The sequence below is a fragment of the Nanorana parkeri genome, unplaced genomic scaffold (assembly GCF_000935625.1).
Source record: "Nanorana parkeri isolate BGI_ZX_2015 unplaced genomic scaffold, ASM93562v1 scaffold340, whole genome shotgun sequence".
In the NCBI taxonomy this organism is placed as follows: Eukaryota; Metazoa; Chordata; class Amphibia; order Anura; family Dicroglossidae; genus Nanorana; species Nanorana parkeri.
In genome coordinates, this window is record NW_017306608.1 from 975,345 (window position 1) to 1,043,484 (window position 68,140).

Here is a 68,140-nt window from a genome sequence, read left to right on the forward strand (position 1 = left end):
CCTCAGGAGGCCCCTGCTATCTAGCATGATAGGCCTGGAGTAAAATAACAAACGTTGCGATGCTCCTGTTCGGCCGGAGGAAACACAAAATACTGAGGTGGTTAGGAGGGACCGCCCTTTTTATTCTAATTGTGGATGATGTGTTTCCTGTTTCAGGTGGGAGGATCCCATCTCTCAGAGGCTGCCCTGGACGATGACTGGGGAAAAAGGTGCCTAGAGTTCCTAGAACTATGGAACTTTTTTTGCCAAATTTATACATTTTGATAATTTTGGAGCGCAAAGTTAGGCTCGTCCACCTGCATGTCCTCCCTCATTCCACAAGTGGAAAAGCCAGCTGGTATTTGGCTGGTGGAGGTGGAGGTGGAGGTGGAGCTATGTGCCAGGCTGGTGGAGGGATAAACATATGGGGAATGTGAGCGTGGGTGCCATGTTCCTGGGTGGTGTTGATGGTGCATGGGTGTGTGTGGGTATGCATTGGAAGTGTGTGTGTGCATGGGTGTGACATGTTCAGGTGGATGTCGAATTGGTGGTGCGGGTATAGGGGCATTGGCATGTTATGAAGAGCCATCAGAGAAAATTGCGGAGTCAAGGACTCTGGTGATTGCGTCCCGTATTTTCGTCTGTCTAATTAAAGGCACCATATTCAGTTTTTCCTCCAAGCTGAGCAGGAAATATGCCGAGCCTGAAAGCCTGGGGACAGGATGCGCCATGGACTCAAGGACTTCTATGAGCCTGTCCTCCTCTCGTTCAGGCCTCTGCCTACGGGGCCTGAGAATTGTACGCCTGCGTACAGGTCCCCTGGCTGGTGGGGCAGACGGGGTTGGTGTTGCTGGTGGTGGTGTACGGTTAGGTGGGGGTGGGCTCTGTGTTGCTGGGGAGAAGCAGTCGCCTGTGTAGTCGAGTCCTCGTCCTCTTCCTGCCTCACAGTAGGCTCCCAGCTACTGTCAGTGCTGTCATGAGGAAACAATACATTAGTACGTGCAATATATTATTCTCTGCATGTTATATAAAACAATATTCATGACCGTCATAAACATTGTAATTGACGTGACTTACCCACGCATTTCCACGCAAGGTATTAGAAATGCTAGCTGCTCAGCGTGGATATATCTGCAGGGGGCACTGGCAGCCGATCCACTTCTATACTCTCTCTCCTTGCGCCTGTGGCGCGTAAAGGCGTCCTTCATGCTCTTCCATTTTCCCTTTAGCATATTGACTGTGGAAACAAAATGTAAACATGAACTAATTAAATTCTTGCTTTTGTCTGTCATTTCCTAGGTATTTAGCTACTGGACAGTTCTTGGCCAGTCTGCACTACGCATTTATGATTGGGAAATCGACTGCAAGCAAGATCATCCAGGAAACATGCTGTGCCATATGGGATGTCCTGCGTGATGTGGTCATGTCCAAACCCACCAAGGAGGAGTGGATGCAAACAGCTGAAATTTTTGCCACCACATGCAATTTTCCGAACTGTGTGGGAGCCATAGACGGAAAACATATTTGTGTCATTAAACCGATTAGGAGTTGCAGTAGATTTTTTAATTACAAAAATATTTTTTCTGTGGTCCTTTTTGCAGTAGCTGATGCCAACTACTGCTTCCGCTATATAGATGTGGGATCCTATGGCAGCAGTTCTGATTCGGCGGTATTCGCCCATTCAGACTTTGGACTGAGGCTGCGTCACGGTGATCTGGACCTCCCGGGGAAAACCACGCTGCCTGGCACCGCTGATCCTGCAATGCCTTTCGTGTTTGTAGGAGACGAGGCATTTGCTCTGGGTGAGCATCTTATGAGGCCCTACTCAAGCCGTGGACTGAGCCTGGAGAAGAGGGTCTTCAACCATAGGCTTACCCGAGCACGCAGGGTGGTGGAGTGTGCATTTGGCATACTGTCCAATAAATGGCGCTTTCTGCACTCACCAATAAATCTGAAAATAGAAAACGCAATCTCTGCGGTGAAGGCAGCTTGTGCCCTTCACAATTTTGTATGTCGCAGAGATGGATTTCTATTTGATGATTCATTGGTGCATTGTATGGAGAGTAGCCATTGGAGCGGCAGCCGTGGTACCACGCACGGAGGCACCATTCGGGACCAATTTGCTGCATATTTCATGTCACCTGAGGGGGAGGTGTCATGGCAGATGCAAGCTATTCAATCATGATTCCAAAAAAATGAAAAAGCTTTATCCTTGTTATGTTCCTAATAAAGTTTATTTGAATATAACTAATATCTGAGCCCTGTTTTTTCTAATATTGAACTGCACCACATAGCATGCACACATGTCACATGAAAACACTGCACGCATGTTACATGAAAACACTGTACGCATGTCACATGAAAACACTGCACGCATGTGGCATGAAAACACTGCACGCATGTCGCATGAAAACACTGTATGCATGTTACATGAAAACACAGCACACATGTCACATGAAAATACTGCACGAATGTTACATGAAAACACAGCACACATGCAGGGGTGTATCTACCGCAAGGCAAACTAGGCATTTGCCTAGGGCAGCACTTTCCAGGGGGGCAGCAGAAAATGCCGCCCCAAACCAATGAGGCAGACAGGGCCAGACCTGCCTTTGGGCATACTGGGCATATGCCTAGTGGACCGAGGCTGGGGGCAGTATAATGAGGCAAACTAGGCAGCCGCAAGGCCCCAAGAGTGGTTGCCTAATTAGAGAGCTGCCTGGTGGAGGGGAGGGCCCAGTGAGCTGCAGTCCGGCTGGCTTTGTACAGGAGGTGGAGGAGAAGCAGAGGGTGGCTCAGGGCTGGCCATAGCATGTGATCTGATGGTGGGATGTCCCAGAAGCAGGCTGGGGACTGCAAAGTATTCTTTAGATTGAGGGGGGTGTCCAAGCTTAGTCTTGCCTAGGGCAGCACAAAACCAAAATACACCACTGCACACGACACATGAAAACACTGCACGCGTGTCACATGAAAACACTGCAGACATGTACCGTTTGCTTCTTTAACTTGCTTGGTAAAACTCTCCCAATCAGGCCATGTATTCTTCCCAATTTCATCCCATGCACGCTGCCTGATTCGCCGGTTCTTATAAGCCGAATCTTTCATGTCATATATGCAGGGCTTCGCCTGCAACCGGGCGTATGAACGCCTCTGTATCGATCAGGCCACATGCTGCTGATTCCTCCATTTTAGCTGCTTGCTTCTTGGTCGGCCGAAAACTGTGTCTGCAGCCCCCAGGGTGTGGTCTGTAGCCAGACTGATACAATTTACCTAATTCTAAGAATAGTCTGCCTAATAATATATCCCTCCCACCATATCAAACAGTTTCAAATAAAACTTGATTAAAAGCTGAATTCTCCATGTAGACCCTTCCTTCAGCCCTCCTTTGGGCCCAATGCATAAAAGTAGTCAGATAATCCAAATGTTATATCTTTGACTATAAATAATGATTTAAACCAATTAGGGTGAACCTATCTGAATTCATTCTTCCTAAGGGTGCCCACACACCTTACGATTATCGTATGATAATCGCGGGAAATCCCGCGATCGTACGATGTTCGTAAGGTGTGTGGAAGCCGTGCGACCTCTACTACTGTAAGGTCGCACGACTTTAAACTTACGGACATGTTTGAAAACCCGCCGAGCATCGTACGATGTTCGGCGGGTTTGTGGCATGTCCGTACGATAACAGCCGCACGGGCCGGTGTGCGCAAGCGCACACTGCCCGTTCGGCATTGCGGTCATCGGAAGCCCGCCCCTCAGGGGGCGTGGCTTGCGATCATCGCAAGTACGATCTGCCTATGCAACATAGGCAGATCGTACATTTTTTTAAGTACCTTACAACCATCGCAAGACAAAAGTCTTGCGATGGTTGTAAGGTGTGTGCCCAGCCTAAGGGCCTATGTCAACAGACTTTAATAGTGCAATGCATTGTGCGTTTGACATCAGTTTGAGATGCTTTGAAGATTAATTGGAATTCATTGCAGGACCATTAGACCTCCAGTTGACCTGCAATTGACCGGCTTCAAGCTGCTTTTGCATTTCAATACACTTAAATGGGGAGAAAAGTAGTTTTGAAGTGAACAAAAGCCAATTGACACTGGCCCTAACCTTTTGATAGTTCTTCTTTTAAGGCCCGCTCCAGCTGTTTCCATGGCAGTCTTAATTCAAAAAGAAAACTACATATATGATGCAGTTGGCCACTGGCAGTAGTAGTTAGATGGTCATGCAATTTTTAACCACATAAGCACCGCCATATGTACATATACATCATAGTCCTAAAGTGCTTTAAACAAGATCCTAGCTGGAGCAGTATCCATGATCTTGGTATCGTTTTTCTCAGGTGACTGTCAGCTTTCACATACAAGTGATCTGAGAGGTGGTAAAACAGCCTGGCCTGTTAAGGTGTCCCCACCTCCACCCGGTACATCCCGGGCCCTGCTGTCCCTCGTGTGGGTCAGTGACGAACATGGCTGTTGGTGATGGATGGACTCGAGGGAGATTAACACACAGGGATTGTTTGATCTCTACTCCAGTGGCTGGAGAAGAAGCTAGTGAAGCACGATCTGTGCTTCATCAGCTTCAGCAGGATCCATAGGTGACAGTAGGGGTCTAATAGATTCCAGATGTCATCATAAATGCTATCACATGAGGGGCTTGTTGAATAAAAAGCATTTCAAAACTTGAAGAAAAAACAAGCAAATAAAAACCCCAAAAAACTCCAAGTAACACCCTTTTAGCAGTTACAGCAACCATTTTTTTTTCTCTTGGAAAACAGATAATGAAACTATATTACAGGGGTATGCAGAAAAAAAAAAATTCCAATGACAGACTGCTTTATATATGTCATTTTTAAGTGTTTGCCCCATGGTTCTACGTTAAAGCCCAATTTACAAATTTGGAGTGCATTACCAGACACACCTGACCTTTTTTTTAAACAAGCACCCCTCAAAACACAGATGGTTCACATCTCTATTATGGTGCATTGAAACACATGTGACTTGAGGAGCTTTGGAGTGACCATTCAAAGTGAATACCACTGCAGCGGTGACTGATAAAACCGACTTCCACACTGATGATATGATGCTTGAAGAACGTTGGGAGAGAGGACACCCAGGACACCGAGGATGTTGTAGACTCCAAAAATAAAGGACAAGGTACACTTAAAATGTTGTCATAAACACTTTCCCAAATTCCCTCCATTGTATTTAGTGGGGCAGGTGAACTTAAAACCCATCTGTAAGCAAATTTGGAAGAACCCCCATCTTTACCACCAACTCCACCCCACCTATTCACATTTTGTAATTGAAAAAATATCCCTTCTTAAGCCTTTTGTAATCCCAACCTGACTGTCCATTGTGCTTGATCAGCCAGCCAGCACTGCACAGGCACTCATAAATGTTTGCAATGTCCTGGCATGTTCATTTGATATGTTTTATAACAGAAACACACAACAATTGGTTAACTCACACATGACTAAGGTAGCTCAGAGGTCCCTTTCATTAAAGTGACATTAAACCCTCAGATTTTTTTAACATAAACCAATACACTCTATCATAAACCCAACCCCAACCTTACCTAAGTAATACGCCACACAACAGGTGGAGTTTAAATGGCCACAGCAGCCTTTTATTACAAACTTTTATAAATAACATTTAATGCATAACAACAACAACAACAACCAATAACCATACTATATACAAAATTGTTTGGTTTCAAGATCCTTGAAGGCACTATAACTCTATCTATATACAGATCAGTATCTGCGGGCACATTTCTCCCTGAATGCCCCCAGCCGCCATACACCGCCTCGGGGACGTAATTAAATTGTCTGCAGACCCACATTGGTCCCTATTACCCGGCCATAACCGGTTTACCTTGCCACCACAGAAGGACACCCACACCACAGATGGGTCCCCCCCGTCAAGGTATCCAACCACAGACCAATGTCTTCAAGGATCCCAAACCACAGCTGTGACAAACCATACCACAACCACAGAAACCATACCAAGGGCGGGTGGGAAGTTCGTTTCGCTCTTCTGCCAGCCGCCAACTGGACTCCTGGGACGCCTCCTTCCTGTCTCCCATCCGAAGCCCCTCCTGGAAGACCACTATCCTCCAATCCGGTAAGTTACCTTCCCATGACCCCCTTTTCCAACTTCTCTTTAACCTTTTCCTACCCTAGTTCCCCTCCCCACTCTTGTCATGCAGGCCTTACGTTTATTATTCCCTTTTATTGCATAGCTCCAGGCCTTTCTGAATGAATGTACCTGCAGTTTCGCCAGAACAGCTGGGCAAAGTTTTCTGGACCAAATTACATCTACATAGGGCCCCTATATTTACTATAGAAACTGTCATGTTTAGATAAAATGTCTATGGAGGTTATAAACAGACTGTGATCACCTCTATGGGGATGAGACATTCTGCAGATTTCTGGAGGGAAGGAGTATATATAAATGTAACCACAAGCAGTAAACTGCGCCAGGACAGCAGCCATGTGTCGATGTGTGCACTGCATGGGGTGGGGCGTGTGACATGCGTCTCCTCTCCCTCAGCCTGTTACTAGGGACGCGGCCGGGAGGGGAGGTGAGTCACAGGACCGGCCCCCTCACCGAGAAGCCCGCTGTTCTAACACCGGGGACCCTGCACTGCCCCATATTGCAGGACCAAACCCCATTGAGGCTGTGGGGGGGGCTGGATTGCCCCCCCCCCACACAGCGCGGTAGTTCCGCCCCTGAATGGTTGTGCCATTGAGAATCACCCCATGGCAACACAAAATGGGGGGCATTTATCAAAACTGGAGCAGACAGAAACTGGAGCAGTTGCCTATGGCAACCAATCAGCTTCTCGCTTCAGTTTGCTCAGGTAAGATTTGAAAATGAGAAAGAGAAGCTGATTGGTTGCAGTGCAAATCTGCTCCAGATTTTGTCTGCTCCAGTTTCGATACATTTGCCCAAATGTGCGTTGAGGTGCCATCGAGAACACGCTGTGGTACGATTGAGAATCACCACATGGCAACACAATGGGGGAATTTATCAAAACTGGAGCAGACAAAATAAAATCTGGAGCAGTTTCCCATGGCAACCAATCAGCTTCTGTCTTCAGTTTGTTTCGTTACGATTTGAAAATGAAAGAGAGAAGCTGATTGGTTGGCATGCACATCTGCTCCAGATTTTGTAAGCTCCAGTTTTGACAAATTCCCCTCTATGTGCTTTGAGGTGCCATTAAGTATACGCTGAGGTATGTTGGGGTCAACACAATGAGGGGAATTTATGAAAACTGTAGCAGACCAAATATGGAGCAGCTGTGCATGGCAACCAATCAGCTTCTATGTTTCATTTTCAAATCTTTACTAAACAAACTGAAGAGAGAAGCTGATTGGTTGCCATAGGCAAGTGCTCCAGATTCTTCTGCTCCAGTATTGATCAATTCCCCCAATGTGTGTTGAGGTGCCATTGAAGTACGTTGAGATGCCATTGAGGATACATTGAAGTACGTTGAGATGCCATTGAGGATACATTGAAGTACGTTGACAATCAAAGACTATGCAATGCACCAGCTCACCTTGCGCGCGGTAGCGCATGCTGTGCGATAGCAGGGTCTGCCCGTTTAACCGAATGCTAGCCCTGTGTCCCTAGTTGAACCAGGGCCAAACATTTCTTCAATCTACATTGGTCCCCCTCTATTTATTATAGGACCTGTCATATTATTGGATATCTTGTACATGGAGCTGCTTGTGATGTAGATTGTTGGACTGACAGCGCATCGCTCTCCATGCTCATCTATAGGGATAGAGAGGAGAGTGTAGTCGGTGTTGTGGAGTGTCAGTCAGTCTCCTCCTCCTCCTCATGTCTCCATCAGATGATTTGCAGCCTCCCCCAGTGATGGAGCCGGACACAAAGTGACCCCGCACCGCTCTCTGCTGTCACACAACCGCTCACCATCACAACGCCCGCACAGGACTTCGGAGGAGATGCAGGAGGAGCGGGAGGGTGACAAGCCGGAGGATGAACCGGGGGATGATAAACAAGAGCCGGCCAAGGAGGAGGAGGAGACGGAGGACGATAAGCAGTCAGGGGCAGTGTGTGCCGGAGCATCTTCTCTCCAAGACACCAGGACCGACTCGGACAGTGTAGAGAGCAGCGATACCCCGAGCCCTCCGACCTGCAAGATCTGCTTCCAGGGGCCTGAGCAGGTAATACCATGCTGTCATCCACACATCATCCTCATCCACAGGCTTCACTTGCACGACCTCACTGACCTGGCTGAATGAGCTGCACCGGGGCTTGTAAATCATCGGCCTGTCATACCTGATGTCCAGGATGTGATCAGCAAAAATGATGCAGGGACCTAATGACATGAATAGTTCCATTAGCTGGGGATGTGTACAGAGCTCTGCATAGGCGTCTAATAGATCTTCCCATATAGTATAGATCTATACAGAACTCTGCATAGGCTTCTAATAGATCTTCCCATATAGTATAGATCTATACAGAGCTCTGCATAGGCTTCTAATAGATCTTCTCATATAGTATAGATCTATACAGAGCTCTGCGTAGGCTTCTCATAGATCTTCTCATATAGTATAGATCCATACAGAGTTCTGCATAGGCGTCTAATAGATCTTCTCATATAGTATAAATCTATACAGAGCTCTTCATAGGCTTCTCATAGATCTTCCCATATAGTATAGATCTATACAGAACTCTGCATAGGCTTCTAATAGATCTTCTCATATTGTATAGATCTATACAGAACTCTGCATAGGCATCTAATAGATCTTCTCATATAGTATAGATCTATACAGAGCTCTGCGTAGGCTTCTCATAGATCTTCTCATATAGTATAGATCTATACAGAACTCTGCGTAGGCTTCTCATAGATCTTCCCATATAGTATAGATCTATACAGAGCTCTTCATAGGCTTCTCATAGATCTTCTCATATAGTATAGATCTATACAGAACTCTGCATAGGCTTCTAATAGATCTTCCCATATAGTATAGATCTATACAGAGCTCTGCATAGGCGTCTAATAGATCTTCCCATATAGTATAGATCTATACAGAACTCTGCATAGGCTTCTAATAGATCTTCCCATATAGTATAGATCTATACAGAGCTCTGCATAGGCGTCTAATAGATCTTCCCATATAGTATAGATCTATACAGAACTCTGCATAGGCTTCTCATAGATCTTCTCATATAGTATAGATCTATACAGAGCTCTGCGTAGGATTCTCATAGATCTTCCCATATAGTATAGATCTATACTGAGCTCTGCGTAGGCTTCTCATAGATCTTCCCATATAGTATAGATCTATACAGAGCTCTGCATAGGCTTCTGATAGATCTCCCCATGTAGTATAGATCTATACAGAGCTCTGCATAGGCTTCTCATAGATCTTCTCATATAGTATAGATCTATACAGAGCTATGCATAGGCTTCTAATAGATCTTCTCATATAGTATAGATTGGGAACCCGACAGATGTCTATGGAGTTGTGTATACTCACACCTACACATCCTTCTTCCTCCTGCACTTTGATTCTCCCACATCAGCATCTCAAAACCTCTGGCTGATTCCTTTTTGTATTACTTCCTGTAATTTGTCATGATTACCCTTCAATTTGAACAGTTTGTGATGGAGATCTTTGCAGAGAGTCTATCACATGAGCCTGTAGTTTTTGAACTTCCTCTAGCCCTCATTTACCTAGGTCATTGCTGTATGAAATGCCTCTTCCTGTGTTATACAAGACTGGCCATGTCTACTAGACAGGAAATGTCATCTCAGTCCTTTCCCCCGGTAAATACTCCAAAGGTTAGTACACTCATCCACTCATCAAGAAGCTCAGACACTTTATTTATGGGTGAAAATCATGAATGAGAAATAATTGTCATTTCCCCGGTAATTCATATGCATGCCAGTGATCTGACTTGGTTATTAGGCTCATTCTCAAGCCAGGTGTTCTGCCCCAGCACATGCTTCCAGGGGTGGGCAACTCCAGCCCTCCAGCTGTGCCTTAACTACAAATCCCAACATACCTCTGACTTTGGGAGTCATGCCTGTATCTGTCAGTCTTATGGGACTTGTAGCTCCTCAACAGCTGGAGGGCCACAGTTCCCCACCCCCGTGCTTGACTATACAGTGATACCATTCACACCAAAAGTAAGGTATACACACTTATATTATCTTCGCTCAGCTTGCGGGCTGAACAAAGAAAATAGTACAGATTCCCCCATCCGTGCTAAACAGAATGGATGAACACATCTCCAACTGTACACTTTGTATAGCCACTGTCAGAATACCTAAACAGTGCTTGCAGCTGATTGGCTGCAAACACAATTCAGCCAAAGATTTTCTAACATCAACTTTTGCCAAGGAAACAGGGTCACCAATGGAGCGAGTTTCGGCCTTTGCTTGCTGAATCATCTGAAATTCGCTTTGTGTGTACCCTACTTAGGCATGAGCATAGCCAGGCCATTTAGAAGCTTTTTTGCACGTTTGTATTTTCACTTTTACGTGTGACTTGTAGTACAGGAGCAGAATTGTGCATAGACTATTATATGGGAGCACCTTAAAAACGTGTGCAAACATGACCGTTCTCAAAGTTCACTATGGTACCCCTCATGTGACTTGTAATACAGGAGCAGAATTGTACATTTTTGGCCCCACAGACTTTTTAATGAGCGCTCCGGAAATGTTACCTCAGTCCTTTCCCTCTCTGTTCTTTTCTTCTATAAGGTTTCAAAAACAATAACCACGCTGAAGTACAGGAACCTTGCTGTGCAATTACCTATGCTACTCTTCAGATCAACCCCCGTGCCCCTACAGAGCCCCTTGAACTCTATGTTCAGCCTATACAGGAAGTTCTCTACAAGTTGAGCTCAGCTTCTACTCTTTACTAATAGTAATTTAATTCCCTGTCATCAAAAGCTAGAGAGCCTATACTGCCTAGTGACATTGGACAGTTAAATGACACGAAACAGAGCTGAGTGTTAGGAGAAGCAGGGCATAATTGACTTGGGTCCTAAATACAACCTGGATCTGCAATCGAAGAGGCACAATGATGAAGAATGCCACAGATAACGTTGGGCACCATAAGGCCCTTCATGTCAGTACTGATGCTACCTTCGAAAAGTTTTAGAATATATATATGCTACCAAAGAAATGGTTTAAACCAGATCAGCTACCATAGAAATGTTTTAAACAAGATCAACTATCATAGTAATGTTTTCAAACCAGATCAACTGCCATAGAAATGTTTTAAACCAGATTTACTACCATAGAAATGTCTTAAACCAGATCAACTACCATAGAAATGTGTTAAACCAGATCACCTACCTTAGAATGGTTTTAAACCAGATCAACTACAATAAAAATGTGTTAAACCAGATCATGTACCTTAGAAATGTTTTAAACCAGATCAACTACCATAGAAATGTGTTAAATTGTGCAAATTGTGCACTAATGCACCTGTGTTCCCGGTGTGTGTGATAGCTCTGAGGGCGGGGGGCGTGGCTGCAGTGCCATTGACTTCAATGCACCTCCATGCCCCTGAACGCAGGTGTTTTTTCATTGGTAGATCTCATTGAGCTCGTCATTTGAAAAGTAGATCTCCAGACGAAAAATTGTGGGCACCCCTGTATTAGATGATTTACCTGTCTCTATAGGTTGGACTTGATGGACTTTCGGTGTCTTTTTTCAACCTGACTAACTATGTAACTATGTAACTATGTATGTAAACCAGACCACCTACCTTAGAAATGTTTTAAACCAGATCAACTACCATAGAAATGTGTTAAACCAGACCACCTACCTTAGAAATGTTTTAAACCAGACCAACTACCATAGAAATGTGTTAAACTGAACCACCTACCTTAGAAATGTTTTAAACCAGATCAACTACCATAGTTACATAGTTAGTCAGGTTGAAAAAAGACACACATAGAAATGTGTTAAACCAGGTCACCTACCTTAGAAATGTTTTAAACCAGATCAACTACCATAGAAATGTGATAAACCAGATCACCTACCTTTGAAATGTTTTAAACCAGATCAACTACCATAGAAATGTGTTAAACCAGATCAACTACCATAGAGATGTTTTAAAGTAGATCAGCTACCATAGAAACATTTAAACCAAATAAACTACCAAAGAAATGCTTCAAACCAGATCAGCTTCACCTCAAGTTGCTTTTTGTGCCCATCTGAGTAGCATCCAAGGTCATGTTTACAGCATCAGGCGCATCGCTTGTAATGTTTGGGCACAGTGCATTTTTAATGGATTTGTGTTTATTTCAGTGACCCCCTTTTTAAGGTCTCCTGTGCAGCAGATTTCATACGTGGCATGTATAGCACAAAATACATTTTTGGCTCATGAAAGATGTGAGCAAGCTTCATTTGTTTAGATTGTTACAAGTTCCATTGCAATTTTGTACAGTTGTAGCAGTCATTGGTCAAACATTTCATCAGGAAAATAAATAAGTGGTCTGATTCTGCTGGCTATCATAAATATTTATAATGTGGATTGTCCTAAGATCCATTTCACAGATGTGTATAGGAAATACATATATACTTTGGAGAATGATGTGTGTTATGGAAAGTTGATGAGAATCAGCACCTAGGACAGCTCTCAGACTTTCAAATGTGTTGGCATGGATATTGTTTATTAGTGGTCTTTCAAATAGGAGTAAAGAAGTGATTTGCATGGCTGGAGCCAGTATTATAAAATACGGATTCATCGGTTTCTTATTTTCCATTTGATTTGGAAGTAATGGCATGTAAATATTTTCTGTTTTAAGGAGTCATTAGCTGAGCAGTTTTCTTCTCTTTGTAGATTCAGACTACTAGTAGACTGTGGTGAGTCTACAACAGGAGAATAGTGATACAACCTGTAGCACATTTTAAACAAACCTGTGGATCATGTTTTAGACTTATTCAAAAGCAGAAAAAATGCTCTAAAAACAGAAAAAAACAATTACATCTGTACTTCAGCTTTATGTGTTGGGTGCCTTTGTGTATTGTAAAATAGGGGAAATAATGAAAGTTATAAATAAAGGTACACTTCAGTCAAAATTAAATAAATAAAGCTGATCTCTGGACATCAATCACCCCAAACTAATTGCCATGTTTAAGAAAAAAAAAAAAGATAGCCTTTAAGCTCCTTCTAGTTACCTAAATCCATTGTTACATGACGTCCTGGGTCTGGAATCTTCTGTCTTCCTCACTGCCGAGTGGAGGAGACCTTCTGTTGACCACATTGCTGTCTGGGTGACATGGACAGTTCCTATTGGCTGTGGGATCATCTGAGGTTCTGCAGACTATGGCAGCCTGTTACAGACTGCAGCGCTGGATGACCTGTCTCCCTTCTCAGACGAGGTGCTGTGAGGGACATGTGACAATAGACTTAAGTGAGGTAAACATTAATTTAAAAAATAAATACTTTGGAAGGGGGTTACTTTGCTGGGAGATGGGCTTTAAACCTTGAAATTCATACATTTGATTACCATAAGATGTATAGATAAGACATGCTAAGTGGTTGTTAATCTAAACAATCACAAAAAACTCTATCTCCTCAGTTTTAGTGGTGTCATTTATTACTGAAATAAATGGAATAAAATTGATATTTCCATTTGAATTCAAATCTTTCTTTATGCCACTGTCATACTGTATATCTGTGGGTAGATTGAAAAGCCCACCCAAAAATTCAATGCTAATTATAGGTTAAGTCTGGTGAGGCTCATACACTGATGTTTTATTTCTCTTGGGGATTCCAGTGGTCATTTTTCCTGCCTCTGTTCCCACTTCTCTTATTGAATGCTCCATAATATGAAATATGTTATTAATCTAACAACGGGGGTGGGAACCCTTGCAATTGTCACAATAGGCGCGCAGACCCAGAAGCTAAAGCACAGAGAACTCAAGATCCTATTAGATCAGGGGTGCCCATTAGGTAGATCGCGATCAGCTCACTGACCTGAGCTCCCTCCCGCGGTGCTAGTGCGGCTGACGTGTCAGACGCCGCAGACAGGAAGGAGAGAGAGAAGGAGTGAGGAGAGAGAAAAGAGACGGCCAAGAGAGAGGGCCATTTCGCACCACAAAGTCTGCGTTCCAGAGTGTTCGGCCTCTAGAACCCACAGAAATGCAAGCCGGCTTGCAGCATTTTTGCAGATCGCACTAGACCGGAAATGCAGGCACTAATGTGCCTGTGTTCCGGGTGTGTGTGATCGCTATGCGGTTGGTAGATCTCATTGAGCTCGTCATTTGAAAAGTAGATCTCCAGACGAAAAATTGTGGGCACCCCTGTATTAGATGATTTACCTGTCTGGCATCAACCAAAAAAAACAAATTACCCTAATTGTGGTGCTGGCTTTTTTCTATCAAATCTTATCAGCTTGTTTTATAGATCATTTGTACAAATAATCTTTTTAATATTTAAAAAAACATTTAGATGACAATCTCTAGGAAACTCAGTCTGTACAGCTGGAATATTTGACCAATTCCAATTTTGTCCAAATCTTTTTACATGTCTGTATTTCAGGTGATTGTATCCAATATACTGTATGTGCATATTTCCTTTTATCTGGAAGCATTAATATTATTGCTTATGTATAGGGTTGCACAGATACCAAGTACAGTACTCAGTACAAGTAAGAGTACATGTACATACTTTTGAGCTCCAAGACTAGACTAGAGAAAAATAAAAAAATTAGGAGGCCGCTGTCCTTTGTAAGGAGCACACGGGGCTCCTGGGATTTGTACATCTCTGTTTTAATGTACGATTTTGTTTTTATAAATATAAATAAAGGGATCCACAGATACCAGTTTTGCGAGTACGAGTACTGGTACTTGCCGAGTACTTACAAGTACGAGTACTGATACATTTTTGTTTATTGTCATGTGACAGTTTTTCTAAAACAATACAGACTAATGATTCCAGGACAGTGGTGGAGCGCCAGAGGCCGGTCCCAGCACAAACACTGCAACCCCGGTAGTTCTCATGAAAATGCCAAGTATCTGCACTGGTACTCGAAAAGTATCTGTGCATCCCTACTTATGTACAGTATTTTGCAAATGTACATATTTTTAGCATAGAGTTACTGTCTTTATGACAATAGGTGGCTTTTTTCTGTAACTAACTTTGAGTTGTCACAGAAAACAGCACAGTAAAGAGAATATGTCACAACTGGGGCCATGAAAGAATCTCAGTATATAGCCTAAGGTAATTGTAGTTGCAGCAACACAGTTGAGTACTGTCCATTGTACTTTTTTTATTTGCTCTAACAGTTGAATTTCCAGGACAAACTTTGGGGGTCTACCTCCTTTCTCTAAAGCTGGTCAACTACATATAGTGATTGGACAATTTTCCACCCAGCTTCTTCGATTTTTCACTTGACGTTTGTCGGGCTGGATGGTGGCCACAGCAATACCTGCATTTAGAAATTTAGAATTTAGAAATTCTAACAGTGTATGGCCAGCTTAAAGCAGAACCCTGGGTAAAATTTTTCTTAAGCCTTGCAGTGGGGCTTGCCCCGCCACTGCAAGGGTTAGCTGCTCGTTTTTGCCTAGGTTAAAAAATAACAAAGTTATACTCACCTGATCCTCGGAGATGACTTGCTCTTAGACCATTCCCTTTAGCCTCTCTCCCCTCCACTTCAGCAGTCTAAGTTCCCGTTCCATACACTTTATATGGGACATGTGGTTGCCAAGGGACATACCAGCCCTGCAGCCAAAGAAGAGACAGACAGGACGAAGTGTTGGCACAGCTGGCCGGCTCCAAGGGTTAAGGAAAATTACCCAGAGTTTTGCTTTAAGGGCCAAGTGGAATTGATAAACAAAGGTTTATCAAAGACAATAATCTATGGGGGAAAAAAAAACCCTTTACACACTGGATATTAAAAATGAAAGAAATGTACCTTATAGAACTTTGATGGAGAACTATCTCTTCTATTTGGACTAACAGCTGAGCAGTTTTCTTGTCTTTGTAAATTCAGACTACTAGACTGTGTGAGTCTACAACAGGAGAAAGTGATACAGAGTAGAACACGTTTTAAAGAAGAACTCTGGGCAAATAAAATCTAAGTTCTTGTTTTGTCTAGAGAGCTAAAATAACAAGGATATACTCACCCGAATCATGATCCCAACTGGCTGCTTGACCGGTCTCTTCAGTCTCGCTCCCCCTCCATCACGTTCTATACAGTGTATAGGACATGAGGACACCAATTAACATTGTATTGCTGTAGTGGAGGGGGAGTGAGGCTGAAGGGACCAGTCTACAAGTAAGCTGGGATTGTGGTTCGAGTGAGTATACCTCTGTGATTTTAGCTCCATAGACAAAATGAGCACTGCAAGGGTTAAGATTTGATGTGCCCAGAGTTCTTCTTTAAAAGTTAGCCAGTTATTCCTTATGTGACTAACGTTCTTACTTTACTACCCTGTGCGTATTTTTTTCCTGTTGTCTTTGAAGATGTCTTCTTAACATTGTGCTAAACCTCTGTGTATCAATACTGCTAGGACCGTGGAGATGGCCATACGCTGTTTTAAATTCTTAATGTGAGTGGAGCTGCCTGACTGCGGAAAAGGGGGTAGACTCCCCAACGCTTGTTTAACTGTGCAAATAAAAGAAGTATGGTGCACAGCACTCAGCAATATTCAGCCTTAAATCCAGCAACGACTTTCATTTTAGGTTAAGATCAATTGGGGAAAGAGTTAGACTGACTATACATTTTTTCCTGATGTTTGAGTCACTTTGTGAGAGATTTCTCCTCACACAAAACTGGAAATGATGCACAATCTGCCTAATAGGGACACAGACAGAAAAAAAAAGGTTTTATAGTGTCAGGGAAAGGTTTGAAATCCTGTTGGTTTTTATTGCTGTCTGCTTCTTCATTGGGAATTTCCACCACTTTTCGGTCCAGGTGATGGATGTGAGAAAGAACAGGAAGTTGCATTCAAAAACTGTGAATTATTCTCTGTCCAACGTTTAAAAAAAGAAGGGCAAAGTGAGAGTGTCTCTTAAAATGGCCAAAACACCACTCTATGACATATACTCACCTTACCTGTGCTTCCTCGAGTTCCTTGCTGAAATCGCATGTGGTAGTAACACGTGGTAGCGGTGACATCACTCACCCGGCCATGCCAGGGCAGATGTGCTTGGGCCTAATGAATGGCTAATGAATGGCTGCTAGGCACAGTCACAGGGGAGCAGGTCACATGCTCCCCCATACCCAGCAGTACCAGGTATTCTCACCAGCTGCGGAGGAGGAAGAAGGTGCAATGGCGTGCAAGTAGTGTGAGTATTAGGGGGCAGGGGGATGTCCTTATAGAAATACTGTCACTTAGTCCTGCATGGGCAAGGTGACAGTGTCTCTTTACAGCCCAACTCCAGCCAAAACTTTTTTTTTAAATGTTGGATAGAATGGAAAAGAGAACTATTCACAGGCTTTGAATGTGTATATTTTCTCCCACATTTACCTTTGCTGGCTTTTTCTGTGGTGAGAGTTTACCTGATGTCAAACAATTGCTACCCAACTGTGTATCCCTCAGATACTGTCTCCCAGCTTCTGAGTGAGCAAAAGAGTGTGAGACACCATAACCCCTATTGTTTGGATTTCTCTTTACCACAGAGCTTTTTTTAATATACTGTTTTGTAGTCTCAGGAGGAAGCAGAACGCTTGTAAAGCAACAACTATCAGACTTTATGTGACCTCTGAACTCGTGTAAAAGTATCAGTATTAGACAAACTACATAACATTGAAACTGAACTCCAGGCACACAAATTCACACATGTTCATATAAATATAGTCCAAAAAAGATGTAAAGGATATAAATCCACTTTGTTTGCACCAAATACCTTTGGAATCCCAGATATTACCCCATAAAAATAGCAGTGACTGTGCTGTACATAACCTGTGCCAAGAGCAGAGCTGTGGGAGGGACTCAGCAGACTCCACCCACTACAGACTGCCTGTGTCCTGTTAAAAGAGCCAATTCATTGAAATCTCCAATTACGTCACTTCTGGTAACTCGCCAGCAGGAGATTTCGACGAGTTGGCGTTAGTGTGCATGCCCGACAGCATAACACTAAACCAGGAGGAATTCTATAGCACAGCATAGCGCAATTGTCGAGTTCTCCAAAACCTATGAGTGTGCATGCACACTGACAGCTGTTGGAGAACTGGACGAGTATTGTGAAAATGCAGCTGTACAGAGCTCCTCCAGTCTTTGTGTTCTGCAGTTGCAAGCGCAGCAGTGCCAATTCGTCCAAATCTCCTGCTGGCAAGTTACCGGAAGTGACGTAATTGGAGATTTCGACGCGTTGGCTGTTTTGACAGAACACCTGCAGGAAACTACAGAAAAGGGCAGATACAAGACCAGTCACCCAGCTCAAGCATAAAAAGCAGCAGTGACTGGTCTTTATTACAGGAAGCTCCTGCACCGAGGTAAAGTTTCACACTAGCTTACTGCAATGATCTTGTAGTACACGTAGAACACAAAGTACACCAAGAATACCTCTTGTATTTAGACAAAAATTACTTATACTGGAGTTTAGTTTTGAATAAATGGAGAAATACAAATCTTCCATAAGTAAGCCTGCACAATTATAGTAATTGAACGCCTATCTCCAGCATGACTGGCTCTCTTAAAACTTATGATATAGCCCATACATAAATAATCGTGTATGACATTGACTGCGTGACATGATTTTATGTTTGTTTCTCAGTTTGCCATTTTCTGTGTGTTTGTTACCATCAACTAAGATGATAAAATTATACAGCTGAATAATTTTACTGTCACAATTCATACTCATGCTGCTAAAACATTGCTTGGCGCAGCAAAATAGCATTCAGTATACACTATATATATGTTTTAAAGGCAAAATGTAGTTTATTGTAATAGCATTTCTATAAAATGTCTTAAAGAGAAACTTTACCCATATCTTTAAAACAAAAACAAAGGCACATTTATAAATGTTTAGTAATGACAATCTACAAACACATACTTCTAGATAATTGCAGGCTTTTTATTCTTTGCATACCTTGTTATCCTTTTCTTTCCCAGACTTCTCACAGTGGCCATTTTAACTAAGGGCAGGTTAGTAGATCTCCCTTTACTTCCTGAACTCTGGCACATGTGACTAGGACATGTGACTATGCACATCATCTCAGGGGAGGAAAATGACTTTACCTTAGATCTCGTGATTACCAATGAGATTTCCCTGCAATGTAATGATGTATCCTACCCAGAATGCAACTCTTAGGCATGGACTACGTCACTAATGCCTAAGAGGACCAGGAAAAGGAAAAACAGTAATTGTAAGTTTAAAAAATATTGGGTTAAAGTGACATTAAAGCATACATTTTTTCCCTCCCCCCAAAGTTAATGTCAGTACTTAACTTAAATGATGTTTCTTAATCCGATCTTCTTCTTTCCTGTCGTTTTCATCTGTCCCTCCAGCGCTGCTGCGGGTCTCCAATCCAGCGCTGACTCCTCTGTGCTTGCTGGCACTTCCTGTCCCACGGTGTCTGCATGCGGGTGCACGCTGTCTATAGACTTACCCTGTGTCTCTCCTCGTCTCCCGGCCGAAAATCTGAACTGCGCATGCGACTGCCCCAAGATCCTTTGCGGCCGCCCGGGATTTTTCAGATTTTTCGGACGGGAGTGCGCAGGGAAGACACAGGTAAGTTTAAAGTTTTTGCATATATCTACTGCTTGCTAGCAGTAGATATATGCAAAAAAACCTGAGGGTTTATTAACCCTTTAACTAATGAATGTAAGGTAATGCAGAGCTGAATGCTGCTGTGACTTTTAGTGAAAGCGGGTGGAGGTCCGCTTAAAAGGAGAAGTATTTGGAGAGTAAAATGTACTCTTCCCAATAATTTGAGCCAGCATGTGACACTGTAGCTGTCACATGCTGGCTCTATAGATCGAGAACTGAGTGATCACAAACTGCTGATCACTCGGCCCACGGCTTCTCCCTGCAGAGAGTGGTGACTGTCATACACTTTCCCCCGCAGGGATTCCTCCCACCCCTCTCTTTGTTTCTCCAGTGCTCATTAAAAGAACAGACAGGAGAGGGAGCAGGCACAGCTGGCTCTGGTTCTAGAGAGGGAGCAGGGTGAATTCCAACAATATTATCATGATCTTTCCCGGTTGCAGCACGGCTCTGCACTGTCAGCATCTAGCAGGCTATATGCCTGCTAGATGCTTACTTTGGATCACAGTAGTATATTAGAAAATGTTCTCCTTTGACTCAAAAAGAGAACTAAACCCAAAAAAGGTTTGGCTATAGTCCTCTTTTAATGAGGTGTTCTCATATTTTTCATGAAAGGCATGAATGAGAGTACATAAGACTCACCCACTCACCAATCCATTCCTGCTCCTCTTTCAAGTTGGATAACCCCCAGTTTCATTTAACTCACTTCTTGTGATCCAGGATGGCAAGGGCCCATCCTGGACACACAGGAGAATGCTGCATAGAGGTGCAATGTCATTCTGTCTCTGCATCATATAGGATTCTCCCGCTGCCAGAGAAAGAAGTGGACTTGTACTTTTTTGGTAGAGCCGCCTTAGGTGGCTTTATGGTGGTGGCTTTATGCTTTCATTCGTTTTTTTTTTAGTTTTCATATGAAACAAGACACTGAAGAGACTATGTCACAAGTGGGCTTGTGCAAGAATTTGAATGTTAGTCTAAAACTCTACTTCGGCAAATACTTTTTTGTAGTTTAGGATACATAGGTTACAAGCTTTGTCTGTATGAGTCACCATATGGGAAATCATCAAGTCCAATAGATATTCCTCCTAACTCCTTAACAGTATGCCCCATGGAAATGGGTGCTGACGTGGCTGCAGGTGGTGCTGCTCAAATCCAAGAAGATAGGGTATTATGAGCCTGATGAAGAGACCCAGAGTGCCCCCAAAATGTTGCCTTATTTGTGACATGATGTGCCTGCGTCAGATGTTTTTGGACACTTTATGTTGGTGTGCTGGTCACATATCCTATCTTCCCATATGGGAAATGTCCCCTTACTTCGTGTGGGGTCACTAGGACAGGTAGTAGGTGGAAATTTACATGATGGGACACAGGCATTAATTAAAATCTGACAGAGGTTCTCACCCTTCCACAGTCTGTCCCAAGCAAAATCCTTTTTTAATTAATTGGTTATAGGTCTAATTTGATAGTAAGGAAGTTAATGTACCATGTGTTCATATAGCCCAGTTAAAAACAAAACAGGAATGCTATAAATTACAAATATGAAGAGCACTGAAAATAGTTGAGCTGATATTTCGTCTAGTACCATGTAACGCAGTGAAAATGGCTATTCAAGTACATTTCCCTAATTTTAGGACTCATTTCAAATGCTGATGAAATCACTTACAATGGATGCTGCTCCTTGAAGTTTAAAAGTTTAAATTTTCTGCAGAATCAGCTGGTCTCCTGAGCACTGGCCCTAATATCCTGTTTTAGGGGGCTCCTATGGAGCCACCCTTGTGTATGCTAGTAAGTTGTGTGTGCCTCGCAAACACACAGGCACAGCAACCCACGTCCCCGCTCCTTCTTCCTCCCTTCTTCCTTCTCCAAAATAATAAATGGACAGCTGCTGGAGACTGCTCTGTCCCTTGTGATCTTGTACTGGACAGGAAGTTCAGGGAAGTGGAGCTGAGAGATTTGAGTCAGCTGTTCAGAAATATGATCACTTTAGGTGCTTGGGCAACAATTTAAAGAATTTCTTTGCTGGGCAATGTATATTTTTTTAAACTGGATTCAATATTGAAAATAAGGTATGAGAGTTTAATACTACTTTAACCCCCTAGCGAGGGGAGATTTACACTGTACGTCCCCATCACTAAATGCTCAAATGACTGCTCATGTACACTGTATGTGATCAGCTATTCAGGGATCCAGAATGCCAGTAATCGCTGAGACTAACGAGGCTGCAGATTTCTTTTTCACCGTAAGGGGTCAATTTTTTATTTAACCCCCTCATGACGGCGAAGTATGTCGCTGTCACTCAGCGTGACACTTAGTGACAGTGACATTGTATGCCACCTGTCTAACCTGGTGACCACTATTAGCTTTTAGAGAAAAAAAATAAAATGTAACTTTCAGATTTAGACTGAGAAGTACAGAAAAATTATGAAATTCTAGGCATGTGAGGTGTTTTCCAAAAAAGGACAAATACATGAATTTATTTGAATGTATTTTTTTTAGCTGTGCTATTTAAAAAAAAAATAATAATAATCAAAACTGGGGAAAAAGTGTTTTCTGTAAGTTTGTTCCTTTTTTAAAATATTTTATTCGTACTAAGTGAGGTGTTAGGCACAGATATGTGATATACATATATAGCCCTATCTGTTCTCTAAAAAACAATATATAATATGTGTGGGTGTACTTAGTAAGAAAATATATTACTGCCTTGGAAAGATCACTTAGAAAATGTAAAAAGCGCTTCGGTCATTAATGAACAAAAACTGGAAAAAAAAAGCTGTCATGAAGGGGTTAAATATCCAGATTCAATATTTAATTTAAACGACAAGGAGGACACATACAGCGAATGTAGATAGTCTTGACATGTTACACAGATATAAATAATCTTAACATCACACAGAATCATATCATTGTGCCATCTTTTTTTTGCTTTGTATTGCCCAAAAAAGGAAACTGTGCTGTACATTTCTTATGACTAACACATAATTATTCATACAATACTCAATACTTTTTTTGAACTGCAGTAGAAATATATTACGTATCTACTGTGTTTCTTTCTTATTTAAATGTCACATAAAATCATCATCATAATAATGTTCTATTGTGTTGATGCTGCATTCTTCAGATTTCCTCATCATTGCAGGAAATGAAAATGCTATAAACATATTTATCTCTGATTAAATCACATAAGTCAGATGGACTCAATAGACATTTGAATCATTTCTTTACTTATTGCATCTAATAGGAACCTGGCAACCTAAAATACAGTACATAACCTACTACAACATAAAGTAGCTCAAACATTTGGTAGTACTTATAGTTTCTCTGTTAAAACATCTAAACCCAAAACCAAAAATGTAATACATAGCAGTTTATCAATACTTAGATTTGGGGACTGCATTCATTTTCACTTTTAGGTCTAAAAAAAATTTCAGTAGGTACTGATCTTGCCAGAAAGGCAGTGTTCTTGTCACTTCCTGTTAGCTGAAAAAATAGCTTAAACAAACTTATCTTTCTTGTGTAAACTACTAGCCCAAATCCACCATATAATGCCGATGAACAAAGGCAGATTATTATTATTATACAGGATTTATATAGCGCCAACAGTTTGCGCAGCGCTTTGCAATATAAGGAAGACATTACAATCACAAGACAAGATGGTAAGCCCGTGAGGGCTTACAATTTAATAGGGAGGGGCAAGTGAAACATGAGGAGGTTGCTGTGTGGGCATTAATTGCATGAGAACGTGATGGTTGAGTGGTTAGTTTGAGGTGGGATAGGCTTCCTTGAAGGGATGAGTCTTAAGGGATTGCCTAAAGGCAGTCAGAGTGAGGGATAGACAGAAAGGTTTGGGTAAAGAGTTGTATTTGATGTGTTTGAGGTCCAACCTGTGCGACAACAATCTCTCCCTCCATGGATACAATAGAGAAATAAGTGTAGATATGAAAGGACAGTAAGTGTGTTTATCTGCAGGATCAATCAGGTTATGTTTCTTGATGCGTGTATTGATGCATGTATCTGTTCTTTGTGTGTAAGGAACTTGACTTAGATACTGACGGAATACCAAGTACAGCAGATGATAGTGTCAGCCACCAGCAGATTGGAGGTATAGGGAGTACCTGGTCCTTACTAAAACATCTGATAGAGGGGTTGGAAATTTGAGCAGGGGGCATCACCTGTGTGTGGTCCCTGCGTTGGCCTCACTGGCGGCAACCAAATCCTAGATAGGTTGAAGCAGAGGGCCTGATATTAGCCTAGTTCAGGGTCAGGGTTGGACCAGTCATCCTGCTGAGTGGAGTCAGTGTCAGAGGGCAAGACAAAAGCATTACCTGTATTGCTTCAGGTGAACACTTTTCACAAGCCATTTTACATTCTCTATATTGTTATTGTCTCGAATAGGGGTGTGTCTTTTAATCACCAGTCATTGCAGACAATGGTGTTTCTCTATTGTCCATTCAAGAGGCTTGCACAATGGAAAACATTAATTAAGCCAGGCTCCTTGTTATTATATTTTTTTTCTGCATGTAAGATTCTCTGTAGATATTTTTTCTTTAATGTCTTTTTTCTTTAATGTCTTCAGTTAAGATTCTCAGAAATGCTTCTTGAGCTTGTCTCTATCCAGCAAATATCAGTAAGTAAGGTTGGCTTGACTAAAGCACTTGGGAGCTACCTTACTTTTGGTACAATTGGGTGCCATTTTAAAATGTTCACCACCTCCATATTACAGCAATAAAGGTTAAGGCTGAGAGAGCTAAGCACCGACTTCATCCACTAGGTGGAGTGTTGCGTACACACTTTTTGTGCTTCTTCTCTCCCCATTCAGCCTAGAGAAAGCAACTTCTTGCTGCTCCTGCTCCTTTTTGTGCACTTTGTGGACCAACTGTTCTCTGGTGTCATTCCACTGCCTGCCTATAGTGACTTGGATGTCTCAGGCTGCCAATGGCCCTTTTCTGCACCTGATGCTTGGGTTTGTGAGGCTTTGCTATACTTTTGGCCTAGTTGTTCTCTGCCATGCGGTGCAATGTCTTTTAATAGTCACAGGGAGGCAATCCCGCTGCAACATGTGACCTCAGCCTATACTCCTCCTTTTTTGATAGGGACATTTTCTCAGTCTCCTATTACTAAAGGGTCATCCTCTTAAGAGTCTTATACAGCTCTGCAGCATGGGACTGAGACCTCCCATATATCCACAAGAACCTCAATATCCACTTTGGATTTTTTATTGGTCTGTGCACAATTAATGCAGCAATCTATGTGAGGGGTTCTAAGCGTGCTCCGTCGTCTTCCACAGAATCCAATTCTAACACTACTGGACATCCACCTCTAAATTTTGATGTGGCCCCTGTTACCATCTCTGATTAAGATTCTTCACTCCCTTCTTTTGTAAAGTGTGTTTTTCAACTATTTCCATATGCCACAGCTTTACAAGTAGTCCTTGATACTCTAATTGACACAGTATGTTCTACCTTGCTCTTGCTAGCATCTAAGCTTGAGTCTCGTATGGGTGTAATGTCTGTTTAGATGAGTAGGGTATGTTGCTTTGGCTTCATGCATGTTTTGAGTTTCCTGCACCGTGGGATCTCTGATCTATCTTTGAGAGTGTTTTTTCATTTCATCCCACACTTCTCTCTGCAGTGGAGTCCTTCGAGCCCTATCCCTCTTTGGAATAATTTCATGAGTTGCTATATCAACAGGGTTCAGTTCCCACTACTCCCTTACCTTTGTGAGAGTGTAACTCTTCAGTGTACTCCAGTTGTTGTACACCCCACACATGCCACTGACTTTTCCTGCTTCCTCATTGTGGAATACCAAGGAGGCCTTCTATGAAAAGAGTCAGTGACCTAGCTTTTTGTTGTTTCCTGCTAAGCCAAGGAACATATCCTCTACACTTTTTGAGTATTGCAGATCTTTTCCTATTTACCTTTTTAAATTATGTTGGGATTCTGGGGGGGATTGTTCTTTTTATATAGTCCTCTTTTGTGTTATCTTCAGTACTTTTCAGTTCCCATAATTTTGGTAAATCTGGAATTTGGGCATTGCACAAAAACTGGTCTCTCGGAAAGTTTAATCCTGCTAACCACTTGTTGGGATATAGTTATGATAGCAATTATACCTTTACCTTTCTCTCATCCTGGGAGAATTCTCCTTATGAATGTATCCACTTCACTATTCCTTAAAATCAATTTTTTTTTTAGTAATTTTTCCCACGTTTGTGGAATCTTTCTGTTGTTAATTTTTTTAAAATTTGTCCTCTGCTTGACGTCACCTAGAGACTGCAAGATCTCCTCTTTCAGACTTATCTGAGTATTCATCATGTAACTGTAAGGGTTATAGACTCTAGACAGAGTTGAGTGTTCTTTATAGTATACACTGTTTTCTTCCTTTATTCAAGTATTGCTTCCAAATCCTTGCATCTGCTGTTCCCTACTTTTAACAGTTAGGGCCATGCACTAAGTGTGCCTCCTTTCTTCCTTACAGGGAAATACCTTTCTTTTAAAGATTATGTAGCTACAGAGTTTCCCTCAGTGAAGCAGTGTATGTCTGGAGGCCTTCGTGGGACCTACCAGCTGGAACATAGATCCTTTTCCTACATTCTATCAGGCTAATTATTTATATGGAGAAAATGTTTCCCTTTACAGAGCTCAGTTCCATGATGCCTAGAATCATGTCTTTAATAAATATCAGACAGACTATACTGTGGCTACTTTCCCCCGACATAACCTTGGGTGTGCTAATGAGGGATATGTGGAGGAAATGAGGGGTGCCACATCGCAAAATAGAACAATAATAGACAAATATCACAAGGACAGACTTTACAGGCACCCACATGACCCATATATCATTTTATCAAAGATATTCTATCTTATTAAGGTTACAATTCATCATTAAAATTGTTTAAAAACTAAGTAAAATAACTTGTGCCCACTATTTATTCTTTTGCCTACGCATATACAGTATATCACCTCCATATATATAACCAGTGGTGTATTTAGGTTTTGTGCTGCCCTAGGCAAGACTAGACCCGGGCGCCCCCCCCCCCCCCCCCATATCTAAATTTGCCCCACCCCTTCCTGTTTAAAACATTTTGCATAACCTGTTAGAAGCTGGATACAGCGAGCGTCTGTTTAAATAATAACAGGCGGATCCGCCGGTGAGTAGAACTCCTGCCGCCTCCACCCATCACGCGTCATTTCCTCTGATCACAAACAGTGCAGCATCATCGATTCTGTGGCCGGCTGACTGCTCTTCACTGCTGGGCTCTCCCCTCACGTCTGCTTCTGTGCCCGGCTCCCCCCTCCCCCCTCTCCTCCACAAGCAGGCTCCGTACATTAAACGGAGCTTTTACAAACATGCTGTCAGTACGCAGTACAAGGCGTTTGCCTGGGGCCGCTCTCAAGGAAAGTGCCGCTCTAGGCAAACGCCTTGTTTGCCTCGCGGTAAATACGCCCCTGTATATAACCCAAAATTGTGTATGCATCACAATTGTATTCATATGAATCCCGAATTGGTATGATTGGTTAGGAGGTATTCAGGGGAACATAGCTCTGCGTGTTTCAGGGACGATGCCGCTTCATCAGGAGTAGGTTAAGCAAAATATATATAGTCATATAAGTCAACACATCACAATATCAATTATCAATTACATCAGAATGTATCACAAATTATAAAAAGTTTACTACATACATTTCTGGCTTAGCTTGGACAAAAGCATTTCGACAGTTAACAGATTGAGATGGAATGTTTCCTTCTCATCCTCTTTGTCTTGATGTCCTTGTATGCCAATTTGTGTTAAAGTATCCTCCCTGCCTATCTTTTTATATAGGTGCTGTGGATCACCTTACCCTTAATTTTGAATGGATTTAGGATACACCACCCTTCCTTTTTCTACTTATTATTGAATACCTGTCCTGGTTTGGAACACCATGTTGATCCTCTGGTTCTTTTTTTGGCCATGCCAGTTTGTTTTTGACACTTTTTATCTACATTATTCAATTTCTGTTTATGGTTTCATGCTTTATTTTGTGAAACACCTCAGTAAAACAGAAATCTTATAGATCAATAACTAACCTGTGTAAGAGATTCAAATTGCTGGTGCTTGCAGTAAAGACAATGATAAAAACAGTTAAAACATTGCCTTTTTTTTTCCTGTGACAGCATATGACTGGGGTCAGCAACTTTTTCCACGTTAATGGACTGATTTTTAACTCTTCCATCCAGTGTATAGTTGGGACAATGCCAGTGGTGGTAGTGCCATACGAACTTCATCGTCCCAGCTATATGCTGGCTGGAAAAGTACGGTAATAAATAAGCCCCTAAGTGTCAAGTTACAAACATTAGACATCCAGTGTGCCAAAAAAAACTCATCAGCCCAAGTTCTTGCAACTTCAGACCTCAGATCAGCCCCAGTTCCTGCTCCATCAGAAACGTACGGCGCACAGCATGTGACAATATTCTAGGTTCAACTGAAGATGACATTGCATGCCTACCTTGGCAACCATGCCTTGGGTTGCTTATCCTTGGGGTATGTTTTTTTTGACAAGCCATCAAGGGTTGATACTCATAAGAAGGTCCTCTGGCTAATAAATGTATTAGCATGCGTTTTGTGGTGTCTGCTTTTAGGCAGGAATTGTATGTTTAAAAATGTAAAATGGATGGCAGGTTTACTTTTAAGCACCAGTTCACATCATGGGTGTTGTGCTTGCTTACTTTTAGCATCAGGTCACATAAAGGGTTTTGTGCTTAGTATTAGCTGAACTTGTATGTGGCACAGAGAATATCTGTACATAAGTACCTTGCAAAATTGGAGGCTGCAGCAAATGTAAGTAAGTAACATTTGAAATATCAAAATGGTGTAGGGAAACTAAAACCTTGATGACAGAAAGGCATGAATAGACTATATGATTTTTAGACAGTGACAAGAAAATTCTCAATCCTATTTCACTAATTTTGGCAAGGTTTTGGATCAGTATGATGATTGGTACTGCGTACATTCAGTGGCATGTGAAAGGCATACAACACTGTTCATTCCCTTAGTATATTATAATACAATTATTATTTACAGTATTTGGTAACCTTTACCTCAGTTGTTGGAAATGTTGGCCCTTTGATCAAAAGTATCTGAAGGAAGAGCTTTTCACATTCTCCCTTTCATCACTTTTGAGTTCAGACACCTTTGATCATAGACCCACTAAAAAGAGATATGCCTTTACAGACCCGCTAAATACTGGCATTGGCACCTTATGAACATTGCATTTTTTGTCACTTCATATTGTTACATCATTGTAAATCTGCACAGGTAAACTTTGTTTTAGAAGAGCAGACAAAATAGATTCTTGGCTCTCTAATAAAGTAAAATATAGTCGAAGATTCAAACAGTGGTAATGATTAGGCATTAGCTTAATGCATTTTGCAGTCTGCTAGGACCTATCCTTTGAAAATTAAATTTGTACTCTGGAGTGTTTCCCAATGTCTTTGGTGAAGTCAGTCAGAATGACTGGGCATTTCTTTCTGCTTGTAAGATAGTGGCTTGTCATAACCACTATCTCAGAATATTAATGGGTACAATAAGGGTCTAAGGTTTTTTTTGTAAAAGGAGTGTTTAAGTGCATTTTATCTTTCAGAAAAACCAAGAGTGTAGCAAAGCTCTTCTTTGTTACAGGGAAAAATGTGACTAATGAAAATGTGAGGCCAAATGGCAAGTATTTGTCATTGATTACTCATATATGATAATGCTGTATGCCAGGCAAAAACAATAACCTCAAGAATAATCGTTTGGATGAACTCCACTGAGTAATATAAATATATTAATGTCACTTAAAGATACACACATCCTATAGTTATTGTTATTGTAAAATAGAAATACCGGAGGTAAAATGGAGTTTAAGTTTCCCCATTTGTTTCAGACTGATATCATGTTAAAAATAATTAAAGTGACATTAAGCCCTCAGATTTTTTAACATAAACCAATACTGTAATGTGTGCCTTACTGTAATCAATGGTAGTTTCCCTTCTCTTTGTTGCTCTTCCTTTTAAATCCTCATGTCTTCTCATGCTTGCGGAGAGAAAATAACGTTAGTAGACATGTGTTGCGGAGAATATCTAGAGGAACTGGAAGTTTCACACCCCAGGTTTCAAATACGAGAAAGAGAAAATATGTTTCCACAGTGGGGTGTGCGAAAACCCAGAGGGAAAGGGAAAAAAGGGGGCTTTTAAGAAACAAGTCCAGACCTCTTGTATAAAAATATTAGAAATACATTTATTCAATAACTCGTGGTATACATTATTTCAAATAAAACAGAATATAAAGTCATCAATAAAAATACATGCACATATGCAGGTTCACCAGTTGGTGACAATACCATGCAGTTACAATGTATGTTGTTGCTTGTTATCAGAATGGTAAAAAACACTCCTATAAGTCCCTACATGTTTCGCCCCGAAAGGGCTTCTTCAGGGGAGAGAGACAATTCTATGGTAGATATGCGTCCTAGGATAAGAATAATAAGCCCACACAAAGTACAATTAGAATCAGAGAACTGCACTTGATCTCACGAACAAAATCATTCTTCATACATATTCATCTCAGGCATAACAAATGTAGATGTAATATAGAGGTGGAATGCTTACATATGTATGTCTTCACCATCATTTAGTCAAAGAGGCGAAGATATGGTAAGAGCGCAACTGCTTCAAATTCAAAATAAAAGATTGATTTTGTCAAGCATGAGCCGCCACAGGCAATGTAAGATGGAGGGATCGCGTCGGAGGACAGCACCCTGTAATCCTCAGGAAACACAGACAGCCGGCTCTATAGACTTAGAGGTCTGTGGATTATCCGCTAGAAGAACATATATATATATATATGCAGACATGTTTTTAAAAGACAAACATGTCTGCATTTTTAAAGCCTTTGATTACTTTACAATAAGACCCTTCGGAACCGGCTTAGAGTTTGTTAACTCTCCCATGGGGAATTCATGGACAACAAACAACAGTTGAACCTCACCAACCAGACTCTCCGGTATACATACACACGGATGGAGATTGGCCAAGGCAAGGTGAAACTACCGTCAACTCTTTTTCCCTTTGAACACTGCACAAACATCCTTGGAGGATTCCTCGGTTCATCTACAGGATAAAATCTCTCCTCTTCTTATATGATCAAGCGTGGATTAAAATCGAGGAGAAACCTATCCGGCTAACTGAACACAGCTATCTAGTTAACGCAACGATTTGCAACATCCATCGTATCCAGCCGAGGTAGCACTTACACCTCCTGATACCTGTGTTCCTCTTCAACCCAGTCATCAAAACTCAAGTTTCAACTTACCATCTTTTCTCCGAAACTTACTCTGGAAACATCGAAACGAAGATATCCCGGGACTGTGAGTTATATATATAACCAAATCTTTTTTTTTTTTTCTTTTCCTTTCCATACATTCACATTGACTGTGTTATCCCACTTCCAAGGTCCCCGTGGGTGCTGTGTCCATATTATACGCTTCCTTTGTGGCTACAATTCCGATACCATTTGTGCCCTTTAGTTTCAAACTAGGGCAATTATCGGGAAATCCCGCACATATTGGAATTCACTTCATGGATAGCTGTTTGTCTTTTAAAATATATAAACACACCTGGCTTTCCAAACGGCATGTCTCCTAATTGACAAAGAATGTTTTCATTAACCCACTCATTCACTTACCAGTCCATAGGCGGTATGCAGTCATCAATTTATGTATATATATTTATCTGTCTGTTTTGTATACACATTTATCTGTTTGTCTGATTAATATATTTTTTGATATTCTTTGTACGTAGAGTCTAAATATATAGATTTTATCTCCTACCGAATAAATACATTTATACTTTTTCATCACTTAGTTGTCACGTAGATTGTGTAAAGAATGGTGGGATCCCCTTTTTGGGGAAAACTTCTTTTTTAAAACTTCTAATAGTTAGGGGACCCCCATTCACATTGATTATATTGGAGATATTGTGCATATACCTTACCTTCCCCGTTTTATCGTTAAACGTTTATTATATTAGACTTAGAATAAACTGTGTAAAAACTGGTACTCACTTTTCCCTGCTTGGTCTTATATTGTTTAACTAGAGTAGAATAAGCCTCACACAGCAATGACATTGTGAGAGTGAACATTGAATAAATATACCCAAATTTGCAGCTCTCAGGATTAGTGCTTCCTCAGCATTAGCTTTGACCCCTCTGGACTGGACATATGGGGCTAGCCTTGAATGTGACCTTCGTGTTCTGGGTTGGGGTGCTTTTCAGACCTCTGTGTACTGTTAGCCATGGGCTACTTGCCAGGTCCAATGCCATGGCACAGGCCCAGGTGTGACTCTGTCTCCGAAGACTCACCTAGTGACTAAGATAATTCAAGCTGAAGCATGGTGAGCTGCCCATTTATCACGTACCTGGTGGAGGACCGATTAGCTTGCGGCTCTTGTCTCACACCCCTGGATGTGGAAGCCGGGAGCAAGTAGACAGAGAGAAGCACGGGTGCCAAAGTGTTCAGACACGGGGCCTGGTAGAAGTCCGGCAACTGGATCCCTGGAAGGATGAGCAGGGCTGGTGCACAGCTGTGATGTCAGCGAGGTTTGCAGCAGAAACTGGAGCACGGTCAAACAAGCCAGCGGTCAAGCCAGATGGTCAGCACGGTACAGAAGGAGCAGGCAAAGGCAGAGTCCAGCTAACAAGCAGAGGTCAGGGGCTGGCAGCAATCAGTCGAAGTCAGCAGAAATCCGAGTCGAGGTAACAGGCAACAGATCAGCAGGAACACAGAAACACAAGCACAAGCTGAAAGACCGTTCAGCACTGACCGATTGGGCCAGCTGGTTTAAATAGGAACATCTATTAGAGGGCCGTGAGTCACTTCCTGCGTGCCACTGTGTCACTTCCTGTGCGCCACATTCCGTTGTGCGCGCATGCATGCTAACACATGTTTTTCAGCAACCCAGAAGACCGGGACCTGCGCATGCGCAGTAGTGCGCGAGCTCCCAGCTATGGCCTTACACCATTATTTCCACTGCTGGGTGCCTTTGCAAATTTCCCATCACCACTCAATTTCACCACGTTAGGGGTAAAGGTTGAGGGATCAAGTGCTCGGTGGAGTGCTGCACGTGCTTGCTCCACGCTCTCTCTCCTGCCATTCAGCCAGGGGGAAGCACCATCCTATTGCTGTTCCTGCTCTTGAAGCACCATGTGAATCTCTGGTCTGGTTCCATTGACTAGCTTCAGTGACTTGCCTACCACTGACCACCTGAAACTCTCATCAGCATCAGCTGGCAAGCCACCGATCGTAGCCATTAATTAAAAATGTGACCCATTACTGCCACACCACTGCACCTGTCAGATCCTTCCGTACACTGTTGCCTGTTCCAGATCTCTGTGTGTCTGCAATCTACTCTGTGTCCTTTACCATTCCCACTGCCCCTCCCACTGCACTGCAGTACACAGACACACTGAGGGCCCATTCATGCTAGCACACACACGTTATTGTAACTTTTGGTCCTGGATCCATCCCATGATTACATTCATCCTAGCAGGAGAGCTGCCTGCCATAGGCCCAAGAGCACAGTTTGACTACCAATTCACCCTGTTACTTTTAGTTTAGTTCCAACCCTGCCTTGTCTGGCTTCCTGCTCTGGCTTAGTAGTTAGCAATTCTGCCTTGCAGCACTGGGGTCAACGGTTCAGGACACTTCTTGCATGTTCTCCCTGTGCTTCCATGGATTTCCTGTGTGCATGTGAGATAGGAACCTTAGACTGTAAGCTCCTTGAGGGCTGGGACTAATGTAAATGTACAGTATGTAAAAGCACTGTGTAAATTGTTGACACTTGAGAAATACCTAATAGGTACTGCACTTCAGAATTTGCTATTAAAGGGAATTTAAGCATTTTATGTAGCATTATGTATTTTAGAGCTAAAAAAATATATTTAAACATTTTGTAGCAGGCAGGTGGTGAGGGCAAGGTTCAAAAAGCTTCCAGGAAGCACCTAGCCTTTTGAAGATACCCTGTCTTCAGATCATTAATTTTAATGGAAATCCTAAGATAAGATAACATGTGCATTTAAGGTGTTTTATGCATGATATTTTATCTGTAAATTCTTCCTGGTGCCACCATCTTGGATGTGAAGTCAGCAGTCCCAGCAAACTCACTCAAATTAAACTCTTTAATATTCACCTTACCTCTTCCCCTGGCAAGGAGATTTCGCTTTGCTTCCTGTCTTGTAGACTCATCAGGAAATGAGAGGATATATTTACAATGTGAGAGATATCACCTCTTAGACAGTTGCCACAGAAACAAGTGGCAACTTGGAAGATTTCCCAAATATCCCGGTTCTGGTGGTAGATTTACCCTCACCTTTTTCCTGGCAATATTGCTGATCAGGGCAATTAGGGAGAGCGAATCTCCCTAACAGGGACACAGACAGTAATAAAAACCTTACAGAGGTTCTCACTCCCCACCACTCTATAAAAAAAAACAAAAACATCTTTAAATGTTTTAATGAATCAATTTAACTAAGGGAGTGCTAAAAGTTTATTTGGAAAATAACATTTTAACCAAACAATGAAAAATGGATATGAATTGTCAGTAGAAAAACATGTAACTTTTAAAGTAATTTAAGTAAAACCCAATATAGTTTTAGTATAAGAAGTAGAATTCATTATCAATGAAGGGCAACAGTCTCACTTTTCAAACCAAAGCAGCTAAATAGCAGGGAGCACTGTGAAGGAACCACGGCAAGGCTACAAAATAATAAAATTATTTGACATGTAGGCAAATGCTTTTATTACAAGTTGAAACTATATTGTTTTTCTTCTTGGAGTTGCTTATTACCATGCATCTGGTTGCCCACATGACTGCTATGACATTGTTCAATACTCGGTTATTTGTATTAACTTTTGCGGGATATAAATTACTCATCGTTTGTTTACCAGTGTGCAAATGCTGCTTCTGGAGTTCTGCTCCAGCCTCAGTTCTCAATAGAATGTACAAAATTGTACGACTCCCATGTAATGAATAAATAATTGATACAAGAAACATTTACAAAACGCCTTTGGGGGTTTCAATGGCATTCTAAATTATTGTTGAAAACTCTTACATTTTCTTTTGAAAACATATCACATTCTTATTGGGTAGCAAGCAGCAGGGTTTCAACTTCAATGTATTAACTTCAAGTCCAGTGCCAAAGTCTTCTGTATACAAGTAAATATTATTTCCACCACCTGAAAGTGCAGAGCTATTTCATTTTGATGCAGTCTGTGCTAAACAATTAGGAATTATATTTTGCAAATATATTATACGTACCTACTGATGACACTATTTACAGTAGTCTCTTGAAATCTCCATTTAAGCTGGCAGCATGGACGCCCAGCACATGATCCCAAGAAGTTGCATATCAACTCCACAATTCCTGTATCTGTATTATAGGACCCTGCCCTATAGGTAATTACATAGAAAAGTAAAGGCATAGCTCTGATCACTGATCCTTTAGCAAGGAGAAACAAGTCTTTAGGTGAGTATAATGGCTTGGGTTTGGCAGCTCTTCACAAAATGAGGGTTCCCCAAGAAAAAGAAGTCACCCAGTTTCAGAAATCCAAATGTAGTCCTACCAGAAAACACACCAAACATTTGGAAAGTCCAAATAATCTTATTATAGCCAAAAATGGTAATGAGGTAGCCATCATGTTTCAGGTGCCAGAAAATTCCCTTTCATCAGGGCTTTACAAGGTAACAAAGTCTCTAATGGACTCAAAGCATTGCAATGCTCCTTGACAAATAAATCTTAGCCGGGGTATTAAATAGTGAATGTTCGTGTAGCAGCAGTGCATAGAGTGGAAAAGGGTTAGAATGTCCATTAGGCTCTTATCACTCAAATCTCAATAAAAAGATGCACTCCAAAGAAAATGCAAACATTGGTAACTTTATTAATTTGGACAACATGAACAGAGTCCCCACCTGGAACCTCCTCCTCTGAAAAGTTTACTCAACATGCTGGGCATACTCCTAGAGGGCCACTATGTAACTTTATCAATCCCAACAACATGAACAGAGAGTCCCCCTCTGGCATGTGTTACCCAAAAGGATGGGCTTAATAATGGGTTTTATAATGAATCCCAGTGTGTGGATGAAATGTGCTGTTCAAATTAATAAAGATACAAGTATTTACATTTTCTCTGGAATGCAGCCGATCTTTTCCTTTGAATTTCTTTAGTTTATGAGGCATAGAACGAGTCCCTGCTGTTTCAGGGCTTGGGAGTAGTTCACTCTGTACTGTTTGCCAAGGTTCTTATTTCTGTTTGTGTCCCCACTTGGACAAAAATGGTGGTAAATCCCATCTTTGACAGTCGTCACCAAAATGGTGTCACCCGTTGTAAGAATTCCCTTTACCTCTATTTTGGATGAGTATCACATTTTAGATTTTTCATTAATTTTCTATTCCAATGATATAGGTTGCCAGGACCAATAGTAAGAAGGGATCACCCCAACAAGGACAAAAACAACAAAACCTGACAAAGGTTTCTATACTCTTTTGGCTACAGCCCCATTTTAATTTTAAAGTGCAACAACATTTTAGGAAATATACCATGTCTAATAAAAGATCAAACTTCTGACAAAAATGCCCCAAGTACATCACCTCTAATATGTAACCAATAGCAAAAACTAGCCATCAAATAAAGAGATAGTTTACAACTACTCTGCCTAACTGCTTAACAACTCTTGAGATAAGATATTTCAGCAACAGACAATGTATGCAACATTTCCACAGGGACAAATAAAAAACATAACATAAATCTTAGCCTGCTTAAGACTTACTACACAGTTCACGTCCCTCTTGACAAGGTAAATGTATTGTGTGTCTAGTTCAAGAAAATAATAGCTCGTGCTTACAAGGCTGCCCTTACCCAATCTCCTTCTGAAGACCAACATCATAGGGATTCCCCAGGGTTAAAGAAAACATCTATGAAGGCAGCTACTTCCTCTATAGAGAATAACCACATCAGTAACATTTTAGTCCAGCTTGTCAAAAACCCAATATTTTAACCACTTCAGCTCTCGTAAATTTACACCCATTATAGACCAGAGCAAATTTACATTTCCACGATGGGCTTGTTTATTCTGAGATTAATTTGCCATTACATATGAAGGTAATAAAATACATTGTTTTTCAAGGACAGGCTTTCTTCTGCCAATATCATCTTGTAAAAATTATTTTATTGTTTATGTAATCTATAGACAAAATTATGTAAAAAAAATGAGTTTGTTTATTTTGACCAGTGTTAGTTTAAAAAAAGTTTTACTGTACATAAAAGTATACATGTTAGTGTCCCAATGACACTAAAATGATGTTTCAGGTACAAAATTACCAATTTTCTGTTTCAATTTTGCACATTTTTTAATGCACTAGTGAAAAATAACAACCAACAAAGCAAATTTTTAGAAATCAGAAAAATTAGCTAAGGGGAGGATGGAGCTTACAGGTGGTGATGTCATTATACTTGGTGTACATTTGATGGCATTATGGGTGGTGATACATTTTATGCTGGTGTACTCAGTGCTAGCAGTTTTTGGTTGTGTTTTCTTTTACTATATCTCTGTTTTTAAATTGGATGTTTTGTGCAATTTTAATAAAATCCTTTTTGCCCATATAATTTGCACCATTGGAGCATGTAGTTTTTCTTTTTATGGTGATTGTGGAGGACAGATTTGCCCTAAAAACATCTGGTGTTTGTTGACAACTTCTGAATCTATCACAAGCCTTGGCGGACAACCTAGTGTAGTGGGTTTAGTCCACATAAGCTTATACCAACCTCTTATCTTCTGGGGTCCGTCTATTTGCTGAGTTGCCATTTGTACAGGGTGTGGTGGAGGATTTTCATCATGGTTGTCTCATTTCTGATGCTGCAATACTGTTGGATTTGTACTTATAACACTTATGACCTCTGTATCTGTTGAATATATCTGTCTTAAAGATATTGGCAATTTATGGACAGCAGGAACTATCCCACAAGTCTTGGTGGATAATTCAAGTAGTGGATTTATGCCACATAAGCTTATATTGACCTCTCATCACATTGGGTCTGTCACACTGTCCAGTTATCTGTGCTGGAATTTCTCTTTTGCTTTGTTTCCATGCCAGATTTTCTTCTCCATCCTGGTGCTTGGCTGTCAGCCTGTTGGAGGTCGCAGGGCTGTAGCCAGTCTGCTCTCTTTCTTCCCTATTTGGGGTTAGCTCACATGTTGCTCCGTGCTCGATCAGTGAGTCAATTGACTGCTGCCAGACCCATGTGTTCCTTGTGATCTCCCTCTGAGTTTCTAGAGAAGTTCCATGTTCCCTAGTTCCCCTGGTCTTCGTGTCTACCCCTGTGGATTCCCTTCTTGGCTGTATTCCCTCCTTGCTGTTCTCTGTTTCCCTGTTTGTTCTCAGTGCCCAGTGTTCCCCCTGTGGAAGTTGCTGTGCATTCACCTGTGTGCTGTGAGTAGCCAGACCTGCCTGATTGCGATATTGTTCCCTCACTTCATTTCAGTATATCTGATTCCCTTATTGCCCTATTATCTCTGTAACCCGGCCTGCATTCTGATTCACAGTGCTGTAGTGGTTCCCATGCTTCCCTGTGAATCTGTTTACACACTATTGCCCCTGTGTCCTGAACTGTGCTTCTGTACTACTGTACTTCTTACTCTCCCCGTGAACTACCTCCTGTGTCCCTTTAGCCCTCGTGTGTATTTCACAGTAAGCTCTACCTCAGTGTAACACATGACCCTTGTGCGTATCTGCCTCCCAGTCCTGCACCCTTGTGCATGCACACTAATTGTCTGTCCTCCTCTTGTACACTGTACCTCTGTGTATTCATGGCCCTGTGAGTATCTTCTTGAGTGACCTTAACTTTGGTGTAAGGCATGTTCCCTGCATATATTCATTTGTGTACTCCTCTGTAACCCACGTTGCCTTTGTGCTTCTTCCTGTGTATCTTCACATTAGTACCTTGTATTCCGTGTGGACCCAGTCCCCTTTTCCTGTGTGCAGCATTCTCTTGTGTACCCTGTATTCTGTGTGGTCTCATTCCTTGGTGAGGTTTCTGTCTTTTCTGCTGAGCCACTGTACCTTCCTGTCCCTTTTGGTTGTGGTCTTTTGTCTGAGTCAAGTACCCCAGTGCTGTTCCCATTGCAATTTAGTAGGGCTGCAGCTAACGATTATTTTCATAATCGATTAGTTAGCCGATTATGAAGTTCGATTAATCGGATAAAAAAAGAAAAAGTCTCCAGTGATGGACTACTAGTTTCTATTGAGATTGTAGTCCATCACGGGAGCAAGCTTGGCGTGGTGGAATTTACCATCGTCGATTTTAATCGATTTAATCTAATAATTGTCTTAGCTCTACAGAATACCAATGTATAATACAGCGGCACACTGCTGAACATTAGCAGCTATAGAGAAACAACAAATCCCAGCAATAATACATTATACAGGCTGTTTAATGTATTATTGCTGGGATTTGGTGTTCCTCTATCGCTACTAATGTTCTGCAGTTTGCCGCTTTAAAAAAAAAACAACACACAGGAAACATTAAAAAAGCTCCCGACCAATCTCGACTTACCTTGAATGACGGTGTTGTCGGCGGGCAGCGGCATTGTTCGTTGTGGGCGGGCAGCGGCGAGTCGGGAAGCTCACCGGGAGGAGAGGGCCAGACGCATGTCCTCAGCGTGGGCGTGGCGTAAGCGGCGTCGCGCGAGCGGGTATACCAGCATAGGCACGAGCGGCTCAACCGACGTGGGCGTGGTGTAAGCGGCGGGCGTAAGCAGCGGGCGTGAGCGGCGAGCGGGTATACCAGCGTAGGCGCGAGCGGCTTAACCGACGTGGGCGTGACGTAAAGCGGGCGTGATCGGCGTGCAGCGGTTAGCGGGTATACCAGCGTAGGCGCGAGCGGCTTAACCGACGTGGGCATGACGTAAGCGGCGGGCGTAAGCAGCGGGCGTGAGCGCCGAGCGAGAAATTTGAATTATAGCCGATGAATCGACGATGGAAAACGTTGACAACGTTTTCCATCGTCGATTTTAATCGACTTATTCGAATAATTGTTGCAGCTCTACAATTTAGTCAGTTGTGGCTGCGCGGGCATGTAAGAGGGTTGCAACCTGAGAGGTGTCCTCACCCTAACATCCTCACCATCGGAGGCTTTGGCAAAGACCTGGCGCTCCTTAGACCCTGTGCCTCTGGCAAACCCTCATTTATTGTGCAGTCACACTGCCTCTCATTCCCTGTGTGAAGAGTCCCTAGTGTCTCTTTACTTTCCCGAGATCTGTGTTCCTGGCCTGATCCCTGCTTATTCTGGTCCCAGGCATTTCCTCAAAACCTGAAGCTCATATTCCCGAGTGCCAACGGTTCCCAGACTGTGACAGTGTCCTTCTATCTGGTAAATTGTTAGTCACACGAGATGTGGTGGGGCCTCTCTCATCTTGGTTATAACACTTCTGGTGACAAATGTTATTAGATTTATATATTCAACACTCATTTTAACCTTTGTATATGTGGGGTCCATGTGTCTGGTGAGTTTTCTTTAGAGAATGTGATGGTCTACACTTCAACTGAAGAATAAATTGTATAATAGGAGGTTAAATAGGAATACATTACATTTTTTTTTATTGTAAGATTTCTTTACCTGATGTAATATGCAGATCAAAGGTCACACCTTTGATCTACATGTTTGAATTAAATAGTAACTACAGTGTAACAATACACTATTACACTGTATTACTCAATGACACTTGCAGACTATCTTGATCATCATTGTGCTTGATCGTCTGTTTACCTGGCATTTCAGCCGGGTTTGTGACAGCTCTGAAGCAGGAAGCACTGAGAGCAAAGCGCTTCCTGCTTCATTCATCAAAGAACAGATTGGGAACAGATGTTCCTCGGTCTGCACCTGCTCTCCATACTGACACCATTTGCCATGGTCCTGGGCCCCCCCCCAGAGGAGCGGGGGGCCACAAAAACCACAATGGGGGTGTGGAGTGGGGGCCGCAGGGTTTGCGGGCTAGTACAAGTGATCACAATGGCTGTACAGCCTGTAATCATCAGATATTACCAAAATTAATTTAAATTGTAACTTTCCCTGCTATCTGTTTAATCATCTTAAACATCCACAGACATTTACAAATTTGGGATTTTTTTTTTCAGGTGGTAGATAAAAAAAATCTATAAATGAGCCGTTTTAGATATTAAAAGGAAATGCTTTTTAACAGTATTGGGACAAATATTTTGTTTGCAAGCAGCATCTGCACCTTAAGTATCTTGGACTAGGGAGAGATTCCGACGATGAGGAGGAATCAGACCAATTTAGAGAATCATTTTGAATTTAGATTGCAACAGCATCACAGCAAAACAGCATCAGCATCTTGGAATGAGCATGAAGGCTGATCTTAGTAAATAACTAAAAAAAAGAATGACTTTATAGTATTTTGATTCTTTACAGCATCACTAAAGAAAAGCATTTTAGACTTCAGACCTCATCACCTTAATACACTGATGAGCCATATCAGAAATGTTACCATATCAACTAGTTTCCAGCTATTTTTTTACAGTACACTAAATAGCCTCGTCCATGAGCAATTTGGACTGTGCAAGGAGGCTATTGTTAAAGTGGAACTATTGGCAAAATAAAACAGTTACATATTTGATGCAGACTGTCAATAGCAATAATACAGCATGTTTTCCTTTAGTTTTCTTTTAGGTATTATTATAATAAAGACATAGCTGCCTGAAGTTCAGCTTTAAAATAGAATTAAACCTTACTTTTTTCATATATCTACTGCTAGCAAGCAGTAGATATATGCAAAAAGATTAAAAGAACTTTAAAAAAGTTTATTACTTACCTGTGTCTCCGCCACTCGCTCCTGTCCAAAGACCCGAAATGTTCTGGAGTGGCCGTGAAGGATCATAGGGTGGGCGCAGTAAAGATCTTCGGCAAGGAGAAGAGGAGAAACACAGGGTAAGTCAATGCAAGTAGCCTGTCAGCGGGACAGGAAGATACAGCAGTCAGCGCCGGATCAGAGACCAGCAACAGTGCTGGAGGGATTGCTGAAAACTACGGGAAAGAAGAAGATGATTGTATCAAGAGGCATCATTAAAGTGACATTAAACCCTCAGATTTTTTAACATAAAACAATACTGTAATGTGCGCCTTACTGTAATCCATGGTAGTTACCCTTCTCTTTGCTGCTCTTCCTCTTAAATCCGTATCTCTTCTCATGCTGGGCAGAACTTCTGTTTTGCAGCAGACTGCCTTGTCTCTGAAATGGATACATGGTGTCTGTGTGAAGGTTCACAACCTGAGCCAGCACTACAGGAAGAGGCACTCAGCTGCAAAGGGAAGTTCTCCCCCAGCATGAGAAGAGATAAGGATTTAAAAGGAAGAGCAGCAAAGAGAAGGGAAACAACCATGGGTTACAGTAAGGCGCACATTACAGTATTGGTTTATGTTAAAAAATCTGAGGGCATTAGCAATTTAAGATTAGTAAAGATTATAGATTACTAAATATTTTTTCAAGGGCGCAAAAGGTTGAAACAGGCACCACAATAAAGCATCATGTGCTGCCAAGCTGAACCCAGCAGGGAGTTCGATAATATGAAAACTGAAGAGATTCTCATGAGTGTGCATGTGGCTTTTTTCAGCAACCAAAATATTTTACATTTTTTATTATTGGAGAGAAGAAAAGAATCAAGAACCTGGCAGGAAAGCAACAATAAAATATATATTTTAATAGATTTTTTTAGTGTGGTGTAGCAGCACCAGAGAAAAGATGCTTTAAAAAAGAAGAAATGTTAGCAGTGCACTACACATCTTGCAAACTAGGAACACAAATAAATTGTCCACAGAATTTAATGTATACCACTTTTTTACATATTTTCTTTATTACAGGATGGACTAAAACATATTTTTTTTAGTCATGTTAATATCTATCTATCTATCTATCTATCTATCTATCTATCTATCTATCTATCTATCTATCTATCTATCTATCTATCTATCTAGATACTATATTGCCAGAAGTATTGGGACGCCTGCCTTTACACACACATGAACTTTAATGGCATCCCAGTCATAGTCCGTAGGGTTCAATATTGAGTTGGCCCACCCTTTGCCGCTATAACAGCTTCAACTCTTCTGGGAAGGCGTCCACAAGGTATAGGAGTGTGTCTATGGCAATGTTTGACCATTCTTCCAGAAGCGCATTTGTGAGGTCAGGTACTGATAATGGATGAGAAGGCCTGCTTCGCAGTCTCCGCTCTAATTCATCCCAAAGGTGTTCTATCGGGTTGAGGTCAGGACTCTGTGCAGGCCAGTCAAGTTCCTCCACCCCAAACTCGCTCATCCATGTCTTTATGGACGTTGCTTTGTGCACTGGTGCGCAGTCATGTTGGAACAGGAAGGGGCCATCCCCAAATTGTTCCCACAAAGTTTGGAGCATGAAATTGTTTAAAAAAAGAAAAGCTGGCTGCATACCCGATTCCACTGGGATAGTTTATTGAAACTTGTACCACATCACTGGTGTCCTGCCCAAGGTCCACCCCCTCTGATGCGTTTCACCAAATCATGGGCTTAGTCATAGAGATGAGAGATAAAGATCACATCTCTATCTCCTGGGAGATAGAGATAAGATCTCCTTGTTACATGTTGAGATGTTATCTCGTTATGGCCTTTCAGAAAAAACAGTGCTTACAGAGAGCAGCAGCTGCAATTTACACAGAAAACTGAATGCATTGCAGTAGTTTATCCCTTATCTGGCATTTCAATCCAAAGTTTCACTCAGAGGAGGCCAGTTTCCACACAGGCAGCTACTCCTGTGCTGGTTTTAGCTAACTCACAGTGCTCTGGGAATCCTTTGGCATGTTTTAAATATGTATTTGTAAAGCTAAATTCTCTTCATCCTTTGGCATGTTTTAAATATGTATTTGTAAAGCTAATTCTCTAATAAAAGGAGACCTGTGCCAAACATTGTTGGCTCCTCTTGAGAATGCTAGATCCCTGGCTCTCATACTAATCCAATAGTTTAAGCCAGTAGAATTAATGTTCATAAGCTATTTGAATGCATATATGGATAATGTACCAGATCTGTGAAAGGTGACCCACTGGAGAGCTTGTTTGAACATTTATTGCTTTTATTATGAAGGTGACAATGAGTTTATTTTGTTGCTCTGGTCCCATGTGCTATATTTGCTGTCTTACTCAAAAACAGTTGAAATAAAATATGTATATCGGGCTGCTTATTCTTATGTATAATCTTTAGAGCTGCAGGTAACGATTATTTTCAAAATCGATTAGTTAGCCGATTATTAAGTTCGATTAATCGGTTAATCGGATAAACAATAAAAATCAATTTTAAAAAATGGCTCCAGTGATGGACTACTAGTTTGTATTGAGATTGCACTCCATCACAGAAGCAAGCTTGGAGCGGTGGAAGTAAAAAATAAAAAATAGTGTGGTGTGCAATATAGTGAAAAGGAAAGTGTAAAATTATACAGCAATCAATGCAGAATGGCACCGACTATAGAGGACTACAAATCCCAGCAACAGTACATTATACAGCGCAATGCAGAATATCAACAGCTATAGAGGAATACAACAAATCCCAGCAATAGTACATTATAGCTAGCGGTACAGTCGTCCCGCTATAGTCCTCTATAGCTGGTGGTACTCTGCATTGCGCTGTATAATGTATTATTGCATTTGGAAGATACACTACTTCTTACTGCATATTTGTTAGTCAACATAATAACATGTAAGTGTAGCTACAGGTTTTCTTTTTATTTGTGAGTATGCATTGTCCAATCTATATCAATATATAATATATTTGCTAAAACGCTCAAGTGCTGCACACACCATATATATTTATATATATATTTGTGTAATGAGTTGAAATATGCAAATCTTTATGAGTATTATTGCCATTTTAATATTTATATTGTGTAAGTATTTAATTTGTCACATATTGTAGTTGCAGTTTGGGCCCTTATCAGTTATGATTGCTACTAATTTGTGATCAACCAGCCATAAAGCAGCACAAAGTATCTTGAAAGTTGCAAGGTTTATGACCCTAAATTGTGAATGTTCAAGGCCATGGGATATACTGAATATTTCTTATTGTATACAAGATTGCATTTAACATATGTACATTTGCTTGAATAATATTCCTAATATTTAAAAGTATTCTACATTCACTGACCGTTACAAATGTAATCATGTGATACTTTTATGTTGAGTCAGGTTATAGAAATGACACAGCCTTTCTGTAAATATATTATTGTTTGATGTACACTGCAGTACTTCAGGTTAGCATGTGTCCAAAATACAAAGGCCGTTATTAAAATGCATAATTCACACATGTGTTGTATAATTCTGTTAGGGAAACTTTATTATTTTTATCTCCACCTCTCCTCCTGACCTTCCTTTAATTTCACATTTCCTGTTCATGCTAAAGAGCAAACGTTCAACAAATGGATCTTACTAGCCATTTAAAGGTTTTAGAGTAAGTGCTCTTGCTGTGCTTATAATTTCCCTGGGGTAACCAAGAGAGAGAAAAAACATTTCTATATAACATATAGCTAGTATTTGTGCTATTTGTTTTAATTAGTGGTTGTAAATAGCTTTTGCTCCATTGACTTGTTAAATGGCTGACTACTAGTGAGTAAAATTTCCTCATTTGACAGATAAATAAAATTTGGCATAATATTGTCTTGTGGTATCCATCCAGCTATACTGTATATATTTGGATAGAAAGGAGTGGAGAGGATATATATAGCAAGCTTTGTTAAATCGTCATTTTCTGTTAAAACATTGTGTTTCACATAATTATAGGAGATCAGGAGTTAGGAATGCTGCCTGCAATTAGATAAAAATAGAATTAGGACAGTAAAACAAAAGAATGCAATTATAGAAGGAACAGACTGGTCAAGCATAGCTGCATGCAATTGGAAAAGAAACAATAATGTTCGAAGAAGCTGCAGGATAGAAAATAGATAGGAAACATGTAAAAGGTGAGCAAACAAGGGTCAGGGGGTCAACGCTGTGTAGGGGAAGGAATCTACTAGAGACAAAACAGGTAAAGAGGTTGGTAGTTGGTATGCTAGGAAACCAAAAATCTCAGAGATGGGAGCATATTGTTTTAGTTTATAACATTAGAAGGATCCTAAAAAATATTTTTAAATGTATATACACAATATAATTATTTAACACTAATGTATCCAATCATACTCATGTGCTTTCATTTTTCAGAGTCCTAAGAGAGCTGGGGTTTTCCTCAAATATTGTTTAAAATATACACAGATCAGCCATAACATTATGACCACTGACAGGTGAAGTGAATAACATTTATTATCTCGGTACAATGGCACCTGGAAGTGGGTGGGATTTATTAGGCAGCAAGCAAAGATTTTGTTTCTCAAGTTAATGTGTTGGAAGCAGAAAAAGTAGGCAGGAGTATGGATTTGAGCGACTTTGACAAGGGCTAAATTGTGATGGCTAGATGCCTGGGTCAGAGCAACTCCTAAACTGCAGCACTTGTGGGATGTTCCTGGTATGCAATGGTCTGGACCTACCAAGAGGGGTCCAAGGAAGGAAAACAAGTGAACTAGCAACAGGGTCATAGGCGGACATTGATGCATGTGTGGAGTGAATGCTGGCCTGTGTAGTCTGATCCGATAGTAGAGCTACTGTAGCTCAAATTGCTGAAAGAGTTAATGATAGATCCGAGAAAAAGGTGTCTGAACACATAGGGGTCTATTCACAAAGCTGCCGAAGGATCTGGCCGTAGCTTCGGCCGATCCTTCGGCTGGCTTCGGAGCAGTTTGGGAAGAAGGCAATCTGGAAGAGGCAGTGTGATCCTTGGGCAGTGTTCTGCTGGGAAACCTCAGGTCCAGCCATTCATGTGGATGTTACTTTGACATGGACCACCTACCTAAACATTGTTGCTGACCAAGTACACCCCTTCATGGAAACGGTGTTCCCTGGTGGCAGTGGCCATTTTCAGCAGGATAATGCACCCTGCCACACTGCAGAAATGGTTCAAGAATGTTTTGTGGAGCACAACAATGAGTTTGAGGTGTTGACTTGGCCTCCAAATTCTCCAGATCTCAATCCAATCAAGCATCTGTGGAATGTGTCCAATCCATGGAGGCCCCACCTCCCAATTTACAGGCTCTATATACCTATATAGGATGCAACTTTTAGGATCTGCTACTGATGGCTTGGTGCCAGATACCACAGCACACCTTCAGAGGTCTAGTGGCATCCATGACTCGATGGATCAGGGCTGTTTTGACAACAAAAGGGGGACTTACTCAATATTAGGCAGGTTGTCATAATGTTTTGGCTGATCGATGTAAAGATTAAGATAACATTTAAAACTCTGTGAACGAAATTTATCAAGACTGGAGCAGTTGCCCATAGTAACCAATCAGCTTCTCTCTTCAGTTTGTTCAGTTAAGGTTTAAAAATGAAAGAGAGAAGCTGATTGGTTGTCATGCACAGCTGCTCCAGATTTTGTCTGCTCCAGTTTTGATAAATTCCCCTCTGTGTGCTTCACGCTTTGTACTTGAGGTGTGTTGTGATTTAGTGATATGTTCTATGCATTGACTTTCATCTCAAAGGAAGATGTAGTTTGCTGGAGTCCAATAGAAAAATGCAATAAGAAAGATAGGTGTGAATGTCACATACATCTTATTTTGTAAAGGTAGAATGCTACTGATATGATAATAAGGGGATATCTCAAAATGTAAGATGTTCATCTTGATATGCTACTAACATGTTTGCTCATTTACAGTTTACCCACCTAATAAAGGTATTGTCTAGGATGAAGGAAACTTGACCAATAAATTCTAATATATGCCGTTTAGCAGGGCAAGTCTTCCTTTTCCTGAACAGAGGCAATACACTGCACATGTTGAACCAATAGGCGTTAAGTTATGTATGCCCTTCCAGTGATGTAGCTCTGCTACCTTTTATTATTGCTTTCGGCTACCTCTTGGTAGATGCACAACATAAAGAGTATATCATGCGATGATAGAAAACGTTTGTTTTTGCTGCCTTGTTCTGCACTTCCTTACTGAAAAATATCCCACCCCCAACACTCTGAAGCCAAGCTAGATATTCGAAGGCAGTGGCATTTGCAGCCACACAGTCAGGGAGAGAAGGGAGTGGTATTTTTATGGATGCACAAGGAAATTTCCGAAGGCACTCTAGTGAACTATTGATTTGAGGATGTCAGAGAATGTTTTTCTTAGAGGCACTACACTGCCGAGTTGAGGATGTGGAAAGTGATGACTCTAGGTAAAATATGCTGCTGAACCAGTGATTACATTACTGCATCATTTCTGAGGGCACTGTGTTTCGAAACAGGAGATGAGTGGAAAAAAAAACTGTTCATGTGCATATGCTGATGTGCAGTACATTGAACAAGTGCCAAAAGGAGTGTGCATATTTGGTGCCCTACCCCCATAACATGCTTTGAAAAGTATCATTAAAATGTAAACACTGACCCATGATAGCTGTGAGTCAAATCCAGTTTAAAGTCCAACTCTGGGCAAAACACCATTTTTACTTACCTAAAGCAGTGATCACGTGACATACGGGTCCTGAGTCTTTTCCTCTTTTGTATACATCTGGGTGGGTCCTTCTTTGGGTGTCCACGCCACTGCCTGCATGATGTGGACTATTCCTTTTGGTGGCTTCAACACTTCCAGCTGCAGGATTTCCTCACATTAGCTTCAGAGGCATTCCCAGGGCAGGAAGTAAATTTGGCTGAGAGAGGAGACATTAGAACAGGGCTTAGGAATATGTGTTTCCATGTACATTACAATGGTAAAATATGACTTTTGCCCGGGGTTGGGCTATAAAGCTCAAACATGTAGAAGGGGGCAGGCAATTGTGTGATTTGTGTCTGGCATTGCTAAATATTTTCCCTGACATTTCCTAATTTCTTTTTTTTGTTTATTTTACTTAAGGGTGAATTACTTAATCCATGTCGATGTAATGGGTCTGTAAGGTACACTCATCAACTCTGCCTTTTAAAATGGATTAGTGAAAGAGGATCGTGGACCTGTGAACTATGCTGCTACAGATACCAAGTCATAGCTATTAAAATGAAGAAACCTTGTCAGGTAAGGCAAACCATCTGCATCTATATGTACAGACAGTTTAAAAATCAGTACATACATAGCCACGGTATTGAAAATCTTTGACTTCTGATGTCCAGTAGAGTGGATTCATTAGGCTTTAACAAATAACAATGTGAAGCAATTACATGCAGTTAACCAATCAGAAATTAGCTAAAAAGCTGAACTTCAGAAATTATTTTTTGTTGGTCTCTGGGGATGCTGAAAATTACTATAGTCATCCGCACCACATATAGTGAAACTGGTCTCTTTAAACTGCATCTCCAGACTCTTACCTTCTTCAAACTGAACACAGAGAGTTGCTCGCTAGGCCCCATGCCTATTCATAGAGCTCCTTGTATTGTTTTTCAATGAATACAAGGCGTTCTCTGATTGGATCAGGTGGAGAGGTGGATGACATCACAATCTCCGCCTGGTCCATTCACAGTAACACCTTGTATTCACTGAAAAAAATTGAAGTCCTTCTCAGACTGTGGGAGGAACTGTGAACATTGAGTGTGCAGAGGGGAAGCCCTTGGACCTGCATCCAGAAGAAACCAGTTATCACTGTATGTGGCACAGACTACTACAGTTATTTTCAGCATCCCCAGCAGCATTTCAAAGATCAGATATGGATACTTGCATTAAGCCAAGGAAGATCAATGTAAGTTTCCATAAAAGATCATTTCCACTTTAAATAGCCTGACCTTACTAAACAAATAACATGGCATTCATCTGGTTACTGTGAATTGTGAACATTTGTTGCACTACGGTTGTCTTAAAAAAAGATAACCTTAGCATATGTCTAAAATGCAGGTACCCAGAGCTGCTTGCATTTACCTTTCAGCACTTTGGAAAAGAATCACGGGTCCCATAAACCTCTGGTTGCCCTAATCAGCCTACATCCACTTTTCCTAATACTGTTGAAGGTTGGACACCCTTTCCCAGCCTTTGTATTTGCCACAATCATAGTACTGGGATTTTTGGTCAGGTTGGTAGGACATATGGGACAGGAGAGTCTTTTACACTGTGAGGAAGTGTCCAAACTGGCTCTTTACTGTGCCCGAGGTTGAGGGGAGCCTGTACACAGTTCAGTATTTTTTGTGATAACCTTTGAATCATTCCCCCTGCTAAAGTCTGACAAGGCCTAGTTACTATAGGATACTGTTCATAAGGCCTGAATAAGGCCAATTGACCCTTTGTTATGTAGGCTATACATCTCTGATGCTGTATATACTATGTTTGTTAGGTCCAGGCCTAACTAATATTAAATTTCTTAGGCTCCATTCACACATAGCGATTGTAAATTCAGTGCGGTTTTTATTAAAAAAACATGCAAATGTTAACATACGCGCATTGGTTTTCTCTTTTCTAATATGTGAAAAATCAGTAATTAGACTAAATCACTTAAATCAAAAATATGACACACCTAACTTATCTGCTGCACTGACTATCTTATAGAGCTGTCATATATTGTATTGACCTAGACATGTCCCCCCCTTGTGTAATCGTTTTTATAGTTTTGGTATTCAAACTGAACTGACAATTTACACAGCGCATTACATACTGCACATTCACATTAATCCATACATGCCCATATTGGGGCTTATCTAGACAGGAGCCAATTAAGCACGTATTTGGAATTTGGGATGAAACCAGAGTAAAGCACACAAGCACAGTGCTACAAGGCTGAGGTGCTAACCACTAAGCCACTCTGCTGCCCTACATATATAATTTCCAAGGGTCCAATGGCTCCAAATCCTTACAATTAAAAATAATGAATAAGGTTGTGCATCATATGCTATAATACATAATTTCAAAGATTCTTATGAGTAAATATTTTAAATCTATTAACATGATTTAATAATTCATACATAAGATTAAAAAAAAATACACCTCCCTAAACATGTTAAACAAGTAAAATTATTGATGTAAAGTTAGATAACATTCAGTCATATAATATTCAATTTCTGTAGTAGTAATCATTTAGTGAATGGGGAGTTTAAAAAGGAGAAAACCTCATAAATCCTAAAAGCAAACACCAATTTTGATAAAAATAAGTACCAACATATATGACCACTACTACATTTCTAAAACAGCCAAAAAATTAGTCCTTGCAATAACAGTGTATTTATTTTTTTCTGATTATGTAACTGGCTCAATGTTTTCCCAAAAGACTTTACACAACCAGAAGTGAAAAAAGGGGCATCCCTTTCAGCCAGAGTGCTAGGATTCTGCATGACTAAAAGGGGTTTAGATTTCTGTTACAGCACTGAGTCTCTTTTGTGAAGTTTGCTGCTAGTGACGTAGACCCCCCCACCTACCTCCACTGTAATACTAAAGGGATTTATTTTAACTGGGGTTTTGCTTTTAATATGGCCCTGCTTACACTAGCATTAACCATAAAGAATAAACAGTCTATGGTATGTACTTTCACATGCTGCACCTGTGCACGATAACTGGAGTAGTGCTCACATACAATGATAATATGATGGATTAGGTAATTGTTGAAGTAATGCACTTAAAATAATCATTGATGTATGTCATCCACTTGTGACTGTTACTGTTATCTCGTGCATGATCGTAAAACTTGACTTGGATTTTTGTTTTTTTCATTTGGACTTGTGTGTCACAAATAGTGGATGCAAACATCAAAACTTACTGAAATAGACATTTGAGAAAGGAACTGTTTAGATATTTGTTCTGTTTGTTGTTGCTTTTTATTATACTGCTGTAGTTTTGTTTTGTTGACTTAAGAAATACATGTTAAATGCGAAATTGAGAAAATAGGCTATACGAATTGTTGCTTTCTCTTGTTGGCATTTTGCTTTTTGGATACATTGTTTGATAGAAGCATCATTGATTTTTTTCAGATTTTGGACTGCTATAACCACAAAGCCTGTTTATCACATGGAGGTTTCTTTGTGTTCAGGCCAATGTTGGCTTTTGGGAATGGTTTGAACCCCCTCTTTGGATGGCTCCATAATGGCTGTGCGCAACATCCATGAAAGATTAGTTTTCACTTTTTTTCTGATCAGGATTCAAAGAAAGTCAAATATGTTTTAGGTCTCATGGGCCTAAACACTCAGATGCTCTGGAGAACTACCGCAGTCCAAAATTAGATCAATATCGGACTGTTCCACCAAACTTGGAAGAGGGTCCCAGTTGTGTTATATAACTGTTTGAAGCAGATTGCATACATTTCACACAGACTACTGGAACAAAGATGTTAGAGGTGAAAAGGTTTATGGCTAAGTGTGAAATATAGGTGATACATGTACAGTATATTTGGGATATTTGGTAGTAGTTCAAATATGAGTAATACACATGCCCATATTTGAACTAAGCCTAAATATGGCCAATGTTGTCACAGGTAGCTCATGGGAGACACCTCCCCAGAGTTCCCTGTGGCATTTAGAACACATGTTGCTGAATGTAGGGGAATGTAATTTTTGCTGAGTAAATGTTGGTCAATTTTTTAATTTTGAAATAGGTGAGTGTTGCCTAAAGAATTTTGTCTGAATGTCGGGTGAAATCTCTTAAAAGTATGTGGCATAGAGACTTTTGAAGTAAGATATCCTCTCTGAAGTTCCTGAATCAGCTTAAACTATAACCCCCTATACTTTAAAAGCAGAATACTTATTTCTCCTGTTACTTTATCTTTAATGTATACATAAAACAGAAATGCAAAAGGGAGACTGTGATTGCCTTGTAATGGCAATGACAGGTAGGTGGAATTGTGAACTTAATGGCTAGCAGATAATGCTCAAGGACCCTTTTATGCAATAGACAGACTTTTAAAGTTCGATAGATTAAAATGTGATATGTGAACAGTGGAACAGCACCTCATCTGCCATATAGTGCATCCAAGAACAAACCTGAGGACACATCAATTCCTATAACTTTTATTAAATTCTCTGTATTATCAAGAGTAATAAGCTCCGGAATGTTTAGTCTTTAGTTGGGAATCATCATACATAAAACCTTCTGTTTAAAAATGCAATTATAAACTCCCACTCTTTGCTTAAATGATTTCTATTTTTGTTTCAGTGGCAGCGCATTACAGTAACACTGGTGGAAAAGGTTCAAATGATTGCTGTCATACTTGGATCGTTATTCCTAGTATCTAGTGTCACATGGTTATTGTGGTCTGCATTTAGCCCTTATGCAGTTTGGCAAAGAAGAGACATCCTTTTCCAGATCTGCTATGGAATGTATGGTTTTATGGATCTAGTGTGTATAGGTAAGTTGTATAATCTCTTTTACTACAGAATGGTATATTAAAAATAAACCTCTTAAAATTGGTTTGAGGGTGCAATGGCATAATCTTAATCATGCTAGCAATCTGTCTTGTTACTCCAATCATTCTTGAATTTTGGCAAATGGGGTACTTATGTTCCTTCTCTCCTTGCAATAGAAATATTCATCAGTTCAGTCAGAACATTCACACAGCTCTACAAGTACAGGAAAAAGTTTTTGTGCCAGTCTTGTTCTGGCACAAATATGCAATGTTTTAGGCTACATTCACACATTAGTGGGTGTCCACGCGTTTTTGTACGCATGAAAACGCACTAACCATAAAAACCAATGCATTCCAATGTACATTGTTCGCATTAGGGCATCCGCACAGTACTAAAACAGAAATCCCGCAAAAAGAGAGCATCTTTTTGTACAGATTCCACATGTATGTTAGAATTTGAGTGTGTTTGTGCGCGGGTAAAACGCAAGCGCCATATGTGAGTGAAGCCTTAATAGACCATAATCATTTCTCTCCAGCACACCATACATGTACCAGGTGTAAACTCTTAATGAAACACCATAATCAATATTATAGAAAAACAATGTTTTAGGGCCACAGGACCACTGGCAGCAAGTTTATTTTGATGAATGGGCCCTATTTGACCCTTAAACATTGGTTTTCTACTATGTCAGCTATGATGATTCAATAAACATCATATATATAAATGTCTCTTTCTGATACATGGATGGTTTGCTGGTGAGAAATGCTTTTGATTTATAATAGAAGGGGAGATCCATCTGGCACACCCAGCATTTTACTTACAATTGTTATTTGAACTTTATGAGTATACATCAATCTAAATGTATGTACAATTAATGTATATTGTTGAGCACATCACATTTGAGCAGGTAGGTGTTTTGTTTCCATTACACTCAATATAAAAAAGCAAAACATAAAGGCATATATAAATAGAGAAAAAACAATGCATAGATAGAACTGTTCTTCTGAGGTGAAAATAATTCCAAAGAGAGCCGAATTTAACTTTGCTAGGTTTAGCTGAAGACATATTAGCTAACAATCTTAATAGTTGTGGGGATGCCAGCCAAGGGATTATTCCATAAAGCCTTGCATTTAACAATATTTGTTGGTTTCCAGTTAAAGTAAAAGTGAATCAGTGACCAGACTATGAACAATAAAGTGATTAACATATTCTAAACAAGCAGTAGACACATGTTAGAACAATCCCCCACTCACCTCTGTAGCTATTGGCAATGTGGATAAATTCATACTACAAATGTATTTATTTATAACTGAAATCGCATCTCTTTTTCCTTTAACTTTCAATGGCAGCAGCATCTTGGAAGTCTGCCAGCCTTCTATTGTTAACAAACAACAGTTATTTATAATTTGTTAGAAAATGACTGAAACCAGATCTTAGAGTCTTTGTTGTCAATTTTTGAGAATTATTTACTTCATGCAGCTAAAGAGGCCATGAATGACTTGTTTTAAAGCACTTTTGCTGCTTAGAATATGTAAATGATTTAAGATCCATAGACTGGCCACAGGTGCATTATACACCTCATTCAGGTCCTGCTTCTTAAATATACTTATTGCAACCTTGCAACTAAAAGTTGGTGGACCGTATCCTACACTGCCCTAAAGACTGCCCCCCGCCTCCACTAACACCAGTACACTGCAAAATATAGGAGATATACAGGTATTTTTGGGAACCTTCTTACATTTAGTAGTATCTATCTATCTATCTATCTATCTATCTATCTATCTATCTATCTATCTATCTATCATTTGTGAGTCTTAAATGGATTTAGTTTGGCCTATAGTGAAATTTCACAAAACTGTAATGTGTATTTGTATAACGTCGTTAATGCTATCGCAATAACACAAGCTTCCCATACTAATAATTCATCTAATCTTAAAATTTGCATAAAAAGTAAGTTGTTAGATCATTTATAAGACATAAAGTAATTGCTATAAAGTACGCATGTACCTTGTAAGAAAAACACACTTACAAATCACATTTACTTCATTATAGAAACATATTAATTAATGCAAAGCCTTGAAAGACAATGTGTGACATTTATTGACATTTTCACAGCAGCGCGTACATCATTAAATCTCTTAGATTATCATTAGTAATTACCAAGCTGGTCAGAAATCATGGGAAGTGCATGAGTTACTGCAGGCCATTCAAATATCATTTTACAGTTAATACAGAATTAGTCAATAAGCAGCCACAGCTAAGGGAAATAACAGAATGGATAAAAGAGAGGTCTCTCACAAGCTACAATGAATGACATTTTAAGAGCATCGCAAACACATCTTTAAAAACATGTTATGTTAATTAAAAAAATATACAGAAAGTCAAGTGTGTCATTTCAGGACAACATTATAGTGTATTATAGTCCTACAGATTTTCAGTTGAGAGCACTGCATTTAAACAAAAAATATTATAACACTACCAATTATATTCAAATTCCTATAAATGCTAGCATATACACTGCATATTTTAAAGTGTTCAGCCATTAATTTATTCCTAGCACATATCTCTGGTGCTCATTTAGTGTACAGAGTGCTTCAGGGGCATAAAGACAGAAAACAATCGTATTGAGGCATTTATGGCTATATTCTAGTTCTGGCAGAGAAAGGGTGTCACAGGTAGCCCAGGGATGGAATCCAATAGTTTTCTTTACTCAAAGTGAATAGCCTGCAAATAGTCTGAACTCCTGTGGAAGCTGTTGCAGCTGAGTCAGTGTGTGTAAGGACACATACCCTGGAATCCAAGAACTAAAGGAGAAAAAGATCATTTTCAAACAAACTTTTGGTAGGATCAGTTCACCTTTTTTTCTTTTTAGTTTGGGTTAAGTGGTCTACAAGAGGTATATTGCCATCTTCTAAAGGCCAACCTCTAAATAATGATATTTCTAGTTTAGGTAGAATATCCAAAGCAGAGGCCAGACTCCAAATACTATTGTAATTCTGCTATCCCTGCTTAGGTTATAGTACATCAGTGCAGAAAACCCCTGTATGTGCGAATGAAAAATAGCTAGGCTCAGTGAATAAGAAGCTTTTCTATAAAGTGAACCTGTGCTGTTTTAAACTTTAATAAGCACACACGCTGCCTGATATCCTGCTTGGTAATACCTTTACTGGCCAGGACAATCTCTTCTATTGCCCTCTCTGATTAGCTGTCACTTTGTTACTGGGGCTTGAATTTCCCTAACCTCCATTACTAAGCCCTGCCAACTATTAGTTCCCATCCACTAAAACTACCCTTAACAGTGGAATGGCAGTTGGCAGTCATGTCAGATCCCAGTAATAAAGTAAAATTAAAATCCAAGGGTGGCACAGATAAACATGTGCAGGCTCAAAAGAGTAATATCAGCATCTTACTTTCTACACAAGTAGCAGTAGCATATTTAATGACTTTAACTGACATTAACTGAGCAAGAAAGTGTTTCTTCCAATTCTCTTAACCCCAACCTAAACCCAAGTAGGTAGCTACATAAACATATATTTAGTATATGTATTGGGAGCTGATAAGTAAAGTGTTAGATAATCTCTACCAATAAGCCCCAACCCTTTTCCTGCCATACTTTGCAGTGTTTTTCAAATAGGGATGGGCAATTTGGTTACAAGTATGTATGTATATATATATTTATTTATTGTTTCTTCTTTTTTTTTTCTTGCCTTTTTTAAACAATGCTATGGCTGCTCTTCATAGTTATAGTGATCTTAAAAAAGTGGTTCTGGCAGCTGCATTTTGAACCAGCAATGTTGAGGGTTAAAACCACTGTCTGCCAATGACAGCAAAAATGTAGCTCAAAACCTAGAAGTCCTTTAGTACAATTTAACAAAATGTACAATACCATCCAGTATTTTTACAATAGAAAATTGTAAAAATTACTGAAGCAGACCATTTTCTGTCCACACAGTTTCAACTTTATCTTATAGTACACTCACAAATGATGCTGACAAATTGTCTTCTGCATGTGCTATCCTGTAGCACTGAAAGGTAAACCATTCTAATAAACAGAAAGGCAAACTTTGTCTTTTGGCTTTACCATTATGTTAGGTTACATACAAATTGCACTTATGTAGTATGCTTGTGCTGAGAAATCTTTAAGCTCAATTTATTACTCTTTAACATGTGTTACTTGCCATAACAATCATTATCTTCAACCACATGTTTACTTTTTTCAGCTCTTGTGGCTTCTCATTGCTGAACATAGTAATAAGAGTGTCAGATAGCAAAATATACATATTTTATTTTGCTAGAACATTTAAAAAATACATGACATGTATGAGTATCTTTTTTGTCCATCAAGGTGTCTGTTGAATATTAGTCTCTCATTCTACCATTTTGTTATTTATATTTCTTTTTCTGGTCAATGCTTTCAGTCAGTTTTATGTCAGAAATGCTTGCATTTATTTTTGGATTTCCATATGAATTTATAAGGTTGGACACTTACTTCTTTATTGCCCACTAATATTTTTACCATTTTAGCTTAATTTACTAAGCCATAATTTGCTGTTACAACCATCCATTTTAGTAATGAGAGCTAAAAAATAAGCCACATTGGTACAAATAATTATTATACCAAAAAAGCATCTTAGTGAAGTATACATACAGTATCTAAATATCTAAATTTAATCATTAAAATGTCATAAAACTTTTAACATGCTAATGTCACGCCCAAAAGTAGTTTTCAATCTTTTTAAATATGCATCTTTCATGAAAATAGTTCTTTGTGATCCTGCCATGCAGTTTCTTGTTCAGGCACTTACGCTTATTAATACCATTTGCACATGCATGGTCCACACTTGCCTCTATTAGTAAGCCGCCAGTGCTAGAGCAAATGCATGTAGACAGAAGGTGGTTAAAAGACGCTGAAGGAGATCAGAATCACTAAGATGCACTTAGATTTACTTCAGCGAATGGAACCTTTTGTTTTTTATATATCCTTTTCAGTAAATATTTTTTTATTTTTAAGTTGTCAGTGCTTGTATGTACTTTCTTTCTATGTGTAAAATTAAATTCTTGTTCTTGTATCATTCTAACATACATTTTCTATAATTTTAGGTCTAATTATCCATGAAGGAGCTGCTGTTTATAAGGTTTTTAGGAGGTGGAGAGCAGTGAACTTGCACTGGGATGTACTGAACTATGACAAAGCAACAGATATAGAAGAGAGCAGTCGTGCAGTGCCTTCAAGCAGTAGGACATTATGGTTGCCATTGACTGCATTCCGCTCCCGGACATTGGTTCACCAAACACAGTTAAGCTCTCCTCGATTGCAATGTGGATATGTATTGCTACATTTGTTCAGCCGGATGAGAACTCCTCCAGAAGAGTCCATAGAGGACAGTAATTCTGGTGAGGTTGTAATGAGAGTGACTTCAGTATGAGGTGGGAGAAAGGCTCTTCTAAAAAGACAAAAAACATTCCTCCAGGTGTGGGCAGTATTTTTTAATGTTGGTGCAACGAACCCAAAGCACTTTTAAAGTATTTAAATATATATATATATATATATATATAAAACATTTTTTAACTTAAGTCTTTTTTATAGAAGCTGTTATATTAAAATACAGTTTTCAGAAACAAAATTGTGTTTGCAGTCTTTGGCTTTGTGTATACTTTTAAAGACATGAAAAAGACATTGATTATTACAATTCATATTCAGGTTACACTTGATCAAAAAATATACACTTCTACAGGAAATCATACTTGCAAAGTATTATAATCTCAGCAATCCAACAATGCATTGAAATTATATCACCTTGAAAATATCACCCAAAAACTAGGAAAGTATATTTGGGTGGAAGGTGATTAGGGAGCCTTGTATTTCAAAACTGTCATAGTCGCGCTGTAAAAATTCTTCTTTGAGAAGTGGTTGATTTCCTAACCAATTAGACTCCTAACCTTATGGTGGCCACAGACAGACAGCTCTGTTACAGGGAATGATGGGCAGTATGAGACTTGCCTGTCAGCTCATTAGTTGCCTGACTGTGGCACCCACTGCTTTTTTACTCTCCAATTTGAAGGAAATGTTTAAAGCTCAGTGAAAGCATTTTCTTTTTTTTTGGCAGAGAATAAGAAATCATTATTAATTGCTGAGACTTTCCCGCATGTCAGAAAATCTCTGCATAATTGTTGCTCCTAGTGTACTTTACATAAGTCCTTAATATCTGTCTATGTGGCCTGTGGTCAAAGTCAATGCGACAGATTTGAGCATTTATTACACTTTGGGTGACCACGCTTACTGTTTCTACTGCATGTGTTGTCATAATTATGTGTTGACTACAACAGGGAATCTTTCAGTTACAAAATAGTGGGAGCAGAGAAAGAAAAGATGGGAAGAGAATATGACAATGGGGTTACAATGGTATGTACAGTATAACCCTGAGGTGTATTTTTGAATGGGAATACAGAAATATCTTTAAAGTTGTAGTATAATGAATACATCCTAAACAATATTTTATATATTATTGGTATTTTTAATACATTTTTGGAAGGCCTGTTATTAAAGGGCATTCTGGAAGGGCATTTTTTGTGATCCTCATAGCTTCAAATTGGCTCAGCTGAATGTGGCACTCCACCCTAACCAAACTTCTTATAGACAGCCCATGGGCTCTTCCAGACGGACTGGCTCTCCTAGCGTAAGGATCAGTTTACCACCCTACTTTATGGTCGCTGGCTTTAACAGCATGGCTTTTGAAGCCCAGGTCTCTGAGGGGTCTCTCTGATTCGGTAAATTCCACACTGTTAAAAGTCTACACATCATAAGGTCTGCCATTGCACATGGAAGGCTTACTTTGCTTTCACACAGGAAATGTTCTGTGGGGATAAACCTAGCCTTTCTGCAATAGGTCGAGGTCCTTATTTAGACCTGAGACCCATCTAGGGGCAAATCTCACTGCTTGCAATCTTATTCCAAAGACCTTTTTACAGGGTGTGTCTCATGAAGTTCCTCCTGTACAACCATCTATGACTCCATGGGATTTAAATTTGGTTCTGCCTGCACTTTAGAGACTGCCTTTTGAATACATCAGGGATATTCCCCTAGTCACTCTCACTAATAAGTTTACTTTTCTTGTTGCTATCGTCTCTGTGAGACATGTATCTGAGCTGGCAGCCTTGTCCTGTAAGGTACTCAACCTGTTCTTACACAAAAGATAAGGTGGTGTTGAGGTCCCTAGGTGCTTTCCTTCACCTCAACCTGGATATTGTTTTTCTGTCTCTCTGAAATTTCCCCTCACTGCTTGGATGAACATTGTGCATGTGTGGGTTTCACTATCAACCACTGCTTTCATTTGAAATACTGACAATCTTTTTTCCATTCCAACCGACTTTGTCTAGCATTTCTTGGTGGCTTGGATAGTCCATTGTTCAAGCTCATGATCTTAAGGGCAGAGTGCTCTCTTTTTCTGTCAAAGAGCACTCTATTAGATATGTGAGTGCTTCCTGGACATTTTGGCATCAGTTTTCCAGAGTTCAAGACTGCCACCTGGTCTTCCTCTAAGTTTCACCATGTTCAGGACTCAACTGATGCCAGCTTTAGGCACAAGGTACTGCAGGCAGCTGTTTTGCTGTAGGCTGTCCCCAGTTTCATTATGTGGGCCTGTTAGTGTTTGTCACTGTTGTTCACCCTTCAGTTGGGCTGCTTTTAGACATCTCAATTGTCTCAGAATAACTGAATTCTGCGTCCCTTAATGAACAAGAAAGAACATAGTATTTTTGTACAGTAAAAACTGTTTCTTGGATTTCCTGTTCATGTGATCTACTCCTAATACTGCATTTTCTTTTTTAAGTCTTAGTAGTTTAATTACTTTTTATTGAGATTGAAAGCGCTAGCACTGTCATACATTGTTGATAGCCTAATATGTTTCAGGTACTTGTAGCTGAAGAAGGAGATGCTTCTTGTTGATAGCCTAATATGTTTCAGGTACTTGTAGCTGAAGAAGGAGATTACACTTGACAATTAGTGATTGGCTTGACTCCATCAAAGTCTATAGGGGACTTATCCTGTTATTTAATTCTGCCCAATTGTTTGGCCTAATAAATAAGCTATCATCAAACAAAAAGCATGGGAAGCCAGACACTGGCATGTGGGACATGTACCAATGCAAAAAAAACCTAACAACTTGCAAACTTTTCAGCCAAAAGTTTGTGATTCACATATTTAATGATTCCCTGGGGATTTGCTGTGAAGCTATGGTAGCAGCAAACCTAAACTTCATCCCTATTGACAATTTTCTGTGTTTATATTATTTGCATTTGTAGGCTGGGGGCTTACTACTGTAGTGTCATTTGGTTTTGCTTCCCTATAGGAATATCACATTTGTTTCAAATATTTTAAATTCCAATAAGCCCCTGAATCTGTACCCGTGAAAGTTATTAATAGCTATTTTATGTAAAACTGCTTGTTATCTATGTTCTACTGGTCCTCCAGATTACACAGACAAACAAATGTTGTTTTATCTCACAGACAAAAAGGATTTTTTATTTCTATTAAAATAGTGTTGCTCTGCATTTGTCTGGAGTAGTGAGAAAGAAATCTGAACATTTATAACCCTTCATCTGGTTTGCTGGTTTCAATTTATTCCTGTGGTGCATGATGTCACTTGAATCCATAAATTGCATCATAATTTTGCTATTTACAGCTGGTTACTTTTCTTGTATCCTAAAATTCAAACGCCTGCTTTTATTCAACAAGTTTACATCTAGAAAAGGCCAGTTGCCTTAGGCAAAATACATTTTCTTTTAGAAATCCGTCCAGTATCTTTAACCACTTCAGCTCCCCTACCTGTATTCCGCTTATGGAAAAGAAAAACTTTTCTAATTCCACTATGGTTGGTAAGGTTCCACTATGGGCCTGTTTATTCGACGATAAGTTTGTCATTACTTAGGATAACAAAGTATTACATGCATTGTTTTTGGGGGACACTCTAGGCTTCTTTTGGTAATAATGCCCTGTAAAAATTTTTTATTTATTTTCTATGTAATTTATAGACAGAAACACAAAAAAATTAAAAAATGCATTTTATTGTTTTTTGACTAGCGTTGAAAAAATAAATTTTACTGTAAATAAGAAGTATACATTTTATTATATCATTTATGTTAAAATGACACTAAAATGATGTTTCTAGTTTAAAGCATGGCAAAGTTATTTACATATGAACAAAGGCATTTTTTAAATATGCATTTACTGTTTATTTTACACTGAAAAACATAATACAAAAAACAGAAAAAAATAATTAAAACAGTAAAAGGAAATAGAAAAAAAAAATTCAGAAAAATAGCTAAGGGAAGAAAGGAGTTAATTGGGGCTTATCAGGGTTAAGGTAAAAAGGGGATTAAATAGGAATATATTTTATTTAAAAATAATGTTTTTACTTGTAAGGTTTCTTTAACTGATGTCATATACAAATCAAGTGTCAAAGAACAATCTTCTTTATTGACGCAAGATGTCACATTACAAAGTGCAACGTTTCAGGGCCGCACAGGGTCCTCTTCTTCAGGTTTAACGTGAACATTGGCATGTTAAGCCTGAAGAAGGGGACCTTGTGCAGCCCCTGAAACATTGCACTTTATAATGTGACATCTTGGGACAATAAAGAAGATTGTTCTTTGACACAAGTTTATGGTGTGCTTGCCACGACCCTCATAAAGATTTGATGTACACGGTGCCATCCGCAGTCATTTCAGCACCCTTCTCCACACAAGGGGTAAGGTAAGGAGTGCAGCAGTACCCTCAAGTGAAATATACAAATTAAGGTCACACCTTTGTTTTACATAGGAATAACAAATTATTACAATAAAACAATACGTTGTTTCACTGTACTGTATTTACATAATGACACTTGCTGACCATCTTTAAGTGTAATTCCACACAGGATTGGCTGCATTTTTGACAGCAAACGCCTGCTGTGTAATACAAATCAATTCCCAGATGTCATTTGACAGCCTTTAATTGCTGATAATAACAGCAGTAACAGGGGCAGCGGGGAGAGTTAGAAACTTTGTTGATGTTTTTAGAACGTATCTCTTACTTCAAAATTCTACAAGTGGTTTATCAGGCATATTGTTTGTACCTTTAAGATTGCACATTTGTTTAAACACTGTGTTTACATTTTTTTTTCTTATTCTCGTTATGTTTTGGTTTTATTCGTGAATATTTATATGCATTTTTATTTGCAGCATAAAAAAGCCATTTACAGCTTTACATTTGGCAATGGAAAGTTTTGAGATTTATTTTACACTAATAAAATGAAGAGCAGGTAAAGTTCAGACTTTGTTCAAAAAGCACTGGGGATAACATTTTCATCTGATGAGATTAACTAGATAGAATGCCTAAGGCTGAGGTTAGCCAGACCACTTCAAAGTGTGGAAGTAACAATCCTTACTTGGATTTCAATATGTCCAACTTGTATCACTCCATTTTTCAGATGGTAAGTGAGGTTTGTTATCCATGGGAGGGAAAGCCTATGGGCCTAACTGGGTTTTTGTTGAACTGATAACCTGTTATTCCCCAGAAATAAGAGAGGTCCCAGTTGTGTCTACTGTGCCCATAGACATGGATCTCATGAGAAAAATGCTTTAGGACTAGCTAGGTTGTTCCTAAAGTAGAACTGTCACCAGACTATTTGCATTCAAATATTTACAAACTCTTAGAAAACAGTAAATCCACTTTAAAACCTTTATTGACATCTTTAGCTGCAGACATTGTGAAACAATTCATCCTCAAAGTTTAAATTAGTAATTGATAAATGTGCTTAGGTCCAATTTGTGGGACATTCGGCGAACTTGTCATATAATTCGCAAATTGTGAAAGTTAACGTCACCCCTATAGAAGTCAAGGGGAAGCAAATCTTGAACATCAATTCTGCCCATTTTCAAGGCTAATATCAGTTTATTTACTGCTATATATGCTTCAATATGGAGACTTTTAAAGATTAGAGTTAGGACCACATTACACTGAGCCTTGACGAGGCAGTGTGGCTTCCACATAGTTTGCAAAAGTTGTGCAACTAAAACCTCTGTTTTAAGCATATTGTTAGGCAGTGTAATTTGTTTTGTTGCAGGCTAGCCGGTAAGTGTGCTGGGATAGTCCCTGGCAAGGCACTGTGTTCCCATGTCGATGAGGGCAAGCACCTCATCCTCACATACGGTCGCCATGAGGATGTAGGGGTCTGTGGATGGGGACTTATCTGGAAGCACCCTTTAGGATAAGGAGGCCTTTAGATATTCGCTCCCCACATCCCCACATGAATCAGTAAGGGGTACATAGTAACCCTAGTTATTAATTCAAAAAAAAAAATAGTGAATAAACACACACACCTCTTAGAAAAATGATCTTATTAAAAAAGTCCCCAAATAATTACTCATGATGTAGATCCAACATCAATCATGTAGTCCAGCAATGTAGATCCATCATCAATCACTATAAACAACGTGGGGGTGGGCATCAACACAAACACAATGGCCTGCGCCGATCTTCTTCCACTAAACTCCCACTCAATAGACATTTTTCCAGTACTCCTGGAATGTAAACGTTTTGCAGGATAGGGGTCTGATATGGGTCCTTACTCATTCACGGGACAGTGGACCAGATGTAAGGATGAGGACAAGGTGCCCCCTCCTTCACAGCAAGGTACCTTCACCATGTTAAGGACATTGGGCTTGTATGGTTCAGGGGTGGGGAGGCTGCACGCTCTCTCACTTCTTCAATTTCCCAGGCTTGAAAAAGAGGAAAAAGTCCTCGAAACGCATTGCCTTTTACTTTTAACCCTCCCACCACCCCAACACTGCTAATACCCCCAGATCTGTTCCACAACCGAGGACTGCTGTGCACCGGTCCCCCTCCAGGCCACTTAATGTTAGGCCACTCTTTCCCCCCCTGAGAAACACATCCAGCTGCCGCTCTTCCTGACTTACCAGCCACACCGTCCCCACCTTGGACCATCTGTGTGCCGGCTCTCTTACACCGACTTTGCCGATGACCAACTCCTCTCCTCCGAACAGCACATTATCAAGCAAACGAATCCCAGCACTTCAACTATCGCCAAGGGACCAATTCTCTTGTCCCCCACCAGTGCCTCCAACTGCCACTCTGTTCTCCGGTGCCTCCAGATGCCACAGCCAGCATCTCTCCACTGGATCCAGCTGCTGCTCTGCCCCCATGATCCACACAAGGGTTGGAACACCGCTGGCACAAGACAGAGCTGTCAATTCCCTGATGAGCGCCTTCCTTTAGACTCTCATGTGAGTGCAATTTACTTTTACTGCTTGTTTTTTACACAATTGGCGTTCGGGCCGTTTGTCTTTTCTTTTGATTTTTCAGAATCGCTGTTTGCCATCATACATCCGCACAGATTTTTACGCAGGGAAGATCTTCCACACTCTGTTTCAATAAAGTATCCACATAGCCATCATTCACTCTCAGTCCAGTATCCTGTTTTCATCATAGCCTGACAGAAAAACAGCTGTGTAACACCTAAATTGTGTCCACATGAGTGCAACATTGTTATCGTGTTGGTTTCCCTCCATTTTTCAGATGGGGACCGTTTTTTATTGCGCTAGGTTGTGGCGCTCTTGTGTGTTTTTATTTTTCAGTTTACTTGCAGGGCACCTCCACCTGGCTACTTTAAGAGCTGCGCGCCATCATGGTTCATAGACCACTCCTTACAAACACCACCTTAAGTGCGCTTGATTTACATTTGTTTTTTACGCTCTCTGCCCCCCTTTCCTGGCTGCCAGGCAGCATGTTTTGACAGAGTCTGGTATGGAATTCGAGAGGAACCCCATGTAACCCTCCTAAAAAATATGGCATGGAGATCCCCCAAAATCCATACCAGACCCTTTTCTGGGCATGCATGCTGGCTGGCCAGAAAGGGAGGAGCAGCGAGTGTCAAAAAACAAAATACAAAGTAAATAAACATACACATCATGATAAAATCCTTTATTTAAAAAGTCCCACCGTGTAAATCCATTGTCAGTTCAATCATCCAGCAATGTAGATCCATTGTCAATCACAAAAAAATGACGTTCTCAACGACCCACCAACATAAGCACATTAAGCCACACACAATGATCTTTGTTCAACAAACTCTGTCACAAATTACAGATCCCCAGCTGGCTGCTGAATGTCTCCAAACCGTCCGGGTATCCCCAGGTGACGTCATTAAGAAAACATGGTCATGATCATATTTGGTTGATAATGTCACCTGTGATGCCTGCTGGCTTGTTTACAGCCCTCTGAATTGCCACAAACTCAAACCTCAGAGATTAGAAGGCTAGCAGGTTGCCAAGTCACTGTTGGCTGTGGGGAGCAAAACCAGCTTCTGAGAAAAATTAAAGGAAACTGTTTTTGTTGTAAATTCGAGAATGAATTACTTCACAATGGCTGCAGCCAGGACTCAAAATTTTCCACTCGCCTGCTAGCATTTGGTGAGTAAAAATAAAGTGAGGGCGAGTGGAAATTTGGGTCTCCAAGTACCGACCCGCGGACCAACTCCGGCCCGTGAGCCGGTACTATGTGTCCCGCAGCCAGCTGACATGTCAGCTCTGAAAGTTCTGAGCTCCGGCCCGAAAGAAAGAATGTATGTGAGGAGGATCAATCCCTGGTTATCTGGGGGTGATTAGTGAGGTCTGCAGCAGACCTCACTAATCACCCCCAGATAACCAGGGATCGATCCTGCTCACAGCCTCCTCCCTATGCAACTACAGAAATAAGTCAGTAAGGACGTGTTTTGAAGCCAATTTACTGATCCCCATAGTCTGGCTACATTTCCAGATGTCATGGCTGGTTCCAGGTTGTTGTCATTCAATGACAGCCCAGCATCCTCGAGGACACTGGGCTGTCATTAAATTACAACAACTGGGCGGAGCCGGCCTTGATGTCACAGCTGGCTCCGCCCAGTTGTTGTCCTTCAATGATAGACCAGCATCCTCAGGTTATTTGAGGACACTGGGCTGTCATTAAACGACAACAACTGGGCAGAGCCATCTGTAATGTCATGGCCTGGCTCTGCCCAGTTGTTTTCCTTTGTCCGGGACCTGCAAGAAGACTCTGGAAGGTGCCGGACAAATGTAAACAGATGGGTGGAGCTAGCAGTGATGTCACTGCTAGCTCTGCCCAATTGTTTATATTTTGCCAGCATCTGCCAGATTCTTCATTATGCAGCGGGAGTTCGGCATGTGTGGCTGGGTCGGCGTGCATCTTTAAAAAAAATATATATATTTTTTTTTTTATTTAGTCAAGTCGTCGTCATCGTGGACAATGCTGAACATCGTGATTGACCCTGGATTACGTCGTTGGATCAATTGGAAAAAAAAATCCTTTGTTGTGTTTTTATTTAAATAAAGGATTTTAGATTAAAGTCTGTTCTTTTTATTTATGTCTTTTAACCCTTTAGTGAATGGGTAGGGTTACAAGTACACCTTACTCATTCACAAGGAGGGGGCTGCATCTGGGTGCCCCTTTATTAAAGCGGTACCCCGATGCAAATAATCCCCCTGCCAGCTGGCCCCACAACCAACGCCCCAGGGCTTGTGGGGAAGAGGCCCCCATCGACATGGAGACAAGGTGCTTTTCAAGATTTTTATTTTTTTTTGCTCGTTACCTCTGAGGTAGTGATCAGAACATCCGAGTTGAATGCAGCTCGGGGGCGTTCGGCTATTCACTCAGAGCCGTTTGGCCCCTATGAAAATAGGGGTGAACGGCAGTGAGTGAACTGCTTCTGAACTTTAGCTCAGCATGTTCAGCTGACCGAAGGCAGCCGATGTACAGCTGAAATCAGCCGTAGGGAGCCGAAGTGAATAGCCGAACGCCTCTCGGCTCAGTTCACTTCGGCTCGGTTATTCACTCGGCTGCCTTTGGTAGCCAAGTGAATAACCCTCTAAGTATTTGATTGAGATGCATGATTACTGGGATGAGTCACTGACGATGAGTCATTGAACTGTGTTAAGCAGTGCACCCTGCTTCTGTCGTCAAAGAAGCACACTGAGATCCGTGAC

The 68,140-nt window shown here is 40.5% G+C and overlaps 1 protein-coding gene across 1 annotated transcript; it reads left to right on the forward strand.

Annotated features, from left to right (window-relative positions):
* Positions 1 to 7,766: 7,766 nt before the first annotated feature.
* Positions 7,767 to 58,605, forward strand: MARCH11 (membrane associated ring-CH-type finger 11). Its single transcript, XM_018558458.1, has 4 exons — positions 7,767 to 8,173; positions 48,714 to 48,869; positions 52,914 to 53,106; positions 58,205 to 58,605. Exons 1-4 carry the CDS (start codon positions 7,952 to 7,954, stop codon positions 58,528 to 58,530), a joined length of 897 nt encoding a protein of 298 aa, XP_018413960.1. The 5' UTR covers positions 7,767 to 7,951; the 3' UTR covers positions 58,531 to 58,605.
* The last annotated feature ends 9,535 nt before the right edge of the window (positions 58,606 to 68,140 follow it).

Coding starts and splice junctions, on each gene's coding strand:
- MARCH11 (XM_018558458.1), top strand. CDS start 7,952: ATGCAGGAGGAGCGGGAGGGTGACAAGCCGGAGGATGAACCGGGGGAT. Junction 8,174..48,713: donor GCTTCCAGGGGCCTGAGCAG/GTAATACCATGC, acceptor ATTTTACTTAAG/GGTGAATTACTTAATCCATG. Junction 53,107..58,204: donor TATGGATCTAGTGTGTATAG/GTAAGTTGTATA, acceptor CTATAATTTTAG/GTCTAATTATCCATGAAGGA.